Source organism: Diadema setosum, chromosome 9, assembly GCF_964275005.1.
Source record: "Diadema setosum chromosome 9, eeDiaSeto1, whole genome shotgun sequence".
Taxonomy (NCBI): Eukaryota; Metazoa; Echinodermata; class Echinoidea; order Diadematoida; family Diadematidae; genus Diadema; species Diadema setosum.
Window position 1 is genome coordinate 5,487,080 of NC_092693.1, and position 72,089 is coordinate 5,559,168.

General features: G+C 37.5%; 1 protein-coding gene across 1 annotated transcript; it reads right to left on the reverse strand.

Annotated features, from left to right (window-relative positions):
- Positions 1 to 19,973: 19,973 nt before the first annotated feature.
- LOC140233082 (uncharacterized) lies at positions 19,974 to 52,176 on the reverse strand. The gene is made up of 5 exons (XM_072313196.1): positions 52,090 to 52,176; positions 34,776 to 36,089; positions 32,245 to 32,746; positions 23,346 to 23,821; positions 19,974 to 21,003 (listed from the first exon to the last, which is right to left on the reverse strand). The coding sequence occupies exons 2-5, from the start codon at positions 35,913 to 35,915 to the stop codon at positions 20,344 to 20,346; spliced, it is 2,778 nt and encodes a 925-aa protein (XP_072169297.1). The 5' UTR covers positions 35,916 to 36,089; positions 52,090 to 52,176; the 3' UTR covers positions 19,974 to 20,343.
- Positions 52,177 to 72,089: the final 19,913 nt, after the last annotated feature.

Sequence of the window (72,089 nt, forward strand, 5' to 3'; positions counted from 1 at the left end):
TCCAGGTTCAGTAAGCATCAAGTTGATAATTGGTTATTCTTAAAACCACCTAAATAAAACAAATAAACTCAAAGCCAACTCCTTACAAGATATATAAAAGTACTTCGATTTTTGTATTTTCGCAGGGTATGGAATAGGAATACTTTGAAATGACTGACTTTACAACTCATTCCAATTTTAGGAATAATGGAAGTGAACCCAGTCGTCATGCATTCGCACCTTCTGCAATTCTAATTAGCATGACAGTTCTTTTTTCCCTATATTAAGGGATATACAATGCCTCAATATCATACAACCAATTTTTAGTGCATACCTTTTACTTTTACCACGATTTTGTTCAAAGTAGCTTGCGCCTTTCCTCATGTGAAGTAGTGAGGATGAAATAAACAAGAAATGAGCACACCAATGGTTAAGGGTGTTATTTGCGTGAACTTGCCATCGGAGGTTGTTTCTTGCAAGCTGTGATCACAATCATTGAGGGAAAGCACTTTACAAGACGCATTGTTTTCAATCTTGACTTCTGTTCAATAACATCGTTGTGGAAGTTATTGTTCCCGACATACATAGCAGCAGGAAGGAATCTTTCCGATGGAGGAACCGATTATTAGTACAGGTGGGTCGCAGCAAAGTTACCTTTGAAGAAGAATATTCTACATCGATGATTTGCTTGCGTCCCTCAGTGCGGACACCGAAATTGAAGTTCGTAGTCTTGCATTGGATGAACCTTCAATCTTGACGTACCTAATCCTGTCCTACTCCGTACTGCCCAAGGACTCTCTTCCAGCACAACAGCACTGTAGCAGTTTTATCGGGTCCTAAAACAATCAGAACAGGTGACTGCTACGGCAAAAACATGCACTGTCAATTAGAGCTAATTTCGTGGTCACCCATCAAGTGCTGAGGAGTATTTGTGTTCTTTTATTTTTTTAGGTAAAACTTACAATGTTGTCCCCACTAATAGGCATAGACCTTATCCTATACTAATGAGAGATCGGATAAAACCGACTGAATCCATACATTCTGGACATTATTACAAGTTTAAAGGCAAGTTGTTTTCCACCTTATGAAATGCACTTGCAGCAACGAACGATAAAATTGTGATAAATAATTATATACAGCATCAAACAACAGAAATTTAGTTCTGGCACCGCACGGGTTAAAGGGATGTTATAGTTTTGGTTGAGATGGAAATTCCGATTTAATCTTTTGTGAGATAATCAGGAACCAACATGAAATATTAAAGAGCATACCAAAAGGAATTCAAAGTTTATTTGATGAAAATAGGTTTTGAAATTACTGAGATACAAAGTAAAACAAAGTGGTCCTAATAAAAGGTGGGTCCCACCTTTTATTAGGACCTCTTTGATTTAGGATATCTCAGCTTTTCCACAACAGATTTTCATCAAATGAATTTTGAATTCCCTCGTTCTGTATGTTCTTTGGTATTTGGTTTTTCCGAATAAAAATTAAAGCCTAAATCCCCATATATTGATCACCCAATACTATACCATCCCTTTAAGAGGATCATCGGACTGTACGTGCCTACTGTTTATTTTTCACAGCGTTCAAAGGTGAGAATGCAATGATGCAGAAGAGAGCATGTCTTAAAATAATATGTGATGGTGCAAGAACAAAACCCTATCAGTTTTAGGATCTTCTTTTATTCCCGAGCTCGGTTGAGACCTAACCCTTGGTTTCTAACATTTTGGGGTGAGGTTATGACGGTGTCTCTCTATTTTACATTTCGAAAGGGAGGGGGGTGAAGGAGAGAGAAAAAAAAGGGGGTAATCCGGTACAAATGTCATGCATTTGGTAGTAGGCATAATTTATATTGACGTATAATCTTTAGGGATGAATTTACGCAATTTCTTTACGAAGTCCAGTCATAACTTCGTGACCTACTGTAGTTTTTCTTCTCGCGGGTCTGGGTAAGGTTACTCCGAGGGCACCAAAACAAGTTGGCCTTGAAAGCGAAGTTGCCATTGACAAAAAGATACCAATCGAGCATTCAATAACGCATGAAGAATGACATGAATGAGGAGCAACTGTACAAAAATAGAATGTCTAAAAACAGATCTGGATCTAATTGATGGGCATTTATACAAGATACTCTATTCATCGTGATTTCGAGTTGTTCGATAAAGGCGTCTAGTTGTGGGTAAAGGGTGGGGGCGGGGGTTCTCCATCTCAATTAGTTGATCGATCAATGCTACTTGATATGAGTGCAATTCCTGTAAAGTGTGCGTAAACAAATGGTAAAGCTTGTGTAACGTATGTCTGTGCGAGTGTGAGTGTGTGCGTGATTCCCAGTTATATGCTGATCATGTTATTCATTTTATAACCCTAAGTGCATCAGGAAATGCTAATCCGAAAGCTTCAGAGGGAGATGGATTTTGTACAGATATGACATCCGGTGATACTCTTTTCCTTTCTGCTTACCAGTTAGCGTAGCACATAGCACATTCACATATCAAACGCAGAAGATAGGATAATAATTATATCTTTAATTTGTACGGACTGTAACTATACGTGGCCCATTCCTCCAGGCAGTGTGTTCAATGATACCAAACCTGGCCAGTAAAGAGCGAGAGACAGCTCCTCTAAACCTCCAACTGAAAACAAACAAACAAACAAATAAAATGATCACAAATATTATTATTATTATTATTATTATTATCATTATTATTATTATTATTATTATTATTATTATTATTATTATTATTATTATTATTATTATTATTATTGTTATTATTATTATCATTATTATTATTATTATTATTATTATTATTACTATTATTTATAGTGCGCTTTTCCCACAAGGCCCAAAGCGCTTACAATCAATTCAAAACATGTACGACAGTATGTGTAATTGGATGAATGTTACAACTACGAACTAGTTGCTACTAAAAAGATGTGTTTTCAAGGCTTTTTTGAAAACACTGACTGATGGAGACTGTCTAACGGTAAGTGGTAAATTGTTCCAGTGCTCAGACACAGTAAATGTCCTATCACCGGCTAAGGTGCGAGTGTATGTGAGACGAAGCGGATCACTAGATGACCTCAAATTTCTAGTAGGTGTATAAGTCAAATAGGACAAAACCTCCGAGAACATGGATTTGTTGACAATGTTACATTGCCATACATCAACCCTTACATCACTGGGGCAATGAGTGAAACAGAAAAAAAAAAAAAAAAAATCGTCCTGCCTCGATAGCAAGATGGCGCTATTTACGTTTTCTCTCAGCACTCCATTCAGCTCTCGCAACTGTAGATGATTCTCCACGGACTGAGAACTGAGACCATGAAATACGCGAAAGATTTGAATGTCTTTCACGTTTCATATCCAGGTAAACCAAGTTGTTTCATTTCAGTTTTGAAATTTGCAAGGGGGTGTTACTCCTGAAACACCACTTCAAAAATAGCACATTAAGTCTATCTGAAGCAGAACGTCTAACCCCTCCCCTTTTTTCAGAGCAAAAAAGAAAAAGAAGAAAAAAGCGTGTTCAGCCTATAATGAGGTGTATGTAGTCGATCAGAGACGGTTTCAACCTTTTCAATCAAGCCTATTAATTCTTATGAGGCTGGTGTAGCTTTATATGTTTGTCTGTTTGATTGTTAGTTTGTTTGTTTGTTTGTTTTTCATCGATTTATCTCATTATCTGTAGTATGACAAAGTCATGGGGCTCGGGCCGTTCCATTCCTTTAACAGATGTGAGGTTTTCGCTGCTGTTCAGCAATATAGTTCCCCATGTGATAGAAGTGTATGTGCAGTTGAGAATGTAATGCAACGTACTGTGCATAATTATGGCTACATGTATTTCAAGGCAAACGTTGAGCTCTCATCTATTCTGATTTTGTCAAACTCTTCAGTGATCCAAATTTCAATGGAAAACGATGGTATTGAAGCAAAACTGATAGTCCGTCTCAGACAATAAAAGCTGCCCAGAATGATGATGAGTGATCTCTATTGGTGGATATTGAAATGACTGTTTCATAACAGAGGCGGATCCAGGAATTCCATAAAGTGGGGGGGGGGGTGCACAAAAATATTTCTGGTACCACTTCCAGGTTTAATCAGCTGACAAGCAAATTAAAAAAAGGATTTCAGCACAATTTCCTGCTGCTAATACAGTAAAAAAATCGGGGGGGGGGGGTGCAAGAGGCCTCTATTTTTTTTTATTTCTTTTATCTTAGAAAAAATTAAAGGGGGGTACCCCCCCCCCCCCCGAATCCGCCACTGCATAAGCAAAAGCAACCATTATGTAAAGACATTAAGCATGTAGGATGTATCTGTTCCTTTCTCTATGGAAATAAAAAGTTTACTTCTGCTTCTAAACCATAGCAAGGAAAAGGATTCATCCCTACATGTTGTAAATGATATCTCAAAACATCATCTTGATCTGAACTTCATCACATTTTGCCATGCCCTGCTATCAACTTCCCTCTTGAAAATGTTCAGTCACACAGTGTTGAATATTTTGTCAATAATGTGTAAAATCAGACATTCAATAAATTTTCTCCAACATTTGACCTCTTACCCCAACCAGTCAATTATTCTGTCACTTTATTGGCACCATGCATGAACGTTGACCATAATATTAATATTCGGTTCAAGTGTGTTGTACTTCCAAAGTTCCTGCATTAATTGTTATATATCACAAAATCTGACCTCCACTTCCAATCCCTAACACTCCACACATCTCACCTTTAGTAAAGTGATCTGCTTATATTATAGCCATAAACCAAATTGCTGGTATGCTATGGAAGTGAAAGGATTTAAGCTACAGTATTTCCATATCATTATAATCACACATATTTGTGTGTGTGTGTGTGTGTGTGTGTGTGTGTATGTACAGTCAATGCCTGATGCTGAATTGCAATAAACAAAGGGAAGTTTACAATGTTACAGTGAAAATGGATGTGTGAAATGACATTCATACAAAGACAGAGACATATGAAAAAAGGACACAGACCACCAAATCTTTGTATATTATATCTCCTATGATATATTCACATTTAATGAATAGGTAAACTTGCAGTCAATATTTGATAAAGAGGTATGCACGCAATTCATTACCAGGAAGTAGTTTTATATTCAAATTGTACACTCACAGGTAAATCTGCTATCAGAACAGTCAATGAAGAAATAATAAAAAAAAAAGACAAGACTAAAAGTCTATCGATGCGCGAAAACTGCGAATCCCAGACATGCATACGTGGCCTGTCCTCTTCACAGCAATGGCTAGGAAAGAAACGAATGACAGATGTAACAGAAATTGCAAGCAATAATTTGATTGATCTTGAATGTCAGCTGTTACATCCACTCTCAGTTGTGAACTAAACTTACTTCAAACAAGTTCACTTTACTTGTGTTTCTTCACAAGTTCTGGTCTTCTTATATATCTATATATATATATATATACTGTATATTGTTTTTTAAATAGTTTGATTCAGTTTTGAACTTCTTCATCTTTAACCGAAACATCCACAATAAAATATCAGAGCCATCTTTCCTCTGGAGGCATGCTCTTATTCTTTGTTTAAAAGATATATTTTCTCCCCAAAAAAGAAGTCATTCAAAATATAAAGGGCTCCTTGACTTTGAAACATTCCCATAATACACAATCTGTTATGAGATAGGACTTGCAAAGTTATACTACTGATACAAATCTGCTCAAACAAGTCAAATGCCATTATCAAACACATATAAAATACTTTCAAAAGCAGACATCAGCATTTGGCAAAAAAGGAATGCAACCAAGCTCCATGATGCATTACAAATTTAAAAACAAAAACAAAGACACTCACAAAGTGTAACAGATCTCAAACAAGAGAAAGAAATCCTTTGCAGAATTATACCCAGTTGCTTAAAGATTGGCCGTTGCATTTTATCCTAAATACACTAAGTGTCACAAAAATTCAAAGTAAAATGTATTCTGTCCACAACAAGTAGTATCTCAGCAGATTCTAAGAAAGCTCAAAGACTTTAGCACAGTTAGCCCTAAAATACACATTTGTCAAAATAAAACTCGCATATGGGTGATTCCTGATATCTGGTGAATGGAAAAAAAAACCTACAAAGTAATCAATACTTTCCATGCAACAAATGTTGAGCTTCTGCAATGCAGATATGACAAAATTGCGTATCACTCAGATTTAGAAGAAAACTTTGAATAGTAGTATGTCAGCAATTTGAATATTTACAAAATACAACAGCTTTGCTTTCAAAATAAAAAACAACAACAACCAAAAACGTACATATCAAATCGTACCTATTGCCACATCATACCAAGATTACATTGATATCTTCATTGGTGATTGATATAAAGTGACACACAATGCATTTGCAAGTTCATCACACCACTGCCGTATCATCATCATTTTCTTCCCAGTAAAAATGTGGAAATTGTAGCAAATCCTCATAGAAATAACCGCTGCCTTTCCAAAATTCGTAAGTCACTTGATCATACATACATTATAATCATCACCTGGTCACCTCTGGCCAAATATTGGCCAAAAATATGCAATTCCCTTTTTACTCCCAATTACAGGTAGTTTTCTGCATGTTGTGTCTCTCACTTGCCCTGTTTATATATCACACAATTTATCTCCTTCACCTGCTCTCTCTCTCTCTCTCTCTCCCTCTATCTCTCTATCTCTCATTATTCATCTGTCCCCCTCCACATTTTCATCTCTCTGTTGGGTCACAAGTTAGTCGCCATGGCACGTAGAGCTTGTTAAAAACCTAAAAGGATATCATCCGTGATGAACTTGTCAGAATTCAGCCCTTTTAGTTCTCAACAATTCAAATAAACAAAAACAAACAAAATAAAACAAAACAAATATAAACCAAGACATCAGTAGGTCTCAGTATCTCTTGGTGGTTACCAGACAGAAGAAATGTTCAACTTCTCACTTTTACATGCTATCTCATTTCTCACGACTAAAGCATGCCGCAGCAATATGGAAGATCCATATTCACGGCATTCGCAATCATTTTTTTTTTGCCATCTCCCTTCTTTACTCTACTCTTCTCATTGCAATGCTACAGAGATGAACCAAAGTGATACAGACAAACCTGGTAGAAAAACAAATCAAACGCTCCCAAAAACGACAAAAAAGTCACACTGATTTTCATCAAGTCCGGAATACCACCTGACATCTTGCAGAAACATCAGTCTCAATTTCGATTTCCATGAAACCAAATCTGTAGCAAGAAATCTATCTCACAAACAATTTCTTCTACAAGAATGGGGGAAAAAAAAAGAGAACCACCCTGATTCAAGAGTATTAAATTTGCTGAAGAACATATCAGCACAATTAGTACATGAAATGTTGTGTGGTGGGCCCAATCACAATGCAAAGAAACACATCTTTGGACTAAACCATTCCACAACTGACCAAGGACATTCATTAGCTGTTATCTGGAAAATACATTACTGTATTCTGTCATGCCACTCATCAGATGTATTCTAAGAACAAGCAACAACAACAAAATTAAAAAAATGCCACAAGTATAATGCAGCTGGTTTGCCAAATAGCAAAAAGTTATCCAATAGATGAGTATGTCAACATTCATTTCAGGGCCTGAGCACACCCTTCAGTTGCCAAGATTTGATTCCGAGATTGTTTTGCTGCAGGATTTCAGAAGAGTACATTAGATATTCAAAGAGTTTGGGCCTACTGGAGACAATGACCATAATACAACACTGGTCCTTCATACTCTTGCTGTCGTCTCACAAAAGATGGTATTTGCAATGCATAACTTCCCATCAATGTATTTAGTTTGATAACAAAACAGCCCGTATGGCGATACAGGTCAAACATTAACATAGTATGCACCAATGACTCCTTATCAAGGGACTGTTTGTCTAACTCCCTATTCCTGCCAATGCAAAATGGTTGGAATTCTATCAAATTTTGTACCCAACGCACACCAAAGCTTGAAATGAGAAATAGTTTCCCTTTTGTTTTACATATGTACTTGTAATTGTTATAATCATTTCTAATATACGCAAGGCTAGGTAAGCACACCAGGCAACTTTTGAACATAACATCACAGTCATTGAACTAATACCTGTGGCTGGCTCAAGCTATCATGATTCTGATTTTATACCTTGCCACATCTTGACAAGAGATGGCGCTACAATAAAATGACACCAAACTGTGACATAGATCAGATGGGGTTTATCTATTCAGTCTTGGTGCTCACATGCGACTGTATCAGTTCCTTACAAAAATTTGGAGAGCTAATCGTACGAAAATGTCTGAAGAAATCACAAATTTCCATTGACAGACAACTTCACAAACAAGAAAAGTGCCCAGAAATGTGACATCTGTAAAATAGTCTTAGCATTACAAAGCCTTTTCATTTCCCTAACCCTTTCCACCCGTCCCCCCCCCCCCAAAAAAAAAAATAAAAATAAAACAAACAGACTAATTGAATATTATTCACTGTAGAGCACAAAAACATAATAATCTTTTCTTTTTCCAACCCTATCCATTCCCCCTCCCCCCCCCCCCCCCAAAAAAAAAAGAAAAGAAAACTAGGCTAATTGATTATTTATACTGAAGAAAAAAAAATCCTGGACTTTTATCACACCAATCAGACCTACTTGAACTCAAAAATACTTCTGATATTTTCAGCCTATTTCTAAACTGAAAGGTGAGAATCCTTTTGTTGAATAGTTATTAGGAGTAATATCGAAGATCTTACTATGAGACCTATCATTACTGTTTTCATACTCTTGAATACGCAGAAACAAAGAAAAATCAAAAGGCATCAGACTTGGTACATCCAATACTGATGATCACATTGCGGCAATGTTCATATGAGAAGCTGTGCATTGCCTTAGCAACGCCAGCATGAACTCTCCCACATTATCTTGCAACATAGGAGGCACATGTGTCCAAAGATACACAATGTGAGGGTGCAAAACAGACTGGTTTTCTCTTGCAAGAGTAGATTAGTACTTAAAGGTCAGATACAGCAGACTTCACCCCCCCCCCCCCCTTGAGATGTGCTTTCCATGTCAAACAAAGACTTGATCAATGCTGCAGAAAAGAATGTCAAATACATGCACTGCACTGACAGATTTTTGTCACGGTGGATTACACATCTCCATATACACTGACTTTGCATATGATTAAACTTTAACTGTTGTGCAATCTATGATTTTTTTCAGTTTAACATTCACAATCATTGAAACAGGCACAATCACCTTTGCCCCTACAGTACCCCAATGTGCATCAAACACTTAACCTTATATAGGATATGATTCAGGTACTGTGATACTGACCTCCCTCGAATCAAGTCACATGTCCACTGTATTGTTGTTTTGTTTCTTATGAAATCTTGTTGCTGTTGTTAATGGGCAAGATATTAATACATCTGACCTTCCATTTAATGATATTTCTCCAGAACAATAAGGCAGACAGACAGACATGAACAAACTTCACTACAAAGCTTTCAATCTGAAGACAATCCATGCCCAACACCCCCCTTCCCTAGAAAAAAAAAATGAAACAAATAAAGCATGAATCAAAATGAAACATAACCCTGTGCAAAGACTCTACACATTCTTCAAAAGACATCAATCATATGTTTCAAAAGAGCTAATGTTGTACAGAAATTCCTGAAACACAAAGCACAAAGTTTTCAGCAAACTATTCTCCACAACAACAACAGCAAACTTCTGCTGTAACCTTTAGACAAATATCCATCCAAACAGGTTATCCTTACAGACACTACAATTCATCAATCACAAAAAAAAAACATACTCAGTCATGTTTTTTTTCTATTTTCTTCAAGAGGTACACATTTCTTGTAAGACAAGTATTTTGATCAAACTGCAGCACATCCGAGTCTCAAAAATGGCACATATCGACAGTGGAAGCATTTTCTCGGTAGTGAAGAAGGAGTCGTTGTAACCCTTTTTCACATCACCCCTTTACAGGAAGCAGTATGAACCCATGCATTTTGCATCCATATCACGATGCACCCTGCTTCTTCCACTACAGCCCCAGACATAGTAATAATTACCAGTGGTAACCCTTTAGCATTACACATCCCTCCAACAAACCCCAGCTCTTCATGAGAATCCTAGGGCGCACAGCATCAGCGGTGGTATATGTGAGCCCCACCTTTCTACCCACTCTGATACACCCTTTATTTAGAAATAAGCAACAACAACAAAAAAATGAGTTGCACTAACCCCTCCCCTCCCCCATTATCTTACATTTCTACAATGCATCCCATTACTTCAGACAAGTCAAGAACAGAGCATTAGTGATGACTGTGAGACCCATGGGGCATCAGTTGTGGTGTAAAACCTTACCATCTTACCTCCCCCCCCCCCCCCCAGCCCCACCTATCCCAGTGAGCCTAGGACAGAGCACTGGTGGTGGTGAAACTACAAACCCAAGTGTTTCATACCCTGTCCTGATACCCCATGCACATCCATCTGACCATTGCCCAGTAACCTTCTTAAAATCACAAGTCTTGAAAAGAATGTCACGGCAAATTGTTTTGCCCATCACTGTACACAAACCATGCACATCTGAACCCCAGATTTCGTCCTTAATGAGGCCATAAACCCTTGCCACTATGTCACAGTACTCTGGTGGACAAAAATGGCAACAGGGAGTTCCAGCTTAAGTTTCACAAAACATCCAAACCTCCTGGAAGGATTTCATGTACACATGGAAAACTGTTGTCCAGTAGAAAGGGTGACACCATCACTTTTTAAATCTGAATACACTCTTGCCCTTTCTACATCCCCTCTGTCCATATATTGCGACTCTTTATGCTGAAAATACAAGACATCTCTCACAAATTTTGGGCAAATATCAGACTTTGTGAAAATACCATGGGTGTGCAGAATTGGTATGAAGCTGTTTCATTGCATGCCTGACACCATGCCTGACATCCTGGAATAGGAATAAAAAACTTGTAACTTTCCTTCTTCTTGTCAAATTAAAAGACTGTTTTGGCTTTTGTAAACAGATATCCCCCAACTTTTCTTCCACCACATATGTCAATCATTTTCTATCTGCTTTCTTTTAGTATTATACAAACACAAGCCTCCCCAGTTTGTTTCTGCATTGTATGTTAAATGTTATATATACACCCACCCTCCTCCCATAATGTGCAGTAATTGTGGAAACGACATCTTGCCGATCGACCCAAGAAAAAGAGCACGTGAATAAACCTTTCCTTCCTAACTCTTGTGGTTCTAGTTACACATTGCATTGGAAATCACACAGTTTTCTACAGGTCATTGATAGTTGCACAAGTGACAATATCTGTAACATCACATAAAGGTAATTAAAAGTATCATAAGACTAATAAATGCTAGACATTGTACAAAATATCTGATTGGACACTAGGTAACAATAATCACTTCAAACTTTAATATGAAAAAGCATTAATACTTATGAATGACAGAAGAACCAAAATAAATTAACAGCTAATCAACGTTCTGCAATAAAAAATACTGTGATTAATAAACTCCTAAATCCATCACCTATACGAATGAACATTACAGATTATTCTATGTGATATATAGATACAATGTACGGGTGTTTGAAAAAACTTTTTAGTTTGTAGTGTTCACTTTTGCATTAGGCATGGTTTATGTGTGCTGCATTTTTCTTTACTCTTTTTTTTTTTTTTTTATCGTTGGAAATAACTTCTGCTTTAGTATACATCAGTAGTGCTGTCCAACATGATTGAAATAAATAAAAAGAAGAAGAAAAAAGAAGAAGGACATAAACTGGAAAATTAAGATGGTGAGGATACTAATTTGCCCCTATTCTTGTTAGTCATTGGTTGTAGTTGATTCCTGTAACAGAAAGTCACTCCAAGCAGGCATAAATGTCGCCAGCACGACAGCATTTCATAGTTTCCAGCTTTAAATCACCGGTCACATACAGACTGGATAGCGACTGAAGGTGGCTTTCTGCCGTTAGAATCCAGAGGAGTATAAAATACACATTTATTGAAATAACATCACCTATGACACTCTGTCAACATCCCATGGCCTAACTTTCCATGCAATTCTCTCAGAGATGCAATACATAGTCAATGAATCGTAGGAGACACGAAACACCCCACCCCCTCCCCCCAAACTCACAACAAAAGCAAAAAATCGCAACCCTGGAGGCTGCTAAAAAGTATTCCGACAGCTCACAAAAAAGACCCATGGGTATGCTGCATTGCTATTAAAGACATCAAAATGCAGCTCTTCCTCAGAACAGTAAGAATTTGTTGCCCTCATTCACACAGGCCTTATCAATAGTATATTATTATGATTGTCTTTGATGGTTCTTCCTGTTGCAGCAGTTTATAATGCTGATAACTTCTATTATAAAGCTCAACTTCTGCCATTTCCAATACCCAGCTGTCAGATAATGCTGGTTGCTACATAGTCGTATAACAATAATGATTTGAAAAAATACTGCTACTAAAAAAAAATTATAATACATATTCTGGAAGGTTCGGTACATGTAATGCAGCAGTGATATCCCTGTGTACTGCTGACCAATGTGAGTACATGTATGTAATTATTGTCATCCTTTCAGCGAACACTACAGTTTATGCACTCACTGTGTGTACAGTGTAAAACACAGCATTTCAGTTATTCATGCTACATGTGCCATAGGCGGCAAACTGCGGTTTGATATTATATGCAATATGAATCTCATCCTCTGTACCTCTATACTAGACCATCTGACCAGCAGTATCCAAGACAATTTTCCCGTAGGTCCTACAATGCACAATCACACACCAAAACTCTGCCGACCCGATGCGAGAACAAGAAGCACTGATTCTCTGCAACCACTCCAAGGCACATCCGTATCTTTCTTACTTGTAGTCCACCCAGCACTCGTTGTTGCCTAGCAACCATCTGTATATACACCTAATAACTCCCACCAACTAAGCCATGGCAAATGTGTCAGACAAGCTCAAAGACAGCCTTTTATATTAAAGCAGGCAGCCAAAACTCAAAGGGGGTCTAGAAGCTGCCCAAGACTGCTACTATGCCTTGTGGAAACTATGATTCAATAATAGTTGTTATCCTTTTCAAGATATCTCACTGTTACCGATATTTCAACAGCCGGGAAGCACCAAAGGAAAAAACAAATAAACATGAAAATCTTGTGACAAACTGGTGTTTTAGGCTGTTTTCTTTGCGAAGTATCATATGTCATATGCCTCTGAATCATTTATATATCGTCTGTTGAGAATGAGAAGGGCGTTAAGTGATCTTGAACACTATGGGTTTTGTGGCAACTTAACGCCCTTATCATTCTCAACCGACGATATATATATTTTTAAGGAATGTTCTGGCTTAACAATAGCTAAAAGATTTTTTTTAAACAAAAATATTGAACAGTTACTTGTTTTTGCTGTGTGTGAAATAGAATTGGCATATGCTACACAGAGGTGATATCCACAATACTGTGATAATGCTATCACATTAGCCATCAGAATAACTTGCTACAGAACAATAAGAAATTGTTTTATTGTATTGTTTCACTATTCGATGTCTCCGTTATGGATATCGAATAAGAGATCACTGATGACCATACAATCTGAATTTAATGACTCTTCATTCTCAAACCCACATGGCAGCTTTGAGAAAAAGAAATAAAGAAAATAAAAGAAAAACAAAACTGAATGATACTCTACTAATTGCCCTGCTTCTATGATAATTTTTTGAAAGCACAACTTGCTCTTAGAAGCAAAACACCAACAAAATCAAATCAATTCAAATGCATTTTTTTTCTGTGTTCATTCTTTGACATTAGACAGTGAATAGATGTTAAATACACATATATGCACACACACACACACACATGCAAATTGTTTTTCATGGTTACATATGTTACAAACAGGCAATATATTCATAACTTGTCAATGTATATTCATCACTACATTTGATAAAACATGCCAACAGTTTAAGATTTTTCTTTTTACAGTGCAGAGACATCTATGTTAACACGATCTTTCCTATGAGACCAAATTTGAATTTATCCATTTCAAACATTAATTTACAAGGGCTCTACTCCTATCACAAAATATAAATGTCTACAGGAATATATCACCTTTGTGCAGAAGAGCCTTCTCAGAAGCGTACCACCATACATTTGAAGATTTTTCACAACTCAAACCAATCTTTTATCTAAATGGCACCAAAACTAAAGTTTTACATGATACATTCAGAGTAACAGAGTCACATTTCAAACAGAGTGATTAAATAACTTCAAAGTTTAAATAAATACAGACACAAATCTATTTGAAACATGACGATTATGTTTCTACTAAACAGCATGTTCACTCATATTCATCAGAGAGAAATACAATCATATTTCAACTTACATTGCTTTACACTTTCAAAAATTTGTCTCTACATACATAGTCTTTCATATCATACACTTGTGAAGTCTTGACTGACACAGCTCATTGTAGAAAATGAAACGTTCTCTAGTGCTGATTTGATATAGTAATAAGTAGGAAAACAGTCTTTTGTGATAAAAACTCCATTTTTTGCATATCGTAATCACACACAACCCCAATTAAGTCATCACACTTTTTATTGAAAACACCGCATCGCCCATGCTGAGGTCAATCCAGAGAAAGTAGGAACAGCTAGAGGCCAATAAGGTCACTTTTCAATTTCCAAACCCGTCATCGACATTTGTTTTTTTTTCGTATACTACCTGTTTTGATTTTTTTTTTTTTCACAATACATCACAATGAAATACCAAGTAGGACTCAACATTGGTAGACTCACGGCTGTTTCCATGGAAACATTCTCCTCTTTTATGCAGCGAGCCACACACAAGTGCATATCGTTATCCATGACCCCATCGAAGGACAAAAAAAAAAATCAAAACAAAAGATCTTTCTTTAAAAATTGACATATTATATAATGAGTTATTGCTTTATAACAAGATAGATTGGACTCTTGGTTGAAAGATTTTTCTTTTTCTTAACTGTATGCAAATCATGTAATCTGTATAGGGTCTGAGTTTTAACTGCATTAATACGAGTAAATAATCAATCTTTTGGTGCATACTGAGTGTCCACTTTGTATGCATAAACTGATGAACTGAATTTTCATTCTTTCACTGTATTCTTTTATGGATATTGGTTCTTACTAAGTTATTAATTTCTGAAAAGAAAAACCATACAGCATACACTGCGTGTACTACAGATTACATATGGAAGATCTCATTCACTCATTCTTCTCTGCAATTTTTAATAGCATACGGTATTGCCAAGCAGAAGTTCTTGTTCTACTTTTCTTTTTCTTTTTCTTTTTTTTTTGGGGGGGTATAAATGGTGTAAACAGCATACAATTTCTATTGATATAGCATATTCCATCATTCATCTAGAACCATTACCATCATATTCCAAGGGGGTAGCTTTTCACTTCTAGATAACGAGACACATTACCTTATCAATAGTCATGGATGTCATGAACATGAAAAAAAAAAATGATAACAGAATGTTGCAACTGTTTCTTTTTTGTTTGAGATACTGAATCAAGTCACTCCATTAGAAGTGTCATTATTACAAAAGCAAACTGTCACATAGTAGGTGCTGAGAATTCTTAAAATCAGAAGACCACATGTACTTCTGGTGATTGGAACTCACTTTTCCCTACATTTGAGCATTAGCTAGTTCTAATCGATTTCAATAACATCCTTAAGACGGTACAGGTGAAAACACGCCATGTGCTCTGCAATGTAAGAGAGCATTGGTCCTCATTAATGTCACCAAATAACCTTCTCCCTAACTCACACCTACATCAATACAGATTTGTTTTCTTTTAAATTAGGAATAGTACAATGCTATTTCTATCTCAGCATGCCTGAGCAAAAGAGTTCACCGATGCAGATTAAAATCTCAGTATAGACTAGCTAACATTTACAAAGTTTTAATGGGCAAAAGTCATGTCGCTATGTCCTTTAGGGACAGCAATATGAATATACAAGTTCCAGGAACACCTTTCATTGTAAAGATAATCAATGAGAGATTGTAAATCTGTGCAGCTCAGCTCAGTCCACAGACCGACAGCTACCAATGTTGAGTCCCATACAGCATACAATGAAAGAATCAGTATTTTTTCTTCCCCATGTCCGCCACTTGCACTCACTCGAATGACACTCTACAGTCCACTGCATTGCATTGCATTGCATTACTTCACAAGCACAGTTTTGTCCAGTTTTTTTTTCCTGTTGTTTCTTTTTCTTAGTCCCTTTAGTCTGTCTACCAAGGAAGTGTGCCACAATTCTGCATTATGGCATGACATTACTCACAGTGTGCTATACTTGTGATCTGATTGTCAAGAAAACGCAACTTGAACCTCGAGATTTTTAGGGCAAATCCAAGCTTAGTGCTGAGCTAATGATGGGGCAAGCTTTTCTTTAATTTCATTTGACCTTCATAAGGACATAGGAGTATATAAAAAAAAGAAAAAGAAAAAAGAGGCAGAACTATCAAAATGGAGAAAGTAAGACTCCAGCCGTCCACTTGAGAAATGCATCAACAGATTTTAAAATGTTTTTGTAGTAAACAAAAAAAGAAAAACTGAGAAATCATGATTTGCTGCGCAGGTAGAAAAAAATTTTAAGTCTTTGAAATATGCACACTAGATAAACAAAAGAAATTGGCAAACTTTGCATGGTGAATTTGTGTGGTTTTTTTTTTTTTGGGTGGCTTTAAATAGTCATCATTTGCATGTGTAACCAAGGATGTCTGAAATGATTAAGAAGAGTGATGGACTTACATCAACTTCTTCAAAAGTTTAATTGATATTACGAGAGAGATTGAAGTGATAGCCCCAAACTGTACTGATAGATACATGGTGCATGGGCCAAAGCTGGGACTTCCCCTGTGTTGAGAGTGACATCGTTTCAAACTGAGTGAATCCGATTCTCTCTCTACAAATTACCCTTCATTTCACTGTTGCATCATCTTACAACATCATACATGTCACATACAGACTCGGTTACAAGCGGTTTCTACATCCAAGTCGTGCAGTTAAAGAGGAACCAGTAGGACAAAAATTGAACTCATTTAATCCTTGTCTAGTATTCATCCAGGTTGTGATCTATGGGCAATGAGCCTCACCTGAAGGTCTCGCTGTCCTTGAAGAGTTAACGTGAGATTTGGTCGTACACTTCTCCTGACCTTGTTAAGTTTCACAGATTTTTTTTTTTTTGACGCTTCTTACACTGATGCAAGGCGGAGTATTATGTTTGAATGTTTTGAAGTCTTATGTTCAGCTCAGGCTCCCTAAAATTGTCACGGATTTGTATTGTTCCCTCTGAAAGTTCTCCACACCCCTTTGGTTGAAACTTATCTCGACAATTTTCACGTCTTCAGAAACTGATTAAAAAACAAACAAACAAACAAAATGGGCCTTTCGTGTGAAACTTGAAGAGGGAATGTTACACAGCTGGAGAGGCTATTCAATTCAAGATGGTATCTGTGCTTTCTTGCAACAAATGACTCTTATGTAAATAATTTACCTTAACTGTGCATAGAACTTACCCCACCTTAACTCTTACACAAGCCCGGTGTATTACGCTTCAACATTCTGTTGGCATTCTGTGCATTTCTTTTCTTTTTTCTCTTGGTACTGGCTGTTTTAAACTGCACTTAATTGTTTTGATTGTGAGGATTGAGTGACAACAGTTACGCAGCAAACAGTCTACATTATAGAGTGAGTTTCAGAAGTTGATATACACAAAAGGAATAGTTAATTCTCATATCCAGACAGTAATTAAAGTAAAATGTAGATGAACATGGTACCAGTATTTTTCTTGAACTACTGAGAAACAGAAAAAAAAAAGAAGAAGTTTGTGAGAATGAAAAAATAAATTCAGTTTCAGTACTGTGTGACTACATCCGAAGACACCAACATTCTAGAAAGTCTCCTGATTTTTTTTTTTTTTTTTTTTGTTCGTACGATCCCTCAATGCAGGTCCCTACTTGCAGCATTTACATGAGTGTGATACCAAGAAACATGTGCACTCACAACCCAACTTCAATCAAATATGATATTCTTCTAGAGTTTTCAGGAAACCAACAAAGAGAGAAGACATGCAACTGACCAAGACACAAATGAAGGAGGTCTGATTTACATGTGGGATACGAGATAACACAACTCTAGGAAAATATCACATCCCTTCACTGCTAAAAATTCATGACAATCAGTTATGAATTGAGAGATTCTTGTCTGTAACACAAGCAGTCATTTGAGCTTTTCTTCAAAATCTTGACGCCTAATTTGTGTTTCTCCTGTTTACGTTTTGCGTACATGTTACTATAAAGATGTTTACGCGTTTCTTTATCAAAGGCAAAGAACGTTCCATACTCTTCTAGTTTGTAGGCGACTTCATTTGCATTTAATGTTCAATGGGCCTGACGACATTCAAAGCCCAGAACGATGATACCCAAAACAAGCCAAAGATTAACATTCCCTTGAAAAGGCGCCTTAATAAGTGCATCGCATAGCAAAGTTCCGGTTATCCGCAGTTGTGTACAAAGCAGAGTAGAATCTATCAAATCATGACCGCCATGAAAACACATCATGTCACCTTTCCAGTGCGCCTGGCGATTACCAACCCTACACACTTTAATGTGCTGTGGTGTTCACCAGACGCACAATATTTGTGAGACAGGTACTTGCATAGTATTTCACCTTTTCATCAGCTACAAACATGTGCAGTGTAGAAAGCCCTCTGTATTTACAATGCCACCATCCATGTCAAGTTTCTGAAAGAACTCATTCTGTTCACCCCTCTGAAAAGATGAAGCTGTTGCTGATGAGGTTATGATGTGAACGGGAAAAAATAAAAGAGGTGATCTTATGACATTCTTCTTGAAGTCCCAAAAATGTATCGAAATACTTTTTTAAAGAACAGAACAACACAAAAATAAGGCTTGTACAAATCATTTGAGGTCTATCTTGCATTCTATAATACTTCCTTCAAGATGACGTCAAGTTTTACCCTCCATCTACACTGAGTTTGATCGCATCATCTACAAAGTAACGGATGGCGCTAGTCTGTGCCTGCAGACTAAACACCTAATGGTATGTTTTCCCAACACTAAGTTACACCTGCACACATGGTATATCGTCTCTTTTTTTCTTCTTGCCACAAAAATAAGACAAACAAAAGGAAAGAAATAAATATATCAGGTCCTAGGGAATATGTGTATACACGGAGGGAGATGCCCCCCCCCCCCCCTTCTGAGTAAATGATTTAAGTTTCTGTGTATTAAATAACCTGCCTCTCATTTTACGTTCTTGTCTGTGCTCCCCTCTGAGACACACTTTTCCAACATGCACTGGCCCACACCCAACCCACACTTCGGCTGTATTTTAGAATTTCATTCACTTTTCACACTGCAATGGGCTAATCAGCGCATGTCTGATATACGTACAAGTTTGATTTTTATTGGTATATGCATGCATATGTGCACACCTTCCAGTCAGCTTTCTAGTGCTGATTTCATAGGCTAAAGTATGCTTATGTTTGTTCCATGCAAAATTTATAATCTTCTTTCAAGCCTTTCAGCATATGAGCTCAAAAGTCCCTTACCCCCTCCACTTATTGCAGATACCATGGAGGAATAAGTCTTACTACTCCCTTCATCTAAATGAGCCTTTAACGTATATGTGTTCTCTATGTGAACATATGTGTTTGTATACACACAGGCATATTTCTATGTGTGTATTTTTCAAAGTACATGAAAATTTGACAGACGTGATCACCTCCATTAAAATACCTACACAGGACAATGATATCCTCTGAGTTCAGTAGTTCCCATCTCATAGAAAGTTCCTATATCATAAATATCTGTGAAAACAAAATTGAGTGTGATCATTTACTCTAAAGTCCCAGCTTGAACAGCCACCTATTCCATTGTATGTTGTTGATACTTCCCATTGTGTTGCAGATTGCAAGAGGCTATTGTGAATTTGTATCAATGAAAGAAAGAAAAACAAGGAAATCATCACTATGTAAAAATAGAACACCACTTCCTGGAATCATGAGGATACTGTCGGAATGGACTCTTACACGCATACCACTGCTCAATCTCATCAAGTTTGTGTTCAGCTTTCCTTGAGCCCTCTTCCTCTCTTCTTGGAGGAGTCCACTGGGAGAGTCAGCGGGGGACCTGCAAATGACACACACACCCACACGCGCACACTCACACACACCTTGCCTTGACTGGAGACATCGCCTCAGCTGATCCGTTTCATCTTAGATACACCTTGGAATGAACTCTACACACACAGAACACTTGTCCCTGAACACTCACTGCTGTTGTTGCACCTTTCCAAGGGTCTCGGGGGCCACTGCTGGCTGCTGCTGTTGTTGCTGTTGTTGTTGTTGTTGCTGTTGGAGACGTTCCTTCTCTGCTGCTTCCTGGTTGGCCTTGACAGGGTCGGACCACCGTCTCTTGGGTGGTCGCATCAGCTTCATGTGGGCCATTTCCTTCTCGGGGACGATGTTGAAGTTCTTGTCGATGCCATGGTCTGGACTCTCATACTGACCTGTGGAGGTGTGCACCGGCTGCTGTTCCATCGCCTGACTGGGTGAGGTGGAGGTGTGGACACTGCCACCACTGCTGCTGGGAGGGAGGCCCTGTACGACAGGTGTGGTTCCTCCTCTGTGGTGCTCGCTTGGTCCATGCTTCGGTACCTTCTCCTCCAGACGGCGGCGTTTCAGCTCAGGACTAGACAGGCCCTGCATCTGCACCTTGCCATGCAGCTGTTGCTGCTGTCGGTCAGCTTCCAGTTCCTCCCTTGACCCAGGTTTGCTGTTCTCTATGACAGTCAGCGAGACGCACACATCGCCCACCGCCAGTGTGTGGCACTGCAGGCCATAACTCTTCTGGGAAAGTTCGGGGCGGACAGATGACCATCCTTGGCCAAACACAAAGAATGGGTGCTCGTATGGAGCCTCGACGGTTACCTGCGGAAAAGAGGGTGCAAAGGGGTGCAAAATGGACACAATGCCAGAAAGTAGCATCACTACATCAATTCAAGCTTAGAGATTATAGATTAAATAAATTCCTTTATATCACGAGGGTGAAATTGTTCATTCCATTCTCAGCTTGTTCTGCCAAAGACAGGTAAAGCGTTAGACATTGTAAAACTTCAAGAGCTTGCTACACCTTTCATTCTAGCATGGAGAAATCTTCTGCAGTCTTTGTATGAAGATATCTAAAACATTGAGAAGAAAGTATTAATTGAATATCACTCATTTCTTTGATGATATTTGGCGCCATTTATCATTCCCTTTTCAAAACAACAATATGCAGAAAAAGGTATAATCACTTTAGAGCAATCACATGAAATCTTCAAAATTTAATAATCTCCTGAAACTGTCACAAAATGCTCCTTAAAGCTTGCAATATCATCTATCCATGAATGTGTACTAACTTTTTTGGAGATGAGGAATTTGAAATCAGTAAACAGCAAAGTGCCCAGAAAAACTTCTGCCGACTGAAAGTTTCTAAAACGACTCAACATCTAAGTAGCATGACGCCACAGCTTCGCGATGGTAATGGGAAGCTATTTGCCTGCTCTCATCACTGTATAACATGTGCAATTTTTCCCTCTCTGATGCAAGTATCACAAAGAGCTCTAGAAAGGAAAGACCTAGTCATCAGTCTCTGATGACTCACACAGTGTCTGCAATTTGTCAGAAGAAGCGCATAGATAGCACATTATGGTCTAATGATCGGCTCTCCACATGTGAAGCGTATACCTTCTCAAGAGACTGAAAGGTGAAATAGAGAGCATGAAATCCCATTTGAGGGTGGCAGGTAGCTCTTTGGGCATTACAAACTCGGCTGCTCACAACACTAATATGTAACCCATCATCACAGAAAGTATGACTAACACTGACTGATCTTATTTCATTTTCTGATTATGGCAGTATTATATATTTCATGTTTCAACACCATTTGGTGATGTACATCTTGAATACAGAGGGTCAACCCAAATAATCACAGTAATATGCCCCAAAGAAACAAAATTTTAGTTTTTAAACATACATATGCATCCTCTGAAATTTGCACGGGGGATATTAAAGGAAAGTCAGCTATTGATTGTTGAACATATATGTCAAATTTTCATATTTTCCACCCAAAATGCTTACCACGGAGCTCTGCTTCACTCTGCTTTCAAGAGTGCAGCAGGAAATATAATAAATTTTCTAATGTGTCAAACAGGAGAATGCACAAGGTAAAACTTTTTTTCCGGCTCAAAAGATCTTATATTTACTGAGTGACAATTGATTTTAATTCATCTTAGAGGTTATTAATTCTTCCAACATTTGAGGCTGCTCCTCAACAATCTACTGACAGCAAGCTGTTTCTACAATCTAACACCAAATAAAGTGCTGGCATCTGAGGATATAAACATAGAGGAAAAAATACTCATTTACTAGAAGAAAGGGTAGACTGCAAGGTTTGCTTTCCTTGACTTCACCTATCATCCCATCATGAACGGAGAATGATTTTCTCTGCTGAAATAGTGGCCTTTGGGCCAAGGGCAAGTTATTTCTATGCATATGATTGTTACTAATTATCATGGCAATGACACAAATTGCAGCCATAATCGCATTTCATATTATACGTACAAATAGGGCATGCTCTATGATGCATTATGCTGGATTGTAGAACGACAAATACTAAATTATCCCAAGTGCTGTTTTGTTTCGAGGCGGTAGGCCAAGGTGAATAGAACTGCACAAGGGATAATTTAGTCTTTGGAGTTCTTTAGTCCAGTACTGGTGCACTGGTGCATCAACAGAACATGCCCTAATTGTTATAGTGAATAGGTCCCTCAATCTACCTACGTATTTTCTGTAGGTCTGGGCCCCAGATCTAACATTAGACTCACCGTACTGATTTCTTGCACGCAGAGTATGCGTATGTGTATGCGCATTGCAGAGCAGACTTGCGTATGATAAACTGCTACTTTCTGCGTCCAATGCTCTATGCGCGCATACATTGAATGCCTGGCCTTGTCCTAGTACATCCCTCACTGCACGAATCTCTACATAGATAAAGCGTAGGCGCGCTGTAAGCGTTCGGTAGAGTGGCATGACCGTTTTACTACTATACTGAAGTTTTTCCACAATCACGTGATGCAACCTAACCAATCACAACACAAATTTTACTCTACCTACTTACTATAACCTGAAAGGCACCTGAAATGTACTAAAAGAACACTCATTGGCCTGCCTATCAGATCTGGAACGAGTCACCGTGACTATTCCAGACCGCAGTCCATGGCCAAACTTACCTGTGCCTTGTGCTCGCCCACCAGGAATCCAATAAGGGCCAAGCCTCGATGGGGTTCTTCATCAATGCGCAGCACCGTGCTAGAGTCGATTTTGAGGCCGTCAGTGTTGCCAGCGCTCTGGACAAAGTCGTCCGTGGTCAGGTCCTCCACACGCTTGAGCACGGAGTTGGCCAGCTGGATGATGGAGCCACGGGTGAAGTAGGACGGGAGAGTGTTGGTGGACTGATGGTGGTGTGGCTGCTGGTGGTGATGGTGGTGGTGGTGGCCACTGCCTGAAATTGAGGAGGAGGAGGAGGAGGAGGAAGAGGAGGAAGGAGATAGCTTCTGGTGCCTGCTGTGGTGATGGTGGTGGTGGTGATGGTGGTGTGTCTGGCCACTGGGAGAGGTTTGAGTGGTGTCTGTATGAGTGGAGGGGTAATGAAGATGGCCTTCTGTACCCCCTGGAGTGACCTCACTTGGGCGCAATGAACCCTGACCTGGATTTGGAGAGAGCATGTGTACATCAAAAGGCATAACAATATTTATCCAAACACACAGCAACACATAAAGTAAAATGGGTTATAAAATTATCATTATTCAAGTGATCCTCACTTTCATACACAATTGCCAGTTTTTGCTTAAACTTTGCATTGAACTTTTGTTTCTGTCTCCCCACTCTCATTTCATTTCTTTGTTTTTTCTTCTTTTTGAGATACAAGGTGTCTCTTGTGAGGAGTCATTGGGAAAGGCACTGAATTTCTCAACCTTTCCCTTTATGTGTGATTATGTGTGTATAAGCCTGTGTGAGTGGTCAAATATGTTATGGTATTCACTACCAAGTTTCTTCCTCTTTTCACTGTTTGGTGTACATTTTGTCTATTTGTTTTTTTGTTTGTTAGCTTCCTTTTGTGTTTGTGGTTTTCTGGTAATGGGTCCACAGCTACCAGAAAATGCACAAGAACAGCAGCGGACTGAGTCAGGACCGGGTAAAAACCTGGTCATGACACATCGTGATTACTAACTGACTGAACTACCCTGGGATGCCCGGCAGCCATATACTTTGAGTAAGCCCTGTGCCGGTGATTCTAAAATAAAAGAGAAGTATAACGCAACATCTTCGTCTTTGTATCAGTGAATCAGGGTTACAAAACAATGGAAGGAGGCACAAATATGTGAAGGCCATTGTATTTTCATCATTTTTTTTTATGGAACAAAATCTGCAAATTCATACTCCAAAATAAAGCTCCCTCAGTTCTGCATCATTATTACCACTTTATAATAGATTTTATGACTGTTTCGCAGATACCACCAAGGACTCTGAATCCACAGTGTGGGAAAGCACCTGGCAAGCTAGAAAATGAATACAACAGTCATGAAATACCACTTTATACAAACTCATTTGGAATTCCAAATGCAGAACTGCTGTTATGATTCATTTCAGCAGAAAAGAAACAAAAAATATATGATTGCATTCCCTACACGTTTGTCAATTTTGCCTCTGACGAAGATTCTGCGAGGATTAAAAGCTCTGGCCCATTTTTACTCCACAACAAAAAAGAGAAAATAAATGAATAAATAAATACTAGTAAGGTAAGGTGAAGATATTGTTGTTATCATGTACTGTATGCACCATATGCTTCATGGTGCTTATATTTTCCTGAATTCCGTGTGTGGACTGATATTCACAAAATAAACAACATACCAAAATATAGTTTCCTAAAACATAAATGCCATGCCCATCACCACTACAGTGGGAAATTACATACTTTCTTTACTCTTTTATTAGGGACGCTGCATATTTTTCATTCTTTTGCTGAAGTTTTCGAATTCAAATTTAACCAGTCACCAACATGTCTTGCATGTGAAAAATTGCGCACTGTCATCCATGCAAAACATATGGCACACACCGATACTGTATACAGCAATATCTCGAGAGTGATTGACGACCAAACCAACAAGGAGCACATTTCTTCTCTGCGTGATTCACTGGGCTTTTGTTGCTGCAGTTGTACTGTTTTAATATTTTCATGAGATTCACCACACAGAGATGGAACCAAAGACTACCAGTACAATTCGGAGCAGGGTCTTATTCTTGTCTCTGCGCCCATGATGTCAAGAGAACTTGGCAGGACCCGCAACGCAGCTATTATTGAGGGGGGGGGGGGGGGGGGAGGGGGGAGACAATGTGGCCTGTAGTGTGATGACTGGTTACCAGTGACATTTTCCACTTGGTCCTAGGGAAATGACACAAGTCACCGGGGCTGAAAAAGTCACAGGAATTGACTGCCATTGTTTTGTTTTGAAATGCAATGACGTCAGCGCAGAGAAGTGAGAAGACTGGACTGGGTCTTGTCTTTCGGCTAATCCACAAACTGGTAAAAATGCCGGAAATGTACCCAAATTGAGGTAATTTGACAACAAATGTGATAGAGAATGCAAAAATGTCAAAGAAGATATAAAAGTTAATGAGGGACTGGGTTTTTTCTTTCATCTGAACCCAAAACTTGTAAAAATGCTGGGGAAGTGCCCATACCTACAGTAAATTTGAGGCGAATTGAAAAAAGAAAAAAACATGAGACAGAAAATGCATTATTGATAAAGAAGAAATACAAACTGATGAGGGACTGGGCCCTGTCTATCTGCTTACCCACAAACTTGAAGTTGTGAAAGTTTGGGGATTTACCTGTACTTTTGAGTTAATTTGACAAGAAACCAAGAGAAAATACAAAATTGACTTCCCCCCCCCAAAAGAAAAAAAAAAAGAAAAGAAAGAAATACAAAGTGAAGTTGGAATTTATCCTACGTATTTATATATGGAGGAATACTGAATATTCCTGGAAGAGAGAAAATCCTGGTAAATGAATACAAGTTATACCTTCAAAACATAACAAAAATATTAAAAAAAAGAAAAAAAAATCATTCCATCCAATTAAGTTATCAAAAAACAAAACAAAGACAGTATTTCTAACTTGTACAAGTTTGTAGTAATTCTAACAAGCTGTTTAGCATACATTGTACCTAGATACACTGTATGCTGCATGCAGGATACTTGATATTTAGCAACTTTCAGAGAGAGATACATCATCAACAGAAACTACCTTTTTATTACATGGGATCTAAACTCTAGAGCAGTCTCTATCATCATTAGAAATTAAGTTCAGAAAGTTTTTCTCTCTCACTTAAATCTAGCCCAAATATACACTGCATCAAAATGTCACTACTGTGACAACATACACACGCACATGCCAATATTTTATCCTTTTGACATGCTCCGGGGGTGGCAACAATGAGCATGAGTGAGACAATGAGAACGGAGGACTTCACAGGTTCAGACCTAAGGACAATGTATAAAAGTGCACATTGATGAACTTTTTTTGTTCAGCATAAGTTATTCATCATTTTTTTCCTTCTTGAGTTACTGAGTGATCATGTATTTATCCTTGTGTTTACTATGTTACTATACGCACTTTTCATACAAGTAATACTGTTCACACATTGCATTTGCATCAACAATCATCCCGTAACTAAAATGTGAATTATTTTTGTTATGACACACTGAAATAATCTGATCATCAATCTGTACAGTACGTGGGCAAGCATGTGGTAAAAGGAGCTCTGGATTGAAACAAACATCCTGATTCCAGGAATTTGCATGAACACAGCATGCACAGTACATCCTTTCCCAGTTGTAATAACCACTTGCATTACAAGCTCCGCACCACACCATTGAAACTGCTGAAAATCTGTTTCACTGCATTATCACTGTTTTATAATTGATTGATTGATTCTATTCATTAACAATGCAATCAAACAGATATTTTGTCTCCTTTCCCCAGCCCAGCACGCACTTCTATCATCTTTGTTGAAGCCTGGAGACATCTAAAATATGCCAAGGCAATATCGATGACATATCATGAAAGGAACTAAACTTGACATTGCAGCTGCAGCCATGTGTATGTGCTGCAATGCTGTCGAGCGCGAAAATACAATGTACACTGGAGAAGTGAGACATCAAAACTGTGTTAGCGGGACAATAAAGGACTGGCCGCTATCACGCACTCTTGCCAGCGATCCAGCTAGGCGGTGAAAGTGACAAGCTGGCCAAGTCCCTGCTGGCAAGGACCCAATAAAATGATGACTTCCCCCTTCCAAACCTATCCATGCTCCTCTTTCTCACTCACACACTCTGTCTGTCCCTCTTGTCTTGTCAATCCAAACTAGCCATGAAACAAACCAAGTGCTACGCCACACCGTCCCAAGAGAGTAATTTACACATATTTAGAGGAACTCAGATTTATAAACGAAGGTACAGTGTACCTCATTCATATAATGCCTTATAAAACGCCGTAGGAACACACAGATTTCATCTTATAACCTCTCACACAGCTTTGTCCAACAAATTCCCTTCCCTGAGCTCAAATTATTGACTCTGTCACTGCCACTTGATCGTCCCTGCCACTCGTGACTCCAATGTAGAACACATGAACTGCATAGAACACATTTACAGTGTTCTATTTGAGAAGAGCCACACTGAAATGGGTTAAAATGAAGCGGAAAGAGAGGGCTTAGACAGTATGTTCCTTTTCTATCTATCAGATACAGGAGACACTTTACGATAAGGCAGAACTTGGCAATTTGTGCGGGAAACAAAACACAACCGGCCAAGCCATTAACCATGTGGTCTCCCTTGTTTTGTTTTGATGCATTACAGAAATGTGTGCCAATTGATAAACCTTGGCTCAGTGCGATACTTTACACGCCAGAGACGGACTGACTGAGCGCCGAGCCAAGAGTGGGTATAACAAGAGAGGAGGATTCCCTGGATGTGTAGTAGGAAACCTTTAAGTGTACATGTCAGATTTCATTGCAGCACATATTGATTTCACTAGGTTCTCAAGCCTATGAATGTCCATCAGACTTGCTGCCAAGCAGAGTGAATCCACTTTTCCGGGCTGGTGTGTACAAACTCTTGCACAAGCCCCACCAGTCTGAAGGTTGCTTTACTTCAATGACCCATGCCCCCCCCCCCCCCTTTCTCCCAACTGCCCTCCACTTCTTTCAAGCACCTAGTTCCTCTATCTGTCACATCTGCTTTATGCAAAGTCAAGAATACTTCCCCAATGAGGTTTTCTGTCATTTTCCACCAGCATCACCATTTCTACAAACATTAATACACATACAAAAGCACAATACATGTATAAATACACATACATCTATACACACATTGAAACATACCACAAACATAAACACATAGATAGGCCTGTATAAGTATACATGTACATACAATGTACATAGTGCGTATACATACTGCATTAAAGGGAATGTCCAGTATTGGTTGAGGTGAGGATTTAGCTTTGAACATTTTGCAAGATACTCTAAAAACCACTCTTTGAAATGTTAAAGAGCACACAATTCTTAGGGGAACTGAAATTTTATTTGATGAAAATCGGTTTTGAAATGACTGAGATATCCAAAAATAAGGTAAACAAAGAGATTCTAATAAAAAGTTGTGGCCTGTCGCATTTATGTTAGGATTGCTTTTTTGGATATCTCAGCTATTTCAAGACTAATTTTCATCAAAGAAACTGTGAATTCCTCCTAAGGAATTGCATATTCTTTCATATTTCATAACAGGTTTCTCATTATCTCTCAAACACACACAAAAATTTCTGGAAACCTGCATCAATATCTGAATCAAAACTATACCATCCCTTTAAATCAGCTAAAACAGGATTTCCTTCCCTGGTGAATTGCCGTGAATTATCAAAGTACACAAAAAATGCTTTTATCATGCTGCATTTGAAAGAACTTTTTGATCTTCTTTGTAATCCAGGTACAAGTTACAATGTATAATCCTCAACTCACAAATCTTGCACCAATGCACTCAGAAATTACTGTGAAGCATGGTCTTTGCATCCTTATCATGTGTCGCACTGTATCAATATCACAATTGTCTACAAGTGCTTACCACGATGCTCAGATTACCATGTCTTGAAGTGTTCAAAACATTTGACAATACCATTATTTACACTAACTACAGTAAGTGCATCTTCAAATATATGTGACATGTGGGTACTTTGGAAATGGTCCAAGTGAAATTACAATATTCCACTAACTCTCTGGCTTGTGAACTGGGAACAATGAACTACACATGTACACCTCGTCAGTTCTTCAGATACATCTGTGTCATGTGCATGATATAAAAATTGTCCATCACAGACACTTGGGAAATCAAAAACGATGAAAGAGCAGTGTGCAATGTTGAAAATGTTGCGCAATACTAGATGCAATCACCGCCCACATGGTTTCGGTCTCAGTTGCCACAGTGAGCTATGGCACCCAAAAATAGCCACATCATAGCAGTATGTTTAAACTGCTGTGTCTTCAAAAGCATTAATAGCTAGGAGACTGGCTCTGAAAAGGAAAGCAGTTGATTTAACCTCTGAAATAAAGATTTTTGGTATCTAACCACTTTCATTTTCAGATTTGTGTACGTGTATGTGTGTGCACGTGTGATTGCTCACCCTGCATGCATCTCCATTGCATTCCAACTTTGGTGTACATTCTATTTTAGGTAAAGATACTGTTTTGTTGGTTTTATATTCAAATCTGAATTCAAACTCACTCTTCCGTCTACATGAAAAGCAGAAGGAAGTCCAGATGTAATTTCAGACCAAGACAAATTGATACATCTTAATGAGGGTATTGAAAATAGACAGGCATGTTGTTTTGGTGAGAAGTCATCTTTACATGACCAACCTAATGGTAGAAATAAATTGTTTGTGTTGGTAAGCAGTATATTGTGAACAGTATCATTGTGTCAACATGAATACATTGATATGCCATTATGTGAAGGGTGTAATGCACCAGTTTAACTCACATAGCATGTACTATCTTTAAAGTACATCCAGTACGTGCTATGTGAGTTAAACTGGAGAATTTACCTCCAAGACAAGTAGTACGTGCTATGTGAGTTAAACTGGTGCATTAGAACCCTCACCCAATATTTCATCATAAAACCAACCACTTTTTTCTGATAAGTTTCATGACAGGCATTTTTTTTTCTTTTTCTTTTTTTTTTTCTTTTTTTTTCTTTTTTTTTTTTGGGGGGGGGGGTCTTTTAATGTCATCTACAGGAACAAGTAATAAATGTTAGAACTGAATGATCTAGCATTTTAGCTTCCTCCTTCGACAATCCATCTATGGTGGAAAACTGTGGGATAATCTACATAATTCAATAAAATAATAGACTGACTACATTTTCTGATTATGCGGGACAGAATTTCCTTCCCTCCTTGAAAGCCATGCCTGGCAAAGTGCCCACAGAGAAAACTATACAACAGATGAATGTTTTATCAGGTATTACACCAAAATCATAATTAAATGGTGTGATTTTCAGATATGTTGTTTTTGTTGTTGTTGTTGTTGTTGTTGTTGTTGTTGTTGTTGTTGTTGTTGTTGTTGGGTGTTTTTTTTTTTTTAGCTTTCCTTCCATGCCCCTTTAATAAACTTTAAATGAGGCCAACCAATTTTCAGCCATTGATACTAGATTAGTCACAAGTATATTTGGCTTGGGTCCACAGAAATCGTGTCAAAAGTCACAGATCAAAATCATATTGTACAGTATTTCATGGGGTTAATGTCCTTCTATCTGGCTGAAAACCCTTCAGCTTATCATAGCAGACCAACAATGGTGGAATGTAGATGGCATTTTATTTGTCAGTCATAGAAATTACAGAATGAAACAACACCGGTACCTGCAGTTTAGGCGGATGGTCTGAAAATGAGTAAAAAACAGCCTGAAACGTGACCCAAAAGACAAAAACAAACCAAAATACTACAGAATGACAGCTGCTGAGGCAGTTTTGTAACCTTTTAAACCACAACGTGTATCAAGATCCCAACTTCAGCTTTTAATTTCCTCTGCTTGTTTGTTTGGTTTTTGGGGGGTTTTTTACCCTCCAGTTAGCATCTTGCCAAGTTTCTTGCAATGGCATGGTATCATAATCTGTAAACAGATCATACCCTGATACAGTTTCCAAGTGCTGTGCATGGAATGAAAGTCCTCTGATGCAACACCTGATTGCAAAACCAAAGCACTCTTCAAAACAAATTGCTTTTCTGACCCATTCCTTTGAAGAATTAGTGTGGTGCTCCAACCTCAACATTACCCTTCTAGACCTCAAATTATTCCATGACTCTTAACATCCAGTCATAATGAAATTTCATTCACTATACGCTGTTAATTCACTCTACACTGTACTTGTAATATTCAAGTAATGAAATCTGATGGCTTGCACCTTACAGCTGTTATTCACTGCTTTTTGTTTCATTCACTGATGGTCTATCATTATGTTTGAAAACTGTCATGAATCCACTGCATAACCATTTATTCAAAACATAGACCAATATTCACAAAGGTAGTTTTCAAATAAGATACATAGTTTGAATTACAAAGTCCATGGACTCAAACAAGCACAAAATATGCACTGCACAAGTGTGTTAAGAGCATGCCTTCAATGTTCTTGTTGGATGTCTTTTTGGTGTACATTGTATGTGCTACAGTGTATGTAACATGTGAGCAACCAGAATGTTCATAATCCATGCACTAGATGCAGCCCATCACGTAGAAAATCTATATTTCAGTATTTTGGAGCTGATCTTGATATCACAATCTTTACTACAATATCCATTCTTAGTGCCTACATCATAAGGTAGAATAAAAACTTCCTATTATTTGAGCCCCGTTTTAGTTGCAGTCATCAAAAACCTCTAAATGGCAAAATTGCAAAAAGACAATTGATTGATAGAAAAAGCTGAACACTCACACACTCAATACAATCTATGCCCCACAGTAGGCTGATCTAAGACAAAGACTTGTTGAGGGAATGACAACAACAACACCAAAAAAGATTCTCACCTATGACTTGCTGTTCCCCTTCATGGTGACTTCCCGAGGCTAACCCTGGGACACCAGCACTCCCCAGGCTTGAACCCTGGAACTTCACTGACGGGGTAGGCCGCACCTGGGGCGTGGGACTGAGGTGCCAGGACGACAGACCAGATGTTGACGTGGAGTACGTCGGTGAGTGGTGTCTGGGGGGAGGACCCTGGTAGGGCACGGCAGACGGCATGCCGGCCGAGATGCTGGTGAGGGGCGGCAGGCTGCTAGAGGGAAATGTGTAGATGTTCGTGCTGCTCGTGTTTGACGCAATGGGCATGGGCTTGGAGATTGGGTTGGACATTGCCTGGGGCTTGGTGCCAATGTTGATACCGATGGTTGGCGGTGGGAGCTCCACGCGGATGGTCCCCTCCGTGGTGGCGACCATGGCCTGGCCTGGTACTGAGCCGCAGTAGAAGGTGTTGGGGAGCAGAGCCAGCTGCACGTGCCGTGACGAGTCGGCATCACTGCCACCCAGTACCTGCTTGAGGTGAGGGTTATGCAGCATCACAACTCAGGTGAAATGATCAACATAACTTCATTTAAATTGTAAATCAACTGTTACTGATAAAATAATAAAGTACACCCAGCATCATCCTAACCCTGCAATTGTAGCAAAAAAACAATATTACGCTTCAAGCCCCTCCCTTGCATGGAGTATTACCAATGGTAGAGCCATGTATAAAATGAATGACACAATCACTGTATTCAGAGTGACAGACTGCAGCTCAAACATGACCTCAACATATCCCTTCATTTACGATTACATGGCCGGGACATACCCATTAAATTCATCATTGCTTCTGATGAGTGACCATTGGCACAATAGGAAAATCTTGTGAGCCACATGACTTTCACTAGAACTCCAGAATGTCATGTGACATGTGAAAAACTGCAACTGTAATAACAGTTTTCTCTGGTCGTCTTCCTGTTTTTGAACCTCGACTGTTGCTATATTTTAAGACACAGTAGGTCTGAATGGAATACCAGTCACGACACTAGGTCATCCCAAAGTTAAAAATGGCAGGACCGAACACTAACACCTGCTAATTGTATCATCTATTCTGGGAAATCACCTTTAAGCTTCACTTCATATACCTGAAATCAGAGCACTAAATAGATTTCTTTTATGCAGAGAATAAAAAAAATAACATACATTGATGATTTCCCAGGCAGTAGATATGGGGTAATGTTAATATAAAATACTTGAAGGTTTTTAACTGTTGAATGCAATCACAAAACAATAGATGCAATGTCTCTCCTTGTATACTGTGGAGATGAATACATACATAGTAGATTACTGCAATACCATATGACCTCATTAACTTTCATTTCTGAGTGTTTGCTCTAGCATACAAGCTGTCATTTATACTCTTGCATATTTCAGGGTGGGGGTTATATCATCTTGGTCGAAGCTTTTAGCATGCAATTAGATGAGGGTAATATGGTAAACTGTATCCGAACGACCGAAACCATTACTATAGTATACACTATTATGATTGCAGTTTATGTAGAGGGTTCAGTTAATACCATAGCTTCTTAATGTACACAAAATATGGATTGAAAAAACTCACTATTTTTTCATGTACTATTTCAATAAAACATGAAATTTTGAAGGAGAATTTTACAAAGAAACAAGTTCTTGATAACATTAGCTCAGTACAAACAAACTTGGAATATAATCTGAGAGTTAGAGAGTCGGTTCAGGTGTTGGCATGGTATTGAATATGATTATTGATTGATAAATATTGATATGATAAATGATTGAAGTTACCTTGCAACAGCCACTATACCCACAAAACTCACAAAAAGACAAAAAAAAAGTTAATTCCCAGTAAGTTCGAAAAAATATACACTTCAAATCAACACTTCTGATCTCAAACTTGTAAGTATTTCTGGAAGGGACAATCCTGTTAATCTCAAGTTTGGAAGCATAAATCTTAGTGAAAGTGATGGTTTTTAAAACAAAGGTTTTGGCTCTTTTTGTTCTTGCTGTTGCTTTTTTTTAGTTCAATGCCATGTTTCCTCTGTCTGATATGTTTTTGCACATTTTCTTTGAACGACATGTGAAATAATACACAAATACCCTGCAAGAGCTTTGTAAAACAGTCAGTAGTAGCTGCTTTTCTCAAAGTAACATTATGGGGGGAGGGGGGTTATTTTCTATTATTTCATGAATCTTACATCATCCTGAAGCTTAGAATCTCTTCTTTCAAAATCTATACTACTCCAAAAAATCTTATCCAGAAACTTCTGTGTTGGTTTGTGATGCAAAGTCGTATGACATTGGCAATTTGCTCGAAGTACATTTTTTGAACCATGTCAAGTGACCAAACATTTAAAGAGCAATGGCTTTCTGACATTTCTTTGATTTGATCAAAATTTACTGATTTTGGTGTTTCTGCTCCCTTGCCTACATGAGTTACAAATTTCCTCTAATTTTGACCTCTAATTTTGACAATTTGCTGAAACACATCATAAACTTTGACTGTATATTATAAACAATATACCTTTGAGGTTGGCATGTGCATTGGCTTATTTGGCGATGGACCCTTGGAGTCTGGTCGTTCACCGTGGTCCTGGATGGCTACTCTGTAGGATCCCGCATTGGAAACCTGCTGGAATGGTGACACCCTTGCCTCCGGGATGCTTCGATGAATCTGAGCCGAAGGAGACAACTGGGACATCTCTGCCAGTCTTCGGCTCTCCAGGATCTGTTGTTCTCGCTCACGAACCTCATTCAAGAGTCTCGTGGATGGGTAGTGCTTTTCTGGACTGGCTCTACCACGCTCATCCCCAGGTTTTTCTGTGTGAGATCCTGCTGGTGACACTAGGGCACTACTAGGTAGGATTCCTGTCAGGACGTGGGGAGCGACAGCTGTGGGTAAGTAGCCCCCTTCGGGGAACATCCCCTTGGAGGTTGGGACAACGCCAGCCATCATCGGTGAGAGAGGGGTGTAACCTGCAGGGATGTAGCCACCCTGGAAGTAGGGTGGAGTCGGAATGAGGTGACCCTGCAGGTGCTGTTGTGCCTGATTTCCCATGCTAGCAAGCATTGCCGAGTAGGACTCGATACCATGGTATGGTCTGGGATTGGAGCTGCTGTGCAGATTGGAGTAGGCTGCAGCAGGGGCTGTGAACGCGCTTGGGTATGGTGCAAACACAGCTGTTGTTGAAGACGGATTGATGGCAACGAGGGGTGGTGCTGGCTGACCTGGGTACTGTAACATTGGCAAAGTTCCTGGGTTCAAGCCAGCCCCTGCTACAGCAGAGGTAGCTGGTACACTGGGGTAGGACCTACCCCCATCCGATGCGCCCAACGGGTTGTACAGTCCATGATGTGAGGCAGATTCTGTGGAGCTGCCCGAGGGCGCCCTTGACTCTTCTCTGTGTCGTTCTTGTGCCAACTCCCGCTGGCGGTGTTCATCCTGCATCACCGCCTCACTCGGTTTCTGGGTTTGCTTTACCTGAGGTGAGGATTCCTCGGTGGCAGCCTTGTTCGCCTCGGTCTCTTCCCCGTCTGTGTCTGATGTGTCCTCGATCGTGAACGGATGTGAGTTATGACAGTTAGATAGTTCTTTGGTGGTCGTTGGTTGAACGCTGTGATTTCTTTCGTCTGAAGTGCTAGGCTTTGCATTGTAACTACCCATTAGATGACAGCGACTCCAACAAGTAAGTGCCCGTTCAAATCAAACCACTTGCTTTAAGTTCCCATCTTCCTACTTTTGGACAGCTGTCTCGTGATAGCTTGTCAAAATGGCACGAAGCTCCAGGTTACACTGCACAGCCACAGGAATCCTGTGTTCCATCTAGATGACACCCACCTGGTAAAACAATCAACACAAGACAGAACAAAAGGCAGTTAGTTTCTCATACCTACACTGTGGTTCAGCCATAAATTCCACTCAAACAAAAGACTTCAAATGTTTTTATGATTTGTCATGAGACAAACTCTATGAAATGATATGTAACCGATTTTTTTTTCTTCAAAGCAAGAAATTCTTGTAGAGTGCTACCTCATACACATCAATAGAATGAGCAACAAGTGGAACCCAAAATTTACACAAACTGTTTGTTTCTGCAAACACAGAAAGAGTATACATGTATCATCAGTGGCATTCTCCCGTAAACATCACTTCAATACCGAAAACAGCGAAGTGCCCTTTTGCAAAAACGATCAACTAATCTGGAAGCGAGCATCCCATTTTTTCCCCCATGTGTATAGTCTGGCAGATTGCACACACCTACACAATCTCAACGCAGAAGAGGCCTGTACGAATGTTCACATTCTACACACTTGCAGGCTCAAGTTTCCGCTGAACTTTGCATATGTACACGAGACCCACACACAATACACCCTCCCCCGAAGCCTACACAGCCCAGCTGATGTATCTCACTGCATCATCAATTTATTCTCAAACGGCATATGTAGGGGCTATATACAACAATCAGCACAGCGAGCGTGGCAACATGCCAATTACAATCGCTGCCAATCGTAGCCTTTTAATGTTGCACTTAACATGAAATGCAGGTGGCCAGGGATGGCAGCGAACCTGTGAAGGTTTGGCAAGCAGAGATGAGTAAATGTCAGGTTCAGAGTATGTCGCTGGCACTGCAACACTTCATCTTTCCCTGGTGAGGCCTTTACAACTCTGCAACAGCTGTCTGTAATGATTTTACTGAATGGCAGACTCGACAATGCATTTGGTGCAATGTTCTGCAATAGCACGGCAGATACGATGAAGACTGCTTTTTCCCACTCCCAACACATTTCCCAACATCCATACGGCTCAGTAAAATGCTAAAAACTGATCTAATTTCCACTGGTGAAAGAGAGAAGACAAGGAACAGCATGTCAATGACTAGAGAATTCAGTTGGCTATTCCATAACCCTGTGTAATGTAAACTGTAAAGACATAAATGTAGCTGAGTTTTTTTTTTTGTTTTTTTTTTGTATATGGTGTACAGTTACGTGTATTTTATACAAATTCACAAACTATACTTCTTCAAAACCAGCCTCAACACTCACTGCTGATGTAAAAGTTAGTGCAAGTTTTTCATGACATATTTACATCCCTCTCTTTCTTTCTCCCAGTAAAAATATATATACAATATATGTTGCATTGTTGTGTAATGCAATAAAAGTAGCATCCTGTATATGCCGCTGATTATACACTGTAACACAACATAATTTCACACATTTTTATAATGTTCTTTACTCAGTAATTACATTTCATTTATCATAGTACCACTTTCATTATTTCACAGAAGAAAGTTTCATACAAATTTGGATATTGACATGAATGTTAAAGAAAGATATTTTCATCCTTTTGGGGGGTTTCACTTTCTTTTGTAGCTGGCTAGATTAGTACGATTTCAAATAAAGTCTTTCATTTTTCTTTCACAATTTAGCAACTTGGTAATATGAAGTATGAGTCAGTGGGGCCATTGACTAATAATATTTGAAGGGATTCAAACACAACTGGTTGTAAAATCTCCTACATATCCTATGAGGCTTGTCTTGGGAAAAAATGTAGCACCAATACACATTCTTGGTTACCCCTGTTATTCTACTCTATATTCAATGTTTTTGTAATTCATCAGAATACTCCACCAAAAAAACACATTGAAACAGACTATTACAACAACAAAATTATTGTAAATTCCATTAATGACAGAACTGAAGGAACTATTTTTCATCAGTTTAAGAATTTATATGGTAATAAATATCATTTATGACAAGTGGATAATGATTGCTTTATATAATTCATGTGCTGCTCAATGTGCAATGGCAAACTTTTATAAGTGTAATTTCAAACTTAGTTAAGCTGCTTGATTCTTAACAATAAATAGCAATTTGCTGAACAAAACAAGGCAGTGCATCAGCAGCATGGAAATCATGTTTGCCTTGTACTTTTGCATTGAACAGATGTCATTGACATGGGGGCAGGAATTCTGTGGAAGCGATCAAATTGACTTATCTTTGGAGGAAGGCACACAAAATAGAGGGACCATTTGAACATACTCATCTACTTAGATGTTCATTAGGTATGAGATTGGGCTCGCTGTTCGCAGGCAGCTCTTGCATTTGTACAAGACTTACAGCAAAAGGTAAAACATGCAATATTAAAACACAAATACAAAGGAAAAAATATTCCGATTAGCTTTCAGCCAATGATAAATCAGAACGTCCAATATGAACAATGCCAAATACAATGTCAGGCCGTGCAATGCCCTGCAAAAGCAAACTGTCTCAACTGGGTTTGGGGAAGTAAATCACAGGCTGTGAGATCCAACAATGCCGACTTACATCAACAAGCAGGCTTAGGCGGTCAAAAACATAAAAGCTAATGGATGGATGCACAGAAGTACCCTTTAGAACATCAGTTTACCGCCCCTTCTTTGCGTACCATCTATTTGCTCATTTATCTCTTTTTCTGTTCTCTTATCCATGGGATGCTGCATTGGGTAGGAAATGCAATGATGGGTTGAAACATATTTCTCAAAAGCAAATGCATTTTGATACAAGATTCAGTTCAAGATAAATTCAGTTTTTCATTCTACTGCATACCTCTCTCGGTTATCAAAAATGCCTGCCTGGCTGAATGACGTATCAATCAAGATTTCTGAGAGCTAGCTCTTCTTCTTGTAGCAAGCTTTTGTCACAGTGCTTCCAGACTGGGCATGTAAAGCAATTACAATGTACATCATCACCTTCAATACTTGCAAATTATGTGATGACTACAGCTGATTATCAGTGTTTCACAAAACAGTAATTATTCTAGTTGTCTGGTTGTCATGAAATTATCTTTTTTATAACTGTATCGAGAGTATAGTTTAATATAATCAAAGTTGTGTTTTTTTTTATTAAATTCATTTATTTCATAAAAGTCAACTGTAATATGAAGTGTAGTTTCCCTTTAAAGAAGAAATCCACAAATAATTTCCAGAAATCATCTCCTCTGTCAACACTTAACCTGTCTCCAGTTTCACTTTCACTTTGAACGATACAATCTCTCTTTGAATGATACTTCTCTTCAATCAAATTTCATCTTGATGTCATATTTGGTGGCTAATGGAAGAATTTGCCTATGAAGGCTGCAATCTTTTTAATGAAAATGAAAAATAAAAAGAGAAAAACCTTGTATAGTCACATCAATTACTTCAACATTCCACATCATACCTCTATTGTAAAACAAGGAATGTTCGCGTGCATTTTAATTTCGCGAGAGCCAAAATTTGCGAAATTACAATGCACGTGAAAGTTCTTGTCTACACTATATGCATTGAATGTAAGAGGCAACTCGCAAAAATTTCATGGCGCAAAAAAGGCCTTTGACTCCAATTCGCAAAAATTTCATGCCACAAATATATTGTGTTTTACAGTCATTAACCCATTGAGGACGGACTGATTTTGCTACGACACGCATTTCCAATAGATATCTGCCTAGGTATACTTGGGACTAATCCTCAACAGGTTAAGGGTTAATCCATCATTACACAGATTTCTACTTGCTCCATTCACGTACATGAATTAAAGCCAGAACATGTACACTGTACCAACATCTAACAACTCTTATGAGTAAGAAAAAAAATCTAATATCTGAAGTATGGTACTAAGTACAAAATATTTTCAAAAGGTTGCAGATCACCTCATTTAACAATTGGGGAGTTTCAAATGAATTCCCAACTTACCTCTTAACAATTAAGTACTAAAATGAATAAGAAACATGCAAAATAAACGAGAAATGAAGAGTTAAACTGAACATTAATCCCACATCACTGTACATCTGTCATAAGATGCTTTCCAACTTTCCTTTCAGTTCCATGTGAAAGTGCTGGCAAAGAGCCTGAGGTACTTTTTTTTTTTTTTTTTTGTACACACACAACTCCGCTGAAGATCGCAGAAATGAAAAAAAAAAAATGCTTCTGTTCCATGTATTCTGGACATGTAAGAAGTACAATGCAGCAATTTTGATTGGCACTCAAACTAAATTACACTCACTCTGCCCCCTGCAGGAATGCAAATTTCTGCAAAGGCTTTTAAAATGCACAAACAAGGGAATAAAATCATCAAAAGTCCATGTTCATCTTCTCATGTACCAAGTGTGTATTATTTGTGTGTTCAGTTCTTATCCAGTTTGTTTACATGAAGACTGCACTTTCCATGAATACACAATATTCTCTAATAAGCATGCATTACAGAGAACGGTTTCCCTTCATCATGTCAATCTGAAAGCAGAAGTATATTTTTCTAAAGCAACAGACGCAAAAAACAATTATATTATACGATATACTGAGAACACGAAAATATGAGAACAACAGTGCTTAAATCTGTACTATTTTGAGGTACTCGTAGTGTAACAAGCATACCGGTAACTTGTACATCGGTAAGTAGGGGCCTGTAATATCCAGGCACTTAAATAATTGATACTACAGCTTGTGCATGTGAGCACATATCACTGAAGAGTTCTTTTCAATTGAATGTACACTGTGTTATTTACAATGTACATTGTATATGAATAGACATTATAGAGTATCAGTTACATATCAGCATTGCCATTATCAGTTTTTTACCAAATAAACCCGTTTGTGTTGGTTGGATGGAAGGAGTTTTTGTCACGAAAGTATCACAAATAATGTGCATCACACGGTCCATGCAAACTATGGCACAAGTCGTTCGCGGGTCATTGTATTTGAATATTGCAAGAGGATGCCAACAGAATGAGGAATGCATGTGCCATGGCCAAAGTACGAACGTGTAAGCAGCATGTTTTGAGCGAAAGTGAACAGCCAAGCTTGCAACAAGTACGCTGTGGTTAATTAAACTTGAGTGTGCGCACATGTTCATGTAATCACTTGATTGTATAACTTGTGCATTATTTGGTCAGTACTGTATCAGAACTGCTAGCATCAAACATTGCAGGCCAGGCAAAAAACACAACAGTTGTCTATTGCCAGTTAGCCGGAAAATATTGGGCGAGGGCTCATTCAAATTCGGCAAGCACTGCCAGTGGCAACATTTAAAACGTGATGGCAGGTAACTTTCACAAAAACAAACAAGAAACAGCCCAGGTATTTTCACAGCACATTTGAATCTTTAATTTAAAATCACCTCACTTTCTTTTCAGCTTTCACATCAAGAAAACAAATTTTATATAATTTATCTAGCAGTATTTTTTTTTTCTCTGTCTCTAATGTGGAGAAAAGCACTATCAAGCTAATATCCTTTGATGCATTTGTATACTTTACATATGATACAACATTGTATGTAATGTACTTTTGATGAGAATTGTCCCCTACATTAGACAAGGGGTGAAAGCAGAAAAGTTCATTGTGGGGCAGAGCAGGGGGCAGTATCGAGCCAGCCAACATTAAAATGAGTCAACCCATCCTCATGAGCACTCATTACTGGTCAATCTACGAAACTCCTGCGAGGAGTTTGAACGATTTTAATGACGGGCTGAACCAACAGAGGCTCATTTTGTTGCAAACCACAGAGGTACAATGTATGCTAAGCATCACTTAAGACAATGAAAGTTTGGGGGGCCTTCGTCTCTCCATTGCAGTTGTAAGAAAACTTCTGCAGGTGCTATTAAAGAGCCGTTATCCTGTCATCAATTAAAGTCATTTGAAAAGGAACAGCAAAGTGTAGGTGACACAAATGAGTGTCAACTTTCTGCCATTGTATTTGAAATTTTAGAATTCATTTCAAAGCAGTTTTTTTTTTTTCTTTCAGACACACCTGAGATCACGTAATTAATGTCATAATAGTGTCTTACCCAGAGCAGTGGGCACATACGTGTACTGTGCCTACACAGCGTGTATAAGGCTCGACATAAGCCAATTATGCCAATTTTTACATGATTATCATGATTTATAATCATTTAATGTTTATCAAATTATTCTAATTTTACTGCATTTCTTTATTTTTTCATGATGCAAAATTTCACTGTTGCCCCACCAATCAGTGGCATTTGATGATTTTGGTGGCCTGAACAGGCCACCAAGAAAAAATTAAGTATCAAGCCTTGCTACATGTACGGTATGACAATTTAAAATAATTGTACAGTTTAGGCTCACGATGCTTAATATAAAGGTACATGTATGAGCGATGCATTCTATGGAAGCGTGCAAATTACAGTACTTTGTGCAAGTGTTCAAACATTTAATTTGCCCTACCATCATACTTAAACATGTTCAGTTTCCATTTGTTTATGAAGTTAATTCTTTCCCAACCATATTAAAAAACCACTGAAGAAAACTAAAAATAACAAAATGGGTGTATCACACAGGAAAGGGTAATTGAGGCTTGCAAAAAGAGATTATGAAGGTTTCATATCTTGTAGTATAATCAAGTAAAAGAGCATTCTGAAAATGCATATACCATCTTAGGAATATAAGCTATTGGATCAAGAGAAAGTATGGCATTGGATGACATCATAGTGTGAGCTGTAAAATGTGTACCTATGTAGTCAGACTATGCTACATTCTCCATATTGTATTGCTAGAATGTACAGTTCACTAGCATAAACTGAACCCCTTAGAGTACTCAATTAGTGTAACCTTTTTCCACTGATCTTTTTCTTTAAATCTCAAAACATTATATGGATATGAAATATCTCCCAACAAAACACCAGCTGTGCTTTGAGATGAAACATACTAGACCCTGCTGAGAGCTCTAGGAAAAGACAAGATTGCATACTTTTAATAAGTGAGAAGAAGTATGGCTGCAATGCAATATATCTAACAAACATTATACAAATTATACTGCAGTGTTAGAAGATTTCTTCAGCAGAAACTCCAGGGAAGGCAGGGAGAATAAGCTAATCTGCAAACTGCTAGCAGCAGCCAGCCTCGCACACAGCGCAAGGGGAAGTGATCAGTAACCTCAACTTCGGCCTCATCAGCCTCAGCCGTAGTAGCACAGCCCCCCATGATGGTGGTGTGGTATGTAGTACCTAACTGACAAGACACAAGCTGACATGTATGTCACAATGTTGAATAATTTGCTGCCCATCGAGGCATTTGGGAACTAAATTTTCTGCCAAAGGCAATACTACGAGACAACACTGACGTACTATGCTGCCTCGCTTACAGGTGTATAAGTCAGACTACAAAAATTTGTAGGTACGGCATATTCATATAATGACTGGTAGCAGGTCAGAAGGAAAGGAGAAGATTTTCATCCACCCAGAAGACTTGCATCCATTTCATCTGAAAGAGGAAATTTGATTCTCTAGATGCCAACAAAGTACAAGCTTCCCAGTTCCCTACATGATCATGATCCAACCTGAGAAAATCAATGTCGACCTTCTCCCCTCAGCCACACCAGCCAGATTTTCTGGGCTGCAGAAGCATCATCGCGCCATCATCTGCCTTACTGCTCAGCCCAAGCTGCCCGGCTTGCGTTAGTCGGCATGAACTACTCTGCCACTGCCACTGCCTACTTCGTTATTGATATTCAGACACTATCCTCCTCTCTTGCACTCCAGAACCTCATCATTGTTGTCATTCTACATTCCACGGATAAAGGTCTTGTCAAATTGCTGTAAATTCAAAGTTATTTTCATAGTAACACCTGGCTTCTCTTCCCACACAACATGCAGAAAGCTGGTGAACAGATAATATTGTTAATCCTCACTGAATTCCAGAGAGACATGGGTGCACATAACCACTGCTGGAACATGAAACAAATTAACTCAAAAGAAAAGTAGTCTGCATACCAGCAAACCACCTGTAGGTCAAATCCGTTGGAATGGGAGACCAAGCTATGACCTATAACGTATAAAATGTGATTTTCAACTTCCACAAATTTGTATTTTAATGTGCACTGTCCATAGTTTGGTCAGTAAATATACTGCAACACAGGCAAAGTTGACATTAAAGCAGAGCCAACTGTAAGTGCATAATATATCAACCGTACATCCTGTTACTTGTCATTAAAAAACACACAGTTGGCAAAATCTGATTCCATCATGCATGTTAACAGTAGACTATCTCTAAGCCGCATACAGCAAAAACAAATACTGAACAGCTGCATCTTAAACATGTAGGTGCTACCATGCACTTTCTCAAAACACTGTCAGTTGAAATACTTCCTAACCCTATCCATTTATTAGTTTTGCTGGTTTTGCAAACATAAACAGATCTCCCCTTTAAGCACAATCTGAGGTAAAAGTGCACGCCTACCTGGTATTATAATCATGCCAGCATCCCAAATCAATTCCTTTCCTGACAGGATACTAAAATCCAAACACTGTTTGCTTTTATATTCATTTTATAAAGTCATTGTCAGATTTCACTTGTGTTGCCAATACACTATCTTTACATCACACATAATTGATACCATTATTATTCAATTTAAACACTTTTCATTATTTACACTCATTACCCTTATCATCATCAATATATTTACCATCATACTACTGACACTGTGGTTGTCAACATTGTCTTTTCGATAGGTACGTGTAGGGCATATCAACTGAATGTCAAATTTCACCCTCAATACCTACCATAAAGATGATAAACATGTATGTCTAGAACTTGCATATGGTGCACTGGAGCAATGTGGGTCACATTAGGAGGGTGACAATGATTGTTATCAATATTTATCATCAGGGTCAATAGGCCTATTATTTGTTGCACTGTTTTCTTTTTTAAAACCACTGGCAGTAGCAGTACTACATAGTCGACTCCAGTTCAAATGACTGTGTTCTCATCACAGTAGGCTAATTTAGTACTATCTCGGACAAAATTTATGAGATCAAAATGTTATGTGAACATAAACAGTCCATTTCCACAGACAATCAGTAGAAATGTTGTACAACGTAACCGTGTTTGTTTTGGGGTTTGTGTGTTTTTGCGTTTGATGAGTATTTATGCAAGTCTCAGGTCACTTTGTACATTATGCATGCCATGTCGAGGTAGAAAACAGCAGAGGCAGACATATAGAGTGATTATCTCTCCACTGACCAGTACCATACATCAAACTTTCACACACTGCCTGAGCACATTCATACTTGGGCACTTTCAGCTCCATTTTCATGAATTAACTGAATCCATTTCAATATATTACAGATCTGTAGGGAACTCTGTTAGGCTACAATGTACGTCAACAAAGTTCTGTGCAAGAAATGTACCAGAATCTTCTAAGTCCAGCTGCCACTGCCAGGCTGTATAATTCTGAAAAGGGGTACCACTACGTTGCAATGTTAGTTCCTACAAATCCCACGGTGATCATCAAGACGGCAATTATGTGGCAAGTAAATGACTGACTGGGGAGTAAAATGGCTTCAAAGTGACAGACACACTGACTAGCAGAAAAACACACACATACGTATGCATAACAAATTGTTGACATTGAAGATTGACCATTGCCCACTCAAATTTCTTGCTATACTACAGTATTGACTTATCAGTTGCAACTTACAGTGTAAGGCACTTGGGTACAAATAATTTTGTTATTATCAGAATTGATATCACTACTACCGTCAATATCGTCATTGGTAGAAGCAGCAGTCATAGTAGTAGAGGTAGGAGCATTTTGGCAATGATCTGAATTTACCTGAAGTACAAGCTTCATAAAATATCCTTCCCTTCCGGTCCTCTATCCATCCCCCCCCCCCCCCCCCATGGCAGCAGGTGTTACACATTGAGTGAATAATTACTTGTGTAACATATCATTTAATGCAGTGAACTGTATTTAATGAAAGCAAGTCATGTTCCTATTCATACCCTCAGCCATGCAAGATAGCATGGCAAATCAAGGGTGCATTGTGCGCATCAAATAAAATTGTTATCAATGAGCATTCAACGGCCTTGGAAAGCTGGGTTGATGCAGCCCTGTCTGGAATTATGCATCTGTGCTGATGAGAGCATTCAGGTATCAGCAGCACTCAAATCAAGCCTATTGATGTTTTCCCTACAAATGATGTTAACGCTGCGTCATGCATCCTGTGAGACAGCAAGAGGTCTGTGTTCAATCAAGTAATGTATGTGTGCATATCTACACGTGGCAAAAGTATGTAATGGGAGTAGCCTATGTGTTGTGACCTATTGATGCTTGTTAGGTTGTAGCCCAATTTACAGCTGAGGAGGATCATGTAAAAGTGGGAAGTGCTTTGCTCCACAAAGCATCCCATTTGAGAGAGTACATCTTACTGGGGTAGAGTAAACAAAAATATAAAATGCAAGCTGTTTTTAGTTACGGGATATAAGTTTGAATTGTGCACTTGTGTTTCAAACCAGAATTAGCAATTAGGAGATGCCTCTTTCATTCAAATCCATGTGAAAGAGATTTAAGAATCTGGTGCCGGAATTTGTAATCTTTGAGTGCCACCAAATTTCAGTCAGTTGATTTCTACACACATACAAACGGGAAAAAAAAATAGTATATGAAAGGGCAAAGACACTTCAGTACATTGCACCTGTCAATACAAATACATTTAATGCCCCCATCCTAATTACAGTTCGCTGACTGTGCATAAAACCACAAATATCAAAGTCAGTCACTGAGCAGTACACTACAAGTGTATACACAGACTACAATTTGTACAATGGGTATAGCTAAGGATAACTTTCCTGATGTTTCTTCATTGTTGTACTTTGAACAGCTTTTACAGAAATGAGGATGATGCCTTCCGTTATTGCAAGAGCAATAAGGGTGGCAGATAAGCAGCATGTTTGTAGATGCTAGCTCTGATCTTTTATACCACACAGAGCAAAACAGGCCTAACACCTCAAGGTATCAGCTGAAAATGACATAGCAACAACAAATCCATTCAATCAGATTGCTGAGTCCCCCAAACTGCAAGTAATCACAAGGACATGGACTGTAATGCCAGACCTGACTGAATGGCATAGTCATATATTTATATAAATATATGAAAAACACATGTAAAAACAAACTGTACTAGTAATTGCATTATCAAATACATTTACTATTATCACTAGCGTTTTGTTTGTGACAAGCATTTCAGAAAATCTGAGACTACGTTGTATTAAGCAATATCCAAGGTAAGTTTTATGCTAACACAACGTACATCAATATCAGGTACTGTAAAACATGATATATTCGCTGCGTGAATTTTTCGCGAATTGGAGCCGACGGCCTTTTTTGCGGCATGAAATTTTCGCGAACAGCCACTGGCATTCAATGCATATAATGTAGACAAGAACTTTCGCGTGCATTTTGATTTCGTGAATCCTGGTGCTCGCGAAATTCGCGAAATTAAAATGCACATGAACATTCCTCGTTTTACAGTATTGACACGTAAATTCTCTGAATTAACAAAACCAAGTAGCAATTTTTCTACAGTTGACACAACTGAATAAAATAAACCATTTATGACACAAATCAATACCAGCCTTTCCTGACATTACAAATGTGACATGGTATCTGCTCATGTGATCCTCACCACCTGTCAGATCTTTTGAAACTTATTGTTCATAACTTGTCATGCTTCCTTGTATGTCATTGCAATGTTTTGGCTAGGACTACAAAATAAGTCACACTGAGTGACCACTGAATAACATTTGCTGGTCTATTTTTATGCTTCCGCAACGAAGTGTCGCCGGAAACATTTTTTAAATCTGTAACTTACAGCCTTTGTATAGTTTTAGGAATGCAAAGTTGAGGCTAGATTTATCTGATTTTACGAGCTACTGCCATATGAATACAGTCCCATATTGATGCTTATAAGCAGATTACATCCTTGCTTTGATATCATAAATCTGTTATCTAAAAATTACTAAAATGTTTATGGGTCCAATGTACAGTATGAGGGAGTAAAGTGATCGTTCCTTTTTCATGCACAAATACTTTGCTGAATCACCAAGGCCTAAATTAGACTTTATAGTACACTTTCTATGTGTTAAGTTCACAAACATGCTACACATTATGAGTGGACAGAATTTTCTATACCAAGATAATCAAAGGGGGCCAAAGTTTTGCAATACCACTTACAGACTACGAGCACTAAAATGCACTGGACTGAAAATGAATTGTGATTAAACTCCACAAACCAGTTACTATTTTCAATGCAGCCATTCATCAAAACACATTCCCTCAGCATTCTGCAACTGACTTTTAGATAAAATAAGCAGGTAAGTTTCCAATTATCAAGAATGAGCTCCAATTTCTCAACCAGTATAAGCCAAAGGAGACGTCCTGAATGTTAATTTGGAAAGTGTTATCATCATGATACAATTGTAATATGGTATCTAAATTGCACTGTATGCATGTCACACTTTCTCCAGAGAATAGAGTCCATCAGTTTATATGAAGCAAGCCTATGTTATTTGCGCAATTAATGACTTCCAAGAAAAATGCCTCCCGTAAGACAAATGTGCCATGTATATATCCAGAGCAGGAAATCATTGAGCTTTCTCCTAGCAAGGGATGATTATTTCTCATTACATCACTGTGGTTCTCAATTGTGAATTCAATCACTCACAAAATTGTCTAAAAAGTCAAATTTGTTAAATACATTGCTTATGTATGCACATTATGTCTTTGAAGTCATGCAGTATTAACACAAACAGCCATTTGATGCCGAGCCCACTGGTCATTAGGTCGCATGTATTCTTGTATAAATGTCTCTATCTGTCCCATAGGTTATCTTTTATCTAGACCCTATTGACGAGGACATATCAGGGGAGAAGGTTGCACGTGAAATACAAACTTTTGTATTAAACGTAACTGCACATTTTTGAAAGGACAAAGCTGCCTACTCTATTTTCTAAAACATTGCAGAAAAAAAGAGGATAACAAAATCATCATGTGATTTTGTCTAAATCACATTGCTGTGCCTAAACTGACACAGCTACTTCATCTACAGGTGCTTCATAAGCAAATAATCTGAACATCACTGGAGTGATGATTCACCATGAACAGCAGTCAAAAAAAAAAAAAGAAGAAAAAAAAAAAAGAGGACAGATCAGGGCAGCAGTACACTCCTGGTATGAAAGGAGCAGGCCCAAATCAAATTTGGGCCATTGGCTGTATTTTTGTGTGACAGCCTTTGACGTAGACAGTTTATGCGTACTTTCATGCTGTAGTAAAAGCAGGAATGGCAAATACATGAGAAGTTTTGTTTAAAGTTATTATAGAGATCGAAGATAAAATTGATGTAAACATTGAAGTATATTTGATAATCATATTGCATTTCAAAGTAGCACCAAAGAGCAATGGGCATCTACAGTCAAGTAAAGAAAGTAGTGTCTCATCCAGATTTTTTTGAGAGATGATGCGGGAGATCCATACATCTATTTTTCTGATCTGAAACCACTGCATACATGTACACTATGTACATGTGCAACTGCAAGCTAGCACAAGGCACTAGTGTAGTTTTGCAATGCCTTGTGTAATGAATTGCAGTCATGCACAAACTAACCCTAAGAATTCACAACCTACAAGTATCTGAGACTACAAAGTTGGGTAAAAGTTGAATATTTACCATTAAGTTTGGCACTTCTACACATTATGGAATGATTTTACAGCACTGCTGTGTACGTTTACATATTGTATACTCGTGCACCAACTGTTGTGGTAATGTATATGTATCATACATACCGCAACCGATTGCTTGCAATGAGTACGCCACAGAGCTTTTAATTCAAGGGATCAAATCATTCCGAAATGCACCAAAGTGTCTAAACATGTCTCCTACCGCAAGTTGGAGACTCAAAAGCAAGTGTTTAGGGTGTGAAATATTTACAGTGAGTTGGTACCTTTGAAAATGATTTGCGAAGCGGGAGGAAACTACGCTAGCATCTTAGCCAGCACAGTGTAGCGGGCAAAAGTACATATTAAAATAACCGTTGAAATCAAGCCAGGTGCAAGCTCATGAAATATATAATATGCATACGCACATCTACATTTGTTGTACATGATGTGCGAAGATATGACTGTATGTGCGTGCATAGATTCACAACGTAAAAACACACTTTAATATGTGCTGTGACGCTTTCTCAATACCGGTACCTCACCAGCTGCGTGCAGACCCATAGTACAGCAGCTGGTTTGTAGATCACTCTCAACTAGCAGTACGATACATAGTGGATACGCACTATATTATTAGTAGAGGAGATTCTAATTCAAATGCAATGTAGGCCTACATGTATACGTGGCAGCACACAATCGGTGTGTGAATTTCCGGTGTTTTTTTGTCCGCCCTAAAGTAGTATTAAAAATATCAAAAAAAGTTGATGTAGCAACTCAAAAACAATGCGAACAAGGACAAGGAACACAAATTGTTGATATTTTCATCACCATTTTGAAAAATAGTATTATAGTAAAAAAAAAAAAAAAAAAAAAAAATCAATATGCCCCAACATTTTTTTCATGTGTACTTGGCCTAATAGAATTTGACTATTACAAAAGGAGAAAAAGAAATAAATCTCCCATAAAAATGCATTGCTTCATGAGATCATTAATGTGCCATCAGTTGCTCAGAATTTATTTATATGGGCGATATTTATGGAAAGCTACACCTACTGCTGAGACAAATGCAACCTGGTTTACTGCCATACCAAGCATCTGTGACCGGATCTACAGAATATTGTAAATGGCAGATTCCGACACAACTGCACTTCATTATGTGTGCAGCATAATAGAATAATCTGGGTTGTAATGTTAATCATCAATCACTTGTGTGCAAATATATTGTATGAGAAACCTACAATTGTCAAATCACGTTTGTCCTTATTTTCAAAACTTTTGCCAGTCAAATTCTATGAAAAACTCATGTAAAAACAGTGTAGGCCCCTACAAAATGTTTTGGGAGCATTTCAGATAGTGATAGCAGAATGGGATTTCAGAGAAAATTATCAAACAGACAAAGCAAAAAAGAAAAATGATAATAATAGACAGTCTAATATGAATAATAATAAAATGTAGAAAATATCTAGACGACTACATCTCCACATGATTACCAAGCACTAAATACAAGTAAAATTTATGAAATCTGAAAACACTTTAGGTAAAGGTGGCCAAAACATGACGCAATATCCAAAATTACAATTGTATTATTACACTACAAGTACACTAAATTTACACAATATCACCAATAAAATTGCTACCAATCATTAACAATTGTAACGTTTATAGGTGTCAAGGCCAAGGCCCAGGGTTGCATGTAGGCCTAGATCTAGTAAATTGTAATGCTGTAGCTAGAATCTAGTTCTCATACTCAAAGCAATAGGTTATATTCTAAATATGCAGCATGTAGGCCTACCGACCATTTAATATGCAATTGCAAACAGTAAATTACCATCCATATCCATGGACATGGTCGCAGATGGTCAAGCTACTTCTACTACTAACGTTAGTGACAGCACCTGCCACCTCACCCACTCACCAATTTGCTCACTGACTCAGTTCAGTACAGTAGTGAATAGTTTTTCTACATTCACATAATTTCTGATTCAGTTCACCTTTCCACTGCTGGGGGTCCTGGTACTACTAGTCCTTAGACTTCCATGTCTGCTGTGACATACAGTTTGGGAACAGGAACCTGCTGCATTTCACAGTCCGCTACTCAATAGTAACATACTGTCTAACTGTTGAGTGCCATTGTCATTTCTCTTGTGCAGTAACCCATGAATAAGCCAGCAGTGTAGTAGAGTAACGTAGTAGCAGCGAGCCTGCAGACAATCATTCATTGACTAGCACTATGCAGCCCGTATTGTGAATGCGAGTACACAAATGCGAAACGACCTTGAAAACTTCAATGAATTCACTGCACTGCGCGACATTTACGCTCTGATCACGAAATTAAACCGATAATGTACATCCTGAGATCGCAATTATTCCATACTCACCCAGTTTCAACGATGTCAAGACGGAATTTCCTCTAGTTTTATGGCTTCATTCGAACACCTCATTTTTGTCAGACGTCGTTCGTCGAGTTTCCCAGACTTCACCGATGACATGCCCCGTGAATGACCTCTAGTATAATCCCTGGAGTGTAATTTGCATACGCACTCGTCAATGCCCTATGGTAGTGGCGAAGATGCAAAACACAAAAGAATATCTGAAAGGTAAGAGTTGCCTGCCATAGAAATATTATGGTGCACATGCATAAGACCATGTGTGTGCGGATGACATTTCGATCTAACGGATGTCTCTCTGATCAGGCATAGATTGAATTAGACTTTCAGTGCACTTTGCATACCATTTTCATTTCCGTTCAGGCTAGAATCGATGCGATTGGAGGAACACTGTCTGTTTACCGTCTTGAATTTGGATGCAATGCAAACAAAGTGTCTCAGCTCAGTCGGTTATTTTTGACTCATTTCACGCTGCAATTTGTTGTCATGACCGAATGCGGACTGGTGAGGACCGACAAAAATGCTAATGAAACACAATTAGAAGCCAAGCACGAGTAAAATGTGTATGCTTCACGTTAGATTAATATGCGCATATTTCTGAGTGAGTACAGCAGTATATGTTTTGACTGATTTTCAGCTGATGAGTGTTTGTAGCAGTTTCCCAAAATTCTGAGCGGTTAGACTAAGAAATGAGCACTGTGTTGATAAAAAAAAAAGGTCAACCAAGGGACTGCTGAATATTAAAAGATCTAATCGAGTGGGGCTCATGGCATTCACATTGCTTAAGTAATTCAATTCAGAAGCCTGTAATTGACGTAGCATGTGAGGTAAACTCCAGGTTGGCCTCTTCGTGAACAGTTTTCGATGTTTTCTTTCCTCCGTGACTTCCACTCCTTCATCCTGTCCTCTTCTTCCTTTTCTCTCCTCTTGGTCTCCTTCGTCGCTTTATTTTCAATCATCATTATGCAACATCATCATTGATTTCATCATCATTTTATCCTCCTTTTCTTATTATGAATTTGAATATATTCTTCTTGTGTCTCTTCTATCTCTTTATCTCTTTATATTCATTATCAAAATTTTCGAGTTCTCCCGTTTCTTCATCGTTTCTGGGCGTGCTTTTTGTGGGGATTTTGTAGTCTCCTTGTGTATATATTTAGAGGGTTTTTTTTTTCACTCATTGTTCCAATGTCATTCTTGCATTTTTTGTATACGCATGTATGACAGGCACATCTTGTTAGATTTTCAGGTAATGCAGTAACAAAAATCATATAAGTTTCGTTTCTTTGTCCTATCGGCATGTTCCAAAGAAAAAATATTTTGCTATTAGGAGTGGTTAAAAGGGGATCAACAACAACAACAACAAAAGCTTATAATAGCATGTGTCATCTCAATTATTTACCATTTGTAGGCCTATATATACACTCAGCAAAAAAAAAAGACAAACAAACACGAAAGTAAACACTTTTTCCAGTGCATATTTTACATAGTAGATTTTAATAAAAATCTTTGTGTCGTTTATCATATTAAAGGTTACTCAATTTTGTCGACCTGGTAGCTTTAAATGCAAGGGGAAATGTCATGCATGAGTGAACGCATTCGTTTTTGTCTTCCAAGGCACAAAAGTAAAAATTGCAGAATTTCACATGTAGTGATTCATTTGCAAATGCCCTTCAAGATAGCAATGATGACAAAAGACAAATTTAACACAATGAGAGACACGAATGAATAGCAAAAAATACGTTTTCCTTCCCTTTTATCTCTTTATCCTCAAACAAAAACAAAGTGGGGAACTAAAGAAGGAAATAAGACTTTTCTGTCTACTCAAATTCAAATGTCATAGGGACTAAAATGCAAAGGTGGTAAAATAGAATTTTTCTGTTTTTATTTCATTCTTTTAATTCAGGGATTTAAGAATTCATGAGACAAATTCATGAACTTGCTATCATTTTCAGTGCGCTTGATTCGAAATAACATTTCAAATTTCGACCATTTTTGTTAGTATTGACTCTTTTCTGATGTCATTTAACAGAAGATTCTTCATTTTCTTCATTATTTTGTGCCTTTCTTTATCTTTGGAAGCTACAAAGACATTATAGAAATCAATGGGCAAATTTTCCATATCAATTTGTGTTTCCTATTGTGTTGGATTTGTCTTTTATTCTCATTCATGGAATAGCAGATACGCGTGAATGAAAAATTGTCCATTTTTGCAATTTTTACTTCTGTGCCTTGGAAGAGAAAAGCGAATGTGTTCAATCACGCATGAAGTTTCCCCTTCTTATTGACCTACCAGGTTGATAGCCAATTAAATTGCCTTTAACATGGTATATTTTATATAAAACATTTATATTTAGCCTACCGGTAATTTTCTATGAGAAATATGAGCTTGAAAAAGTGTTTACTTTCTTTTCTTTCTTTCTTTTTTTTTCCTGAGTGTATATGTATATTTTTTAAATAAATAAAGAAAATGGAATCGAAATATAATTGAAAAAGAAGAAGAAGAAGAGTGAATTTTGATTGTATCCAAATTGTATTTGACTCTTTTTAAAGCAAATCATATCAACAGAGGTAGCTAATTAAACGAAGACAGTTAATAAAAGTATAAATTAAGTCACATTTATAATGATATGAGACAATTAACAAATAAGAATCGCCGTTCCACCATTTGAATGTCTGTGAATTAAAGCGTATGTTATATGCATTACATTGTCATCGAGACGGAGTTAATTTGACAAAAACAAAAACAAGGAAAACCGAGCAAAAAGTTGACAAAGGTTCTCTCAAATATAGAGCAAATTACACACAAAGAACAATGAAGAATGGTAATAATATCATTTTCAAAGACATATTGTTTGTATTTACATTATTATAAACAAATGAAGAAAAGGGAAACGAAATAGATGAACAAGAATTAAAAGAAAACATTTTTATTGTATCCAAATTGTATTTGATTTTTACTTGTATCAAGCAAATTGTATCAACAGAAACATCTGATTAAACGAAGACAGTCAACAAAAGTATAAGTTAAGTGACACATTATAATATTATACTATATTAACAAATATCAAGGATCGCCGTTACAACCATTTGGATGTTTGTGAATTAAAGTGCATCTTATACATTTTATATTACATTGTCAGCGAGGCAGAATCAATCCTAACCACACAAAAAAAAACAAAGAAAACCTAGCAAAAAGTTGAAAAAGGTTGACTCTCATAGATAGAGCAAAATTACACACAAAGAGCAATATATAATCGGGACCCTAATAATATCATCTTCAAAGATATCATATTTCAAAGACTTGCATGTTATTTAAGATTGATATGATAGGTTCGGTCACAGTAACGTATTGAAAGTAAATGAGGTGGTAATCATGGCCTCATAAATCTTAAACTAAATCTCCTTATGCTATCAGGGGAAAAAAATGCATTTTCCCTTCACTATCCTATATTATTACCGCTGTAACGATTTACAATCAACTAATTTCTGCAAAGTGATGTGAGATTTTGATCTATGACATCACGCCTTAATTTTTTAATTATGCATACTCCCTGATGTGACCAATATAACTTCATTGCGATAACTTGATGAGCTTTTAAATTAAATGTCAATTTTGACTCTGATAAGCTATCTGTTTGTTTGACTTTGATGTTATACTCTTCCGATTGAATGAACTTGAATGCAGAATGTAGTTTCCTTTCCAGCAGTTTGACGGGCATGACGATTTTCGTTCAAAAACAAAAGACAAAAAACAAACAAACTTTCTCTTCGGAACATATAGTTTCCTTTACAGCTCTCGTGTCCCTTTTACAAACGTGAAGATTGATTTTCTTTCATCAGCTGGCATATTATGTAGAGGTAAGTAATTCAGACCTTTTATCAGAATGATAACTCTGGAGGAGGGAGAGTAAATACTGTAGATTTCCAATGAATTTATTTGGCCCTCCCCCAACAACAAAAAAGGAAAAAAAAAAGAAAAGAAATCCAACCATTATATTCGGTACAAAAGGAGAGCGGAATGTCTAGTGACATTTTTGTTTGATTGTTATTTGTTTTTGTTTTTGTGGGTTTTTGTTTGATTTTTATTATTATTATTATCATTTTTATTTCATTCTATTCTTTATTACTTTTTTTTTTCTTCTTTTTTTCTTTCTTTCTTTTTTTGCAACAGGGATATACGTCCTTTAAGGCTGACCCGAAAATGAAAGTTATAGCCCTCTGGAAATTCATTCCAATCTATATACTCAGTATATGATAGTTTGACATCGCATTATATATTAGCCAATGTTTCTTCTATTATGTTGCGGGGTTTCTAGACTATAAAAAGCAATGTATGACTCACAATGTGACTCATCTATTGAATGCAACGTCAGCATTACTATACCTCATCTTGTCTATATAGCAATATGCCTGAAATGCGTTAAAAGTATCTGTACATCGACCGATATACCCATCATGTAAACAATTTGTATAAATATGCGTGTCGCATATATAAAGTTTATGTCTCAAGACAGAACTTGAATGACGTCTTCAATCCAACCTCGATTTTATTCTAATTTATCTTTATCTTTTTTAACTCTATCGTGGTCCCCCTCCCCTTTCAGAACTTTTCCTATTAACTCTTCTTATCCACCATATTCATAAATAAACCTTTGCATCTCAAATTTGCTCCTGTTATATACCACATTTCGTGTGTGTTTTTGGTAATTAATGATGGTGCCTCTGTGTAGTGTTGGTATTGCAAAGCATGGTATGATACATTTGTTATCGTGAGTCACCTGTCCCGTTGAACCATTGTGTATAGTCACTACTTTATCTCCATTTAGATGTAACATCCGTTGGCTGAAATATGAAATACAACATTTCGGAAATAAATCTCACCAGCGTGAATATAACAATCATGTGAGTTATAGTCTGATCCGCAATGTATCAGAAACTTAGTTTGGGACTTGTCACATGTCGCCAATGCTCTCCAACGATAGATGATGTGTTTATCACGCTTTGTTTATATAATATCATCAGTTTACTTCCAGGTTGTCCAATCATCATTGTTATGCTGCAAGTTTCCATTAAACAAAGATGAGTTTCCCCCTGACTCAGAAAAGTGAGTCACCAGAGCACAATAGAAACTCGTGATCATACTCCGATATTTATATGAAAGAAATGGCCTATATGTTTCTTTTTAAAAAGGGTGCATGCTGGAAAATACCTGTGTATTCTCTGTTTCAATCATACATTGAAAAAAAAAAGTTTAAAGAAACCCTCAATTATCTTGCTTATAATCATTAATGAAGGACATAATATTTAATGAAAGTATAGTGAGAGGCAAAACAGGGTTCCAAAATTTCTTTGAAAATAATCAATGTGAAAATCAATTTAAAAGGGGTGGGACGATGCCGCGAGGGCTGATCCCTTAAAAATTGTTAATGTATTTAAGACAAGCAAACTCTTTTTGTCACCATCATGCACATCACAAGAGTGTCAGTCCCCGCTCCATCCAATTCTGTGCACTTTCCCTCTCCTCACCTCTGCTGCTGTAATCCTTAAATATTTCACGACAGCTTTGATATCGCTCAGCAGTTAACTTGCCTTGCTTATCAATATTCCATGCATCTCCACGGAATTTCAATAATTAGCATGCCTTAATTTTTTCTCCCTCTCCCTTCCTCCCCTATCCCCTCTTCTTCCTTCTTTCCATCTCCCCTTCTTTTTTAGTCTATCTCTTTCTTTCTTCTCTCTTTTGTTTTCAGCGAACACGTCATCTAGCTCCCCATCTCTCTATATGATGCACGTTCTTTCAAAATATTATTATCTTCCCCCATGTGCTCACATTTTGTCCTATCTGCGCTTGTTACTCAGCCCCGTCATTTCCCTTCACTGTTACTTCTCATACCGATAACTTGTGTCTCGAGCTTTCACCATCACTGTATGTCATAATCTCAATAAATTGTGTCCCTCTGGGTCTGTATTTCATCTCATACAAGGTCTAACACACAGCATTGTTTATGCCATATCTTATACCCGCCAAAGGCGCAGCATTTGCTTTCAAACAAAAACAAAAAAGGGCTGCTTCGTTAAGAGAGCGAAGAAAACGCGAAAACAGCTTTATTCCTTTCTCCTCAAAGTTAATCTTAATTCGAAGGCTTTTCAAAGCTATTTGAAATTTGTTTGTCAAGGCTTTGGTTAGTACTTTCCACAACGAACTAATGTTGCAATGACGTAATGCATAATGATAAAAATATTATATTGAACCTCGGTGCCTGAATTCGACTGAATGTGAGAGTGTGTGTGTACGTGTGCGTGACGTTGTACGTGCATGCGTACCAAAGCTTCTTTTCATTTATAGCTCGCATGCACTGTCTCCACACAAGAGTCTTAAAACGCCCTATACAAAATGGGTCACGCAACAAGGAGAATAAACTTATCATAATGTTGTCGTCCAACTCCGCCAGAGGACATCCCAGGCGGGCGTGCAAGGTTTGATTGCTCAGTGTCATGCCGTGAAATGTGATGTAATGGTCACGTGGACAGGTTGCTGCTCATGATGATAGCGGAAGTGCATGGTAGTCATTATACAATATCTTGAGGGGAGGGTTCGCCATCTCTCTCAGCTTTATACAGTGCGGGTGGCGGGTATGCACATTTTAAGCGAAACAAAGAGACACATGCATTGTTGAAAGAGAGTTACTTTATGACAGCAAGACGATACTTTTGTTTAACTATTCCGTTTTGTTTTCCGCCTATCAAGGAAGGCAAAGATAGACAATACATTAGATATAGACCAAAATAAACCAAAACACTCACACATGCAGACATAAACACACACAAACATATGTACAGTGTATATAATATGTTTATTTTTATGTAATAAGCATATTATGTATAATGTTTATTTTTATGTGTACGTGTGTGTATGTTGACGAGTGTACATGGGGAAAAGGGAAAAGAGGCATTTTAGTGTTATATTCGAGTGATATGAGTGTCACGTATGCATATAAACCGACAAAATTGTGTATTATTGCACAAAATTTTAATCACATAGCAAAAGTTTCACTGTACAATAGAAAACTGATAATTCTTGATTGACAGCTAAATATCAAAACAACATCAAACAAGAAGACTTACAGCAATGAAAATTATATGTTTGACAGATGTATCTATTCATATTTTTCATCTGTCATTTCCAATTACATTTCCAAATAAATCTTATTTATCCATTTTATCTATTTGATACGTACGTTTTCATGTTTGTTAAAAAAATGCAAATTTTAAATCAAATCAACTACATTGTACTAGTATACAACTTTATTCACAATTGGCAAGTACCATAAATTCACAAAATGCTGCTCATGATAGTATGTACCCTTTCGGTGATATGCATTTCAGTATATTGCTATCTATGAATCATCTGCTATAACATCTATGTTATATATGCTCACTTTTATCTTTATCTCCTTGTGTAAAATATGAATGATCAAATGTCAAGTCTATGAATAGTGCAATGGGAATAGTCTATGAAGTTGGACATATTCTTCTCAGTTGAAATATTTAGTGAAGTCTCATTTTTTACTAGCATATTTGTTATTGTTGTTTAATAAACCTCAAGAAATCTCGCTGTCTTTCCTTTTCCTTGTATTTTCTTATATTTCTTTTTTTTTTTGATTCAGTGATCTGTATAGTGATCTGTAAATAGTGCATGTAAACTTTTATCAGTATCATTTGCATGTTGTGAATATGATTCCTATTAATCCCTTTTATTCAAATTTTCTTTCCTTTTTAAGTCCTTATAAGATCTTAAGGGAATGGTAAAGTATTGGTTGAGGTGAGGATTTAGCCCTAATTTTTTTGTACGATACTTAGAAACCACTTTATAAAATATTTAAAAGCATATAATGCCAAGAGGATTTCGAGGTTCATTTGATGAAAATCGGTTTTGAAATGGCTGAGATAGCCAAAAACAAAGTAAAATAAAGTTATCCTAATAGAAGATGGGTCCCATCAAAGTAAAATGTAAAATAACAAAGTAATGACAAACATAAAGTCATCCTAATAAAAGATGGGTCCCATCTTTTATTAGGATCACTTTATTTTACTTTGTTTGTTATTACTTTTTTATTTTACATCTTACTTTGCTCTTTACTTTGCTATTTTACCTTGTTACTATTTTACGTTGTTATTGCTTTGTCATTTTACATTGTTTGGGATATCTTAGCCATTTCAAAGCTATTTTTATCAAATAAACTTTGAATCACCCTTAGAATCATATGCTCTTTCATATTTCATGAGAGGTTACTCACTACCTAAAAGAATATTCTTCGAAAACGTTGGAAAACCTGAAGCCCCATCGCAACCGAAACTATACCATCCCTTTAAACTCGTCAGTTGAGAAAGAAAGATAATTGTCAGAAATGCAAGTCAGACTAAAAAGCTAAAAAGGCAAAACAAAAGACACCATTCGACGATGATTTATAAAACACTGTATGAGAATATTGGCTGTATTACCCCACGGACGTCATAAGCATCAGAAGTAATGGAGTGATCGCTGACCTATCCCGACTATCACTGCGATTATTTCAATACTTCATCATTACAGGAATCTGATGTTTTTATCACTTGACGATTGGAAGTTGAATGCAGAAAGAACGGAAGAGAAATCATTTTAAATTTGATTGTTTCTTTCAAGCAAGGTATATTATGCTAAAATTATCCATAATCGATTTGATTAATTATCTTTTTTTCAGAATTGTGAAAACTAATATAATAATGTAATCCGTAGAAAAATTGAATAAAACTAATACAAATTATTGAGAAAAGTGGTGATTTACCAAATTATACATAGTTTGTCGCATACATACATTCATACGCAAACATAGTTTGTTACAAACATACATACATAGATAGTTTATTATTGAGCAAAGTGGTGACTTACTGTAGTAACTCATCTCAACAATCCACATATCCAATACCTTTAAAATTTTGAGAAAGTCAGAAACGTGCATGTAGAATGTTGATTATGAATGAAAAGATTAACAAATGGCAAAATTGATAAATGGTAATTTTGTTTCTACTTCACAAAGTCATACATAGTTTGTCGTACCGGTGGAAATCAAACTATGTTGGAGTAATTTTACGTGTACATTAATAGTGTGCCCGTGATTGTGTAAAATATGTGTTCTATAAATATGTTTCTTCTTTTGTTTATGTTCCTGTGTAGATTCTTGTATTGATTTTCTACTGTAGATATGAACAGAGATTTACAGTTTCCGTCAACATTTTATGAATAAATGTCTTGATTACTCAATATATAACAGGAAATTATGAAAAAGCCATTTTTTGAATAAGTATTCCATCTATGTATATCATGATATTGAAACACTGAAGAGAAATTTCGAATCCTATGATATGTATAAGACAAGTGCTAGAAATACAGTGAAATACACTCTATAAATTCATCATAATTATGTATGCATAGTGTATTTATATACTTTCACACACATGACACATATCATAATGTATATATATATATATATATATATATATATATATATATGTGTGTGTGTGTGTGTGTGTGTGTGTGTGTGCGTGTGTGTGTGTGTGTTAGTTAAACCTCCATATCTGATTAAGCCAAGACTATCGCAATGATCATGTGGTTTTAAAAAACCAACAATTAACGATGCATGTGATTTTGGCAGCATCTGCACAACAAATCTAGGATCGTGCTGAGTGACAATGTTATTTAATTGTTAACTTTTTCCCCCATTATTCTCATCCTTATCGTTCTTGCTAGTCTAATCATTGTTACGTCTTCACCTAAAGTTTTACTCTCATTATCATTACCATATTACATCATATTCTTTAATTATTAATACCTTTATTGTTATTGTCAATATAACACTACTCTTCAAAATCTATGTTAAAATCTCCAGGGTATTGAATAAAAAAGACCAGCTGTGACGCTGACTTGATAACAGTGACTCGACAGACAAATTAGCCGGGAAAAAAAAAATCACCGTTTGTTTATAGGAATTCTTATGCAGTTATAAATAAGGTAAATAATCCACAAACCCACAGACACACACACACACACATGCTCAAACATGATAAAGCACAGCAAAAAAAAAAAGTATATGAATTGCATACTGGGTTAGTTGAATAATTGATGAGATTGAAAAGGATGATTCAAAAACCTGGAGTTTATGCTAGGCGAGGACTTTTACTTTTAAAAACTGTTGAATGCAACCAAAACGTGATTCATCATAGTAACATAACATTAAAGATGACAGCCACGTTGCAGGCCTGTCTTGAGTGACTACTGACGTTATTTCAATAAATGCAATCTCCTATTTTACGAACATAACACAATACTCGATGTCATCTGTGAAACTTCTATACCCTGCTTCGGATTTTTTTGTTGAAGCAATCGAAAAAGGGAAGAAAGAGAAATACTCATTTTTTCATATTATGCACTGTATTTCACATCAATATCCATCTTTCGAAACTGTATCTCTTTTTGTGTGTGCCACTGTTAAAGAAAAAAAAAATAGAAAAAAAAAATCCGCAGAGAGCAACTAGCGGTCATGTCTGGTCACACACGTCCATTGACATGAATCCTCAGTTCAGATAATACCATGCGAGACATTTCCAAACTTCACGTGTATCATTATGTTGTGCATGCATCTCTCGTCCATCCATTTTTTTTTTCTCTCTCTTTTCGTTACCAAGCTCTGGAGCAGCTACACATATGCCTCGGCCAGTTAATTTATTACAAATAATATGGAGAAGCTGTGCCGCTCGGCACAAGAAAATGTCAAATAAATTTTTGATGGGACGCCCAGACAAGTGCATGATAGTTATTTTTGAGGCGAACAGGTGAAGAAGAATTTGCCGAGCGAGGGGGTGGGGTACGGGAAATGTGGAGGAGTGGGGGGGGGGGGTAGCTGGAAGTGTGAGTGATGGCGAATCGAACAAAGAAGGTCAACACTGACACACGCCAGTCTAGCCCCTAGAAAATCCATACAAATTTACTGTCAAGAGCAACTGTTTGGAATATCATTTGCACATTTTGCAAGGAACGTTAAAAAGGGGGAAGAGACTGTCTGAACTGTAAAATCACATGTTTTAATGGGCGAGTGTGTGATGTGAGAATGACTGAAAATAGTCAACATTAACAAACTATGTATCAAATGGGAATGCAATTACATAATTCTAGAATATTGATATGACTGGAGAAAAAATATACTTGTATGTAGTAAAGGTCAGTTCAGTTTCAGTTCAGTTCAATTCAGTGCAGTTTATTTCTGCGTTCCATTTTCAATATAACATAAAACAAAATTTGACAATAGTAGTATGTCATAAGTCCTGTCATAAATGACGCTAATTGTTAAGAAAAGTAAGAACATTTCTGTTGAATAAAGTGATATTGAGTATATATATATATATATATATATATATATATATATATATATACTACATGCTACACATTTTAAGGCAGTTTATATAATCACACGCGAAGAAAAAAAAAAGATTCGTGCCGAAAGTCAGAGTGAAGTTTGTTTACACACGGAAATCAATTATAGTTTTCGTCGAGGGTGATCTAATTATTTTGTTTCCTATTCACCTGCGACCGCCGCTGCCTGAAACTGATCGGGTCTGAAGGTAGCTGTCCACCAGCCCTCCAGGCCGACTCCTCTCTCCCTCTCTCTCTCTAGCCTTCCCTTCATAATCCATCCTCACTAGAAATAAGGCGTTTTTCCTGCTCGACTACATCAATCCTCAACTTCTCCCTCATCATTCACCATCTAGTACAGGGGTTCGCTCCTACCCCTTTCCTCATCCGTCTCCTCCGCCGCCGATGCCGCCAAGTCATACGTGGTATGGAGGGGTCACTTGAGGTGGACACTGAAAGGGAGGGGGTAAGGAGCGAAAAGATCGAGGGGTGGGGATGGAGATTGCTCAAGTCAGGGTGACACGATTAGAAATTCTTTGATTATTTAATCTGTTTCCAGAACTAAAAAAAAACAAAGTAAAAACAAAACGAGCACGTCACTTATCTAGAGTATTAATAGTAACAACAGCCTTGAAAGATTTCGACTCGGAATCCGTGATCGAAAGAAATGCTACAACAAGAACAACAAATAATAGCACGAATAATGATAAAACTCAACATGACAGATTCTAAAGGGTGAAGGCTTGGCACACCTAAACACTTCCGTTAATATACTTCAATGAGTATATTACGATCGAATGAATGTGATTACGAATCTCATTTTGTTTTTACTCGAATATCTTTTATGAACGTGAACAATGGGGGTGGGACATGAATAGGAGACAAAACAGACAGCAGGAGACAAGGACAGTCAAAATTAGATATAAAGAGAAAGACAGAGGGGAAAAAATAGAGGGAGAGAGAGAGAGAGAGGGAGAGAGATCGAGTAAGATAAATTTACGCGAACCTCGAAAGCAGGGTACACCCTTTCGTTGAACTCGGAACGACCTCGCGAGGATGAGAAATCAGGGCGGTTGAGGCAATCCGACCGCTCGTTATACTATGAGTCGGATTATTGGGGAATAAATTACAAAGAGGGGATGCGGAATGAATCCGACCTTCGCAAGCTTTCCTCGACGACAATCGCAAGCCGAGAAAGAAGAGAGGGAGGGAGGGAGAGAGAGAAGCAGAGGAAGGTGGAGAGAGGGGCAGAGAGAGGGAAGTGCTCACCAAGGCCCATCCGGGGGATGCAGGGCAGATCGGAAACGAGAATGCGCAACGTATACAGGCAGATGACGGCAAGAAAGACTGGGGGGGGGGGGGAGCGGTCGGACGAACGGGAGGGTGGGGTCACTTATGGTATGAGGAAGGAACGTGATTAAAAAAAAACGCTTCAGGAAAAAAAAAATCTTTGCTTTCAGCGGAAGATGTAGAAGTATAGGAAAACTTTTTACTCTTTGATGAATACTGGAAGCGCGATTAAAGGCAAGGTGTTGAGATTGGTAAATATGATATATATAAGCACACACCACACGATGATTCAATTTAAAGTAGCATTTTCAACATGACATGAATGACTTTAGAAGTTGTTGTTTGTTTGTTTGTTTGTTTGTTTTTGATAAACGACGTCATCATTAATGTGGACACGCAAAGGTATATATACATGATTATGAAGAAAGTCTAGGAATGAATTCAATTCTAGTCAATATAATTCAATTCATTTTAAACCAAAAACCAAGCATATATCAGGGATTACTGTGTCATAATCATTGTTACATAAAATGTCATAAGTTAGGCCATACATTATGAATGTTTATTTAGGGCCCCTTAAGAATCCCAAACGTGCCGCCTTTCATTTGTATTTGTATTTGTATTCATGAATAATAACACATCATCTTGACCAGTAGCCAGGAGATAACACGGAGGGTGGAAATGGGGAGGCAGGAACGCGAAAAAAAGCAAATTGAGTAAGACTAAGAGAGGGGACTTGGTGTGGGGGTGAAGGAAATTTGCCCCTGTCCCTCCCCTGATGCCGGGGGTAGTGGAGTGGATGCCAAGGGTCCCCCGTGCGTTTTTGAAGGCAGATTGATATGTTTGCGGTCAATTATATGGCTTCATCTCTCGCGATAGAATATAGACGAGGAGAAGGGACGCGTGGGGACTGGCGCGGGGGTGACGTCAACACCGTCTCGCACTACAGCTAACCTCAAAATTTTCATCAGCCGAGCCAGCCTGCCCCGTCGGCCCGCCCGCCTACCTGCCTGCCTGCCTGCGTGTATATACACGAGCGAAAGCTGGTCAGATGACGAAGTCTTCCCGAAATAGACATCGTGGTGAACAAAGAGCGAAAGTTGTGGGCTCAAGACGGCAGAGAGGTGATTAAGGGGAAAGTGATTCGTCATAGCCCAGCAACAAAGCATATGGACGAAAACTCAAAGGCCCATACAGAATAATGACGCAAAAAAGCATACGAGAGTTGGAGAAAAAAAAAAAATCTTAAAGTTGATGACATAAGGGCTTCAAAATAGACAAAGACTTGCCGTTGTTCTCGACGATTTTCTCTGCATGAGACTTAATTTCCTTTGTCACTTTATAGTGAAAAGCAATTTCGATTATTAATCATTCTCTGTACATCTCATTCTCTCTCTTTCTATCGAATGTTTTGACTGTAATAGCAATTACAAATGTAAAAATTTTCAGTTGTACCTAGCCTACATCAAACACATTTCGCTGGCAAATACTATTAGGAACAACTAGGAACAACTTTCAAACAAGGTGTATTTTTGTTATGCTAACATTTTCAAGGTTATAGATTATTAGTGGAATTTGTGTATGGGATAACCAAGAATGTAAGAAATGAATAAACAATTAAAAGGAAGTGTTTGCATTTGGCACGTCATGGGTGAAGTAGGAGTCAAATTGTACAGCGTATAAATCTTTTATTTTCAGAATAATATCCGTGGACGTATCAAAGTATCAACTATGAGTGAATCTCAGGTTTGAATTCAATACCTTTTTCATATTGTATCCAATATTTCAATGCAAATGTTAAAGGGAACGTAAACCCCAAGAACAATGTGGATTGAGTGAAAGCAGTAACATTAGTAGAACACATCAGTGAAAGTTTGAGGAAAATCGGGCAATCGATGCAAAAGTTATGAACTTTTAAAGTTTGGGAGTTGAAACTGCTGGGTAAGGAGACTACTAGAGGTTATGACGTATGAGTGGACTACAATGTAAAGAAAATATAAAGGGAAATCAGTAAAAATTCATTTTTCATGAAAATTACACATTCCATCAACTTGATACTGACATATGTGAGGGATAGCACTTATTCCCCCTGCTTTCTGAAAGTGGTTAGTCAAGAGCTCTTTCATTTTGGTAGAAAAAGGAATTTTTGTGAAATTCCTTTTATATTTTCTTTATATTGTTGTCCACTAATACGTCATAACCTCTAGTAGTCTCCTCATCCAGCGTTCCCAACACCAAAACGTTAAAAATTCATAACTGCATCGATAGTCCGATTTTTCTCAAATTTTCACTGATGTGTTCTACTAATGATAATGCTTTTACTCAATCCACATTGCTCTTTGGGTTTGCCTTCCCTTTAATGATTTGACTTACATCTAGATGACAATCATCTCATTAAACATTATGTGCATTAAATATTCATATGTAATGGCATTCGTTTTTCTATCTGTTGCTTGGCGAGTACAAAATTTGCCTGTGCTCTTGTGTGCGCGTATGTGCGTATGTGTGTGTGTCTGTAATGTATGAAACAATACATTTTCATAGATAATAGCTTTTTTCAGGATATCTTTTTCTTACAATGTCACCATAAATTCGCTAACTTTTCATTTAAATGTCTCTGACAGTCACAGTACTGTCAAATATACATAATCTTATTTCCTTCATCATGTTTTCCTGCACGTTATATCATGTGTGTGTATGTGTGTGAGTGTGAGTGTGTGTGATTGCGGAGAGTATAAGTTTGAAATAGACGATGGTAGAGAAGAATGAGAATAAGATTTTATGATATGATATGTTTATGATATATTCATATTGTAATATGATGTATTTTATGATAAGATGATATAAAACTTCTTAAAGGTCAAGTCCACCTTTATATACACAAGGATTGAAAGAATGCAGCAAAATTACGAGAACACATCAGTAAAAGTTTGAGGAAAGTCGGACAATTCGTTCAAAAGTTATGAATTTTTTAAGTATCTGCGCAGTCACTGCTGGATGAGAAGACTACTGCAGTGTATGATGTCACATGCGTACAACGACATAAGAAAAAAAAACGACAACGACATAAGAAAAAAAAACATAATAATAATAATAATAATAATGATAATAATCATGATTTTAAATACTTAAATCGTAATGTTCACCAGTGCGAGCAGTTATTTAAAAAAAAAATGTTCGAGTCATGACATTTGAGGCGCATGTGTACACCATTGTACCATACAACATTTTCGCAATAAAACGTAATATATAAGGAGACATCACTGCTTTTCTCAATAAACTATATAACTGTAGATGGTTTATTGTAGGAACAATTTTATCATAGGAAATGTTCACATTTTGTATATTTAATAATATTTGACATTGATTAATTATACTGATTAACATTTTACATTGTTTGTTTCTATCCCTTACTCACAGTTTAGAACTATATTGAAGCACTAAAGGTGCGTTTTTGTTTTATCTGCAAATGGTAAATAGTACCTTTAATGTAATTTCATTATTTTTATTGTAATAATCTCATCGCAATCACAGGAAAGATATCTTAACTAATATTGGTTTAGGTAGCACTTCAAATGTCAGACCAACAAGCGAAAGTGAAAAGATACGGTCATTATAATTATATAAGAATCTTAGATCCATAAAATCTTGCAACGAAGTGTCGCATTTAAGAGCATGCTACTCATTAATTCATTTTTTTTTTAATTGATGTCATTTAGGAAAACCTAAAGGTCCCCTCTTGTGGATTGCATAAATCATCTCCAGAACTACATGACTTTTAGATTGACTCATAATCAAAATGTTTTAATATTTTATTATCTTTGTTTTAGATTGTAAAAAATGCATGTGATTGCATGAGAATATTTTCTATAAAAACAATCAACCCGATAAAACGTGCAGGAAATTCTTGGTATCTATATAACATAAAGCAAAACACCTGATGCTCAATTTTACTTTTGAAAATAATATAAGCTATGACATGCATTACCTTTGATTGTAATGATTGTGATCATCATCCTCGCTTACCTTACTGCTTTTACTGATTTCGAGTGAACTTCTCTCAAGCTAATTACACTACATTTTACATTCATACAGAATAGAGTCGTAAATACGGATGCAGAAAAAAAAAGTATTACAAAGAATGCTCTCATATCACATCCTTGAAAACATCATTTTCCCACTGACAGTATCGATAGCCAGACTTCAGACTGTCTCCATCATCGACCTAATGACTGAACTGAGCCGCTCAATAAACTGCTTATGTTATCTCTGCATTGTAAGTAGAAGATGTCTATACTCCAGACATCGAAACCGGAATAGGCATTAAGTATGCATTCTATTTGGGCTGTTATACGAAACCTTTTAAACTACAGTGTTTGAAAGGGTTATAGTATTCAGGAAACTTGGTTCCATCCCTACAGAGGATACTCCGCCTGCCTTCTATATACCTTGCATAATTTGTGTCCAAACGAGAGCAGTACGAGTGTACTATGCATGTTTGTTATATTCAGTGATGGAGCTTCCTTCACGAAAATTATATTCTGATAGCCTGAAGTGCGTCATTTCCACCACGAAAAAAAAAAATCGACATTAGCTATGAGAATTTTGTACGAGATAATCTGTACCAAGTTTGATCACGGTAATAGCAGAGGTACTAAAGATAGAACAAAATGATAATGATTGTGATGACAAAACAAAGATGACAATGATGATGATAATGATAAATAAACAGCAACAGCAAAAAAAAAAAAAAATAACAATGAGTAGTGGTGCATGCAATGATAATGATTGAACGCCAACGATGATAAGCAGTAATCTTCAATAATCAGTAATAATTATAAATATCATTTAGATACTAGTATTATTGCCGATGAAAGTTATTATTGCCATCATACAGTGTCATATTCATTATTATCACTATCATTATGATCGTTTTTGTAGATGTTATTATCATCATCACCACTCGTGAAATATTAGAGCATACAATTATCGGAGGAATTCAAAGTTTATTTGATTAGATTCAGTTTTGAGATATCGAAAAAACAAAACAACACTAAGTGGCCCTAATAAAAGGTGGGTCCCACTTTTTATGAGGGCCTCTCTGTTTTTCGATGTCTGAACCACTTCAAAAACCGATATTCATCAAATAAACTTGGAATTCCTCTCAAAATTGTATGTTTGTTAATATTTCCTTTGAGTTCTCTCATTATTTCTCAAAAATATGGAAACGTGAAGATTCATCTCAACCAAAACTATATCATTCCTTAAAGTGATATGGTGCACAACGTTACAGGAAATAGTGTGAGTGATCAGTGATAACTCTGATGGTGATGATAGGGGTGATGATTATGATGATGATGATGATGATGATGATGATGATGATGATGATGATGATGATGATGAAATTAGGTAAACCATTGTCAATCTAATGATTACCACAATGAGATAAATGAAACCTCCTCTCCTCCCCCCCCCCCTTTTTTTTTAATAGTTTTAACATTGCATGAACAGGGGTGGATATCTCAAGCTGCTCAATGGTATGCCAAATTCACCGCAAGATGGCAGCAGACAAATTTTCGTCAATGTCCACAACTGATTGAAATGCCTGAATATCTTCGACATTTTTCCAGAGGCGTTGATACCTCATTCCTCCCCCATTCCCTCTCCCTCCATCTCTTCCTCTCTCTCTTTCACTCTCTCCATGCCTCTCACTATCTCTATCTCTCCCTCTCTCTCCTCCTCTCCTTTCTCCTGCTCTCCATGTATAATAGGTTCAACATTAGATCAAGTTAAAAATGTTACAGCTGGCATCACTTAAATCGCTCAGTTTTTATATTTTTCTCTTGCCCATAACTAAAAAAAAAAATATGAAGAAAATAGAAATGTTTTTGCATCAATTTCAACAATTAGATTTGGTTTGTTGTCAAGTATTTAATTGCAATGTGTATAAACAACATTTCTCACAACAAAAATGAGCGTCTTCCCCAAGGCATGATGAAAATGTGATTATACGGTACCATTACCAACAATGTACCTCCCACTTTATTGGTTTATGAAATAATTTCATATACAGTTATATGTGAAAGGCAACTTGTAAAAATATGACGCTAGACACAAACAACATGGAAAGGCGCCATTCGTTGCGTTATGTCTATTCTAATTCAAACAGAAAATAAATTATTGTACATTATGATTACCCCTGGCCATTATACGCAGAGTTTGAATTTGATTGTGGTCACAGCATGATACAGACTTGCCTTCCAATCTCTATCAACTTATTGATATCTTTTTGCTGTTCCATTCATCATTGAGCATTTTTTAATTGATTCAATCTTAAAATGGTGCTAAATAACGTAAAACTTAATAGACAATGCTGTTCCAAGGTTTAAAGGGATAGTATAGTATTGGTGGAGATGAGAATTGGGCTTTTAACTTTTTGTGAGATACCAAGAAATCACTTATTAATATTACAGACCATACCATTCTTAGAGGAATTCAAAGTCTTTTTGATGAAAATCGGTTTCGGAATGGGTGAAACATTCAAAAACAAAGTAAACAAAGCGAGTGTAATAAAAGGTGGGTCCCACCTTTTATTAGGATCGCTCTGTTTTGGATATCTCAGCCATTTCAAAACCAATTTTCATCAAATAATCGTTGAATTCCTCTTGGTATTATATGTTCTTTCATATGTCATAAAAGATTTCTCATTACCTCACCAAAAAGTTAGGTCTCAACCAAACTATACGATCCCTTTAAAGCAACATATACAGAAGACCTCATCACTGTTATTGATGGATGGTAAAGTAAAGTAATTAAAACGAAAAGAAGAAGCATGAAAAGTGATCGAGGTGGCTGTTTACCGTTGCTGCTGTCATTCTTCTATATAGCATCAGCTACATTAATGGATTCAGATCTCGTTTTGCTTGTCCTGGTCTGCAGAAAACAAGCGCGATAACCAAAATAGGACGATAAGCAATCAAGAAGAGGGGGAAAAAGTGGGGCTGAAAGGTGACAAAAGAGTGGCCATCGTGAAAGGTTTTAGGCGATGCAACGCGATAACCTAGTAAAAGCGCGCCACCTACGGTTTAATTCTATAAAGCTAAATGTCTGTCCCGGCGAGCGACTTGACATTCGAGATGGCCGGAGACGTCTGGGCATGTGCTTACTAAAACGGACCGGCAGATAAAATCGTTATTCCTCTCTCCCCTCCAGCGCGTCATAATTCAAGCTTTGGTTTCCTCAGTTTACGTCG

Bases quoted from the DNA above. Each gene is read 5' to 3' on its own strand.
- LOC140233082 (XM_072313196.1), bottom strand. From the start codon at position 35,915: ATGGGTAGTTACAATGCAAAGCCTAGCACTTCAGACGAAAGAAATCAC. The intron at 32,747-34,775 runs GTATATTGTTTA...CACCTCAAGCAG, and splicing joins TGCACATGCCAACCTCAAAG to GTACTGGGTGGCAGTGATGC. The intron at 21,004-23,345 runs GTAAGTTTGGCC...TCTTTTCCGCAG, and splicing joins TGGGCGAGCACAAGGCACAG to GTAACCGTCGAGGCTCCATA.